Source organism: Chiloscyllium plagiosum, unplaced genomic scaffold (assembly GCF_037043375.1).
Source record: "Chiloscyllium plagiosum isolate Xiang-an unplaced genomic scaffold, Cpla_swu_hap1 HiC_scaffold_53X, whole genome shotgun sequence".
Lineage (NCBI taxonomy): Eukaryota > Metazoa > Chordata > Chondrichthyes > Orectolobiformes > Hemiscylliidae > Chiloscyllium > Chiloscyllium plagiosum.
Genome location: NW_028270191.1, coordinates 20,424,421 through 20,496,509, shown reverse-complemented (window position 1 = coordinate 20,496,509; position 72,089 = coordinate 20,424,421). Strand labels below are relative to the sequence as shown.

The 72,089-nt window shown below is 41.2% G+C and overlaps 1 protein-coding gene across 7 annotated transcripts; it reads left to right on the top strand.

The window, feature by feature from the left end:
* Positions 1-32,832: 32,832 nt before the first annotated feature.
* Positions 32,833-71,848, top strand: eif4ba (eukaryotic translation initiation factor 4Ba). 7 transcript variants are annotated; one of them, XM_043681814.2, is made up of 16 exons: positions 32,833-32,867; positions 44,390-44,527; positions 46,814-47,019; positions 47,192-47,308; positions 49,067-49,121; positions 49,536-49,670; positions 52,432-52,530; positions 57,002-57,187; positions 57,920-58,163; positions 61,444-61,538; positions 62,092-62,121; positions 62,763-63,012; positions 64,523-64,587; positions 65,334-65,454; positions 65,822-65,891; positions 68,871-71,848. In XM_043681814.2, the coding sequence occupies exons 1-16, from the start codon at positions 32,855-32,857 to the stop codon at positions 68,940-68,942; spliced, it is 1,896 nt and encodes a 631-aa protein (XP_043537749.1). In that variant the 5' UTR covers positions 32,833-32,854; the 3' UTR covers positions 68,943-71,848. The 7 variants fall into 7 exon arrangements, with proteins under 7 accessions (XP_043537749.1, XP_087841668.1, XP_087841667.1 ...); XM_087985542.1 differs by lacking the exon at positions 32,833-32,867 and adding an exon at positions 38,222-38,273 and having other exon boundaries at positions 62,769-63,012; XM_087985541.1 differs by lacking the exon at positions 32,833-32,867 and adding an exon at positions 38,222-38,273.
* Positions 71,849-72,089: the final 241 nt, after the last annotated feature.

The window sequence follows — 72,089 nt, the reverse complement described above, 5'->3', positions numbered from 1 at the left end:
AGGAGCAGTCAACAGTAGAGCAGGCACCATTATTGTTTTCCACATCAACACTGTGAAAACTGGAGGTCATTTTGTTTCTGCCATCTCATTAGCGTGTTTCTAATCTCTGGGAAGCCAGTATAAGAAGTCCCCCTGCCGGCCATGAGTGGATATACTGGAGAATGTTATTGATGCATGAGGGTTTACACTTTGCGCTGTAAGTGTTAACATTACTGTCATCGGCAGGCCACATCACTCTGGACGGGAAGATGACTGTCAGCGTTTTTTTTAGGCTTTTTCAACTAACCCACACACTTCAATCGAACGAAACTTTTGCTGACTATTACCTACTTGAACTTGGCATCTTAAGGGTAGATAAATTGATTTACATTGAAGGCTGAGAAGATGTTCAGGTGGTTCCGTTTGTGTGAGAAATCCTGATTCTCGACATACGTATGGCTTCTAAAAGAAGGTGTGACTTCATACTTTGCATTTTGTAAATTCAGCAAGACAAGGATCAAAGCGTATTCAGGGGTGTAGTGTTAGTGCATGTTATCGCCGAGGACTCTGCTCAAACAGGCACCTTGGCAACATGCGAATTCAGCAGGTGTTGCCTTTCATCCCCTTTAAACAACATGCTGATCGCTGTTGTTCTGATAGCCCTTGGCAAGTCGCAGATATATTTGCATAACATCCTGTTCTGAAAACCACAAACGCATTCAGATAAAATTATATATACCAGCAGGATTGCAAATCACAGGACTGCTGAGTGAATCACATTAAGAGCAACGCCTTTACAGTGGTTTACTTTTAGATGGAAAGTGTAGCTATAGCTGGATGGGACCAATACCTGCTGAGAATCATCAGGATTTGGAGATGCCGGTGTTGGACTGGGGTGTACAAAGTTCAAAATCACACAACACCAGGTTATAGTCCAACAGGTTTAATTGGAAGCACACTAGCTTTCGGAGCGATGCCCTTTCATCGGGTGATCACTTGATGAAGGAGCGCTCCGAAAGCTAGTGTGCTTCCAATTAAACCTGTTGGAGAGTAATCAGAACTGAGTTATGCTCCCAGTTTTGCAACTGTCTGCAGTCAGGGAACATGGAGAAATGCCTGAATCCTGGCTAAGTTACAATGTAATTGTAGAGCAGAAAGGGTATTTCAATGGGTAAATTGGCGATTAGAAAGTGCACACCCAGTTTGAGTAGAACTGTAGTGCTTGTGAAACCAATGTAGTCATTGGCACATCACAGACCTAACTTTAATAAAGTCAAAATTAAGCAGATACTAGGAATCTGAAATAAAAACAAGTCGAGAAATTCAATAAGTATGGCAGCTTTGGTGGAGAAAGAAACAGTGGATGTAACATATTTGGACATTCAGAAAGCCCTTGATAAAATATCACATATTAGGCTACTTAATAAGAGTCCATGGTGTGGGGGGTAGTACAGATAGAGATTGGCTCACCAAAGAAGACAGGGAATTGGGGAAGACTGCAGAAAGCTGCAGCATAATGGGATTTGGGAGTCCAAATGCATACAAGTTCAACAGGTAATAGGGAAGACAAATGGAACGTTGGCTTTTATCTCAAAGGGGAATGGAGTATAAAAGGATGGAGGTTTTGCTCAAACTATACAAAGCATTAATCAGAACACCGCTGGATTACTGTGAGCAGTTTTGGGCCCCTTGTCTGAGGAATGCTGTACTGACATTGGTGGCAGTCCAGAGAAGGTTCACTGGGCTGATCCCAGGCACTACCTTATGAGTAGAGTTCAGGCCTGTACATATTGGTGTTTAGGAGAATGAGAGGCGATGTTATTGAAATTTACATTTTTTTTATGGATGTGACAGGTTAGATGCAGAAAAATTGTTTCCCCTTATGCGAGAGTCTCAGAGCAGAGGGCATAATCTCAGAATAAGAGGTCACCATTGAAGACAAAGATGAGGAGGATTTTGTTTTCTCTCAGACAGTAGTTAATTTGTGGAATTATTCACCGCAAAGGGCTGTAGAGATTAGGTCATTAAATACATTAACGGCCAAGATAGATGGATTTTTAATCAGTGAGGGAATCAAAGGTTGTGGGAGAAAAGGCAGGAAAGTGAAATTGAGGATTGTCAACTGCCATGAACAGCACAGCAGACTCGATGGGCTAAATGGCCTACTTCTGCTCCTACATCCTATGGGCTTATGGAGTTAAAGTTTTAAGTTCACAGAACTTCTTCAGAACTTGAGTCATACTTATTGGGCTCAACATTAACTATACTTTTCTCTCCACCGATGTTACTAGACCTACTGCGTACCTTCAGCACTTGATGGTTTAATTCCAGATCTAACTTGGTTTTAGATCCTACATTACAATTCAGAAATCCTTCATTGGCTGTAAAGTGCTTTGGGGCATCATGAGTTTGTGAAAGGCACTATCAAAATGCATATGTTCTTACTTTTTTAGATAATTTCATAGCCAAGTTAGAATCCATCTTTGGAATCAAGATGAAGCCAAAATATCTTCACAGTGACAAAACAAAAGGCTGACTATTGCAATTTTACAATCCCAGTGTGGGAACACACATTGAGCACTCCTTCTGATCTTTGCTGGATATGCTCCCAGCTAGTTTAGGCTCCCCTCCCCACCAGTGATGCAATAGCTGGACTTGAGCCTGAAACGCAGGGAGCAACTGATCTTGAAGGATTAGGAAATAAGGGACAATTAACTTTGTACAATGTATACATTGGAGATTAGTTTGTAATGGATGCAAAATCCTTCAGGAACCACACATCAATTCCTCATTGAACCCCACGTTCGTGAAGCTCTGAACTCAACAAGTTCACCTCAACAAGAGGTTTCCAGTATCGAGCTGCAAATTATTTTCTAATCACCTGTCAGGGATCTAGCAGGTGGACCCACAGTAAAATAATGGCATTGAGTTAATGTAAATTATTTTAAAACAATATATCATACAGTATTAGTTTCAAGACAGTAATTTAATTACCAAAACTTTAGTCTCATTCTAACCATAAATTACTATCCAATCACTGCCTGAAAAGAGCTCTCAGATATCCAATATTCTCTTGTATATATTGGGGCTTGCATCCCACTGTCTGATTTTAATAGTGTATATAAATGGGCAGGGATGTTGTTGGCATTTAGATTAGATTAATACTCTCACATAGAGAGTATCTGACCCGCCGGATAACTTGCTAACTCATTACTTACAGCCAGTTTTATGAATGGAGGCATTTATTACAGCACAAGTCCAACTTCCGTTTGTTAAATATGACTGACACTGTGCCCTGGCTGTTATAGATTTACCAGTATTAAGGATGACAACTGCTGCCGACACCTTCGCTGACACAGTCCTTTACAGAGGTATACAAGTAAGCAGAATTAATGTGGTAGTGTCCCATTTTAGTCCTCTACTTGAATGCAGCCTGTGTGAGACTCATTCATTTCAGAATCTGGTCATAAAGGTTGTTTCACATCACATCTGAACATACTGTAAGTAAGTTATGTGTAATTCACAGAGACTGATGGCTCGTGACGGCCTTTATATCATCACTCCATAGAAAGCCTTACGCTCTCCAATTCTCTGATGTTCTTCCCTTCCTGCCATTCCTTCTGGTGTCAACAAGGGCTGAAGCCAATTGAGGCACAGCAGGATATCTGGAGCTATTCATGTGGTCATTTGTGACATCCAAGCTGAATGTCAGTGGATTGTTTGATCAAGGAGGGCATCCATTGGATCCAGTAACTGACAGGATTGAGAATAACAATTTTACTTTTTCTTTTTTGACTCCAGGAGTGTTCGGGTCAACAGCTGTGTGCCACACACATGGCTGAGAACCAGCACAAACAGTGACAGAAGCTGAAAATGTTCCTGTTCTAACATCACACCAAGCATCCCAAGCAAGCTTCTGGAACAGCTTTGAAAGCTCAGAACTTCTTGTTCTCACACTGCCATCAGTGACTTCCCTGAGGTTCTTATGAGTTCAAGGATGCAGATGATCATCAAACCGGGACAACATTCGACATGGAGGAAAGGTGCAGTGTAGCCAAGGTATTAGTGCGCAAAGCAGTCTGACAGAATCGAAGTGGATCCCAATTGTTTGCTGAACTCAAAGAAGTCCATTGACCACAGCTTCTTTGAGATCATAAATAGCAACCTCTGCCCCCACCCCCTTGCATCAATTGCCCAACTTTGCCAGTACAAATGGACTTTTCAAGTCCAATGAAAGCTAAAAAGAGAAACCTAGATTTTCAAATTGGAATTATTTCAATCCCAGCATTCACCTACTTAAAGTAAAAAGAATTAAGATTGGCGTTAAAATAATATGTGGAAATCTGAAGCTTACCACGCAATTCCACCACAGGGGATGTCATGGTCAAGCCTGATTTTATCATCAAGTGGTGTTCCTTTCTCCAGGATCTTTTTCATGTCCCTGGCTTGTAAGGCCAATTATTCTGCAAAACCAACAATAACTAACATTTATGTTGCATTTCTCATATTGTGCTGTGGGATCTTCCACATCCACCTGAGAGGGCAGATGGGGTTTTGAGTTAATATGCCTTTCATAGCTGCTCCAGTTCCAAGTTTGGGAAGTCTTGTGTGTTACTGTAATATGGAATGTTTCGGGTTCTGTCCCTGTTTGAGAACCTGAGCACTTTAATCATTCCTGCGCCTGACACTGTGATGCCCTTCCTGGATAAAAAGCCCAATGATACTCAGCTTGCACATCAGGAATGCACATGGGATTGCTGTTTGCTAATCTACTTTTTAACCAAAGACTTGGATAGATTTAAAATAAAAGTGGAGTCGCAGGTAGATAGGATAGTGAAGAAGGTGATTAGTATGCTTTCCTTTATTGGTCAGAACATTGAGTACAGGAGTTGGGAGGTCACGTTGTGGCTGTACAGGACATTGGTTAGGTCATTTTTGGAATATTGTGTGCAATTCTGGGCTCCCTCCTATCTCGGAAGGATGTTGTGAAACTTGAAAGGGTTCAGAAAAGATTTACAAGGATGTTGCCAGGGTTGGAGAATTTGAGCTATAGGGAGAGGCTGAATAGGCTAGGACTGCTTTCCCTGGAGCGTTGGAGGCTGAGGGGTGACCTTATAGAGGTTTACAAAATCATGACAGGCATGGTTAGAGTAAAAGACAAGGTCTTTTCCCTGGTGTGTGGGAGTCCAGACTGGAGGGCATAGGTTTAGGGTGAGAGGGGAAAGATATAAAAGAGACCTAAGGGGCAACCTTTTCACACAGAGGGTGGTGCGTATATGGCATGTGAACAGGAAGGGTTTAGAAGGATATGGGCCAAGTGCTGGCAAATGGAACTAGATTGGGTTGGGATATCTGGTCAGCATGGACAAGTTGGACTGAAGGGTCTGTTTCCGTGCTGTACCTCTCTATGACTCTATGATGAAATGAACCCCCTTGTTAAAATAGAAAGCGAAAAAATTTCATCCAATATAGTACACTATGTGCAACTTTGACTCATGGTTCCTGCATCGGTTGATGAACCTGGAAAGAGCTTTGCAGGGCTGCAAAGGGGCACTGAAATGATGTCAGTTCAATGGATATTAGAGGATGCATCAACTCAGGGCACTGAATAGGAGATTCAGCAAGGTTGGTCTAGACACACAAACATCTTTATTGAATAAAGTTAAAAGTCACACAACACCAGGTTATAGTCCAACACGTTTAATTGGAAGCACACTAGCTTTCGCAGTGCTCTTTAACTTTGTCCACCCCAGTCCAACACCGACATCTCCAAATCTTTACTGGAGCGCTTGGAATGTGCACAATCATTGATAAAATATAAAGAGGGAAGAATAACAAGAAGGAGGGCTTTTGCCTAATCATATCCTATCTTGCACTAGTCAGCACACTGACAAGTTTATGAGTCACTGAACAGTGCATTATTAATCTATTAAACAAATTGGCAAAGTAATACAAGCAGTTAGTTTTTTTTCCCTTTTTTTTCTTCAATTTGCTGAAGTTCAGTTCCATGGGTTTCATATACCCTCCTGTACCTTACCAGTATGCTGACCATTTCATTAGCCGGGGTGGGCAGCATTGGTATATGCACTGTCAACAAGAAGTGCAAGTTGCAAAAACAGAAATAGTGGCTGATTGTGCCCATTCCCAAACCCCAAGGGAAGCAGAGTATTACTCTCTCCCCCAAAAAACAGGCCATGGTCAGCAGTAGGGTGCTCAGCACTGAGGAATATAGGCCTCAGTTCCATATCAGAGGAGCATAAGATTTACGTTCCTATTGTACATTTCACAACCTCAGAGTGAGCCGAGAGTGCTTTATAGCCAGTACGGTACTTCTGTTGAAGTGCTGACTATGTCTCCTCCCATCAAAAGATAGCATCTCTCACAGTGCAGCACTCCTTCAGTAGCACACTGTTAATGTCAGTCTGGATGCTTCTTGAGTCTCTAAACTGAGGCTCAAACCCTTGACTAAAAACCAAAAGAAATGCAGATGCTGTAAATCAGAGACAAAAATAGAAATTGCTGGAAAAGCTCAGCAAGTCTGGGCAGCATCTGGGGAGAGAAATCAGAGTTAATGTTTCGGGTTGAGTGACCCTTCTTCAGAACGAAACCTCCAGAAGATCATCAGCTGCCATTTCCACCACCCCCAGCAAGGTGCCATCACCAGATATAGAGTCCTCTCCCCTCCTTTGTCCCCATTCCACAGGGACTGCTCCCTCAGGGAGGCCCCAGTCCACTCTTACTCCACTCCCAAACCCCACCCTACGGTCCCACAACACCATCCCCTGCAATCGCCGAAGGTGTAACACCGGCCCATTTACCTCCTCCCTCCTCAGTATCCAAGGGCTGAAACCTACCTTCTAGGTAAAGCAGCACTTTACCTGCACTTTCCTCAATCTCATCTACTGCATTCGCTGCTCACAATGTGGTCTTCTCTACGTTGGGGAAATGAAGCATAGATTGAGTGATGGCTTTGCAGAACATCTACATTGTGTCCGCAAAATAGACCCTGAGCCTCCAGTTGCCTGTCACTTTAACGCACCACTCTGTTCCCTGGTCAACATCTCTGTCTCAGGCTTCCTGCAGTGTTCCAGTGAAGCTCAGTGTAAACTGGAAGAATAACACCTCATTGTCCGCTTGGGGACCCCGTAATCCTCGGGACTCAATACTGAGTTCAATAATTTTAGGGCCTGAACTCCCCTATGTCCTAGCCCTCTCCCCACACACCAGCCTTGTTATCACATAGTCTGCCATTACACATGGCCTATTGTTAACCACTAACTGTCTCCATTAACAGCTATTCGTCCTCTCAGCCAGATCTTTATCCACTGCTTTGTCTGTCCAACTGTCCTTCTCTCTCTTTGGGCTCCATCCCTACATATCAATTACTCCTTACCCCCTATCTTCTGCATATAAACCAACATTTTCCGAGTTCCCATCAGTCCTAAGGAAGGGTCACCGGACCCGAGACATTAACTCTGATTTCTCTTCACAGATGCTATCAGGCCTGCTGAGCTTTTCCAGAAACTTCTGCTTCTGTAACCGAATTACTTGTCAGACACTAAATACATCAGGCCACATTGGACTGATCTTGAAGAAAACAAATGATCAGAGGAAAAGTAAAATGTGTTCTTTCCCTGTCTTTTACCCAGGCCTCTGTATTTGCTTACAAGCAGTTCATCTCTAACATTGTTCAGTTCTGGGTGATTGAAGTGAAACATTGACCCTGTTTCTCCACATAGATACTGCCACAACCTGCTGAGTGTTTCCAGCATTCTCTGCTTATTATGTAATTGTAATTTAATATTGCTGTCGATTTATGTGAATCTTCATAATGCTATCAGTTCCTTGCATTAACTTGTTTTGTGAATGTTGTAATGATGAAGGTGAGGCCGACAGAGTACTCTCTGGCTCAGGCCCCTATTGTCAGCGTTAAGCACAGCCAAGTCAGGTGTCAAGTCCATCAACAGTGTGTAAACTGAAGCAGCTGTTTCTACCTTTGAGAAATTTTAATGACTAGTTTACAGAATAAAGCATTGAGTTTGAGAACCAGCTGTCGAGGGTTTAATTATTAAAGAGCAACAAACCAGCTAATAAAGCACACACTGATGAAAACAAACGCCAGAATCTATAGATTTGCTGACATGTAATTAGTCAAATGTCAGCATCCTCGAAATTATCTTCCTGTTTATTTTAAATGGTTCATCACCTTTGTAATATGGGTGAAGAAGAGAAATTAATCTGAATGGATTCAACGCTGTCAGATGCTCCCCATTATTTCAGCCTAACATGAACTCTCCCATGTGAGTACTGTAATTCCTAAATGAGGCGAATCTGAGTGCAACATACTATCTTCTACTGCCACCTAATGGAGATGTGTCAAATCAGCTCAAATATCTGCTATTGTAGGGTTGTTTGTGTCCAATTCCCCTCTAAACCATCACAACAAGGCATCAATCAACTCATTTAAATTAGTTAATCCCACTTTTTAAACAGAAGGGAGATAGATTTGCCACTTGCACGAAAACAGATGATCTGGTCTCTTTTTTTAAATTCTTTCATGGGATGTGGCTATCGCTGAAGAAGGTGATGGCGCACTCACTGTACTGTTAACAAATTCCAGGATTTTGACCCAGTGCCAGCGAAGGAAGGGCAATATATTTTCAAGTCAAGATGGTGTATGGTTTGGAGGGGAACTTATATGCAGTGGTGTTCCCATGTACCTGTTGCCCTTGTCCTTCTAGATGGGTGAGGTTGTTTGCTTGGAAGGTGCTGCCAAAGGAGCGTTGTCAAGTTGCTGCAGTGCACCTTATAGTTGACACTAACTGCAGACATTGTACATCGGTGTTTCAGGAATTAATGTTTAAAGAAGGTGCTTGGGGAGCAAATCAAGAAGGTTGATTTGTTCATTTGTCCTAATGCTGATTGTGGAACCTTGCTGTAAACAAAATGGCTGCCAGATTTTCTAAGGTAATAACACATCAAAAGTACTTAATTGGCTGTAAAATGCTCTTGGAAGTCCTGAGATTTTGAAAGTTACCAGCGAAATGCAAGCCTTTTCTGTTGGCCAAGAGTCACAGAGTCATAGAGATGTACAGCATGGAAACAGACCCTTCGGTCCAACCCGTCCATGCAGACCAGATATCCCAACCCAATCTAGTCCCACCTGCCAGCACCCAGCCCATATCCCTCCAAACCCTTCCTATTCATATACCCATCCAAATGCCTCTTAAATGTTGCAATTGCACCAGCCTCCACCACATCCTCTGGCAACTTATTCCATACACATACCACCCTCTGCGTGAAAAAGTTGCCCTTTAGGTCTCTTTTATATCTTTTCCCTCTCACCCTAAACTTATGCCCTCTAGTTCTGAACTCCCCGATCCCAGGGAAAAGACTTTGTCTATTTATCCTATCCATGCCCCTCATAATTTTGTAAACCTCTATGAGGTCACCCCTCAGCCTCCGATGCTCCAGGGAAAACAGCCCCAGCCTGTTCAGCCTCTCCCTATAGCTCAGATCCTCCAACCCTGGCAACATCCTTGTAAATCTTTTCTGAACCCTTTCAGGTTTCACAACATCTTTCTGATAGGAAGGAGACCAGAATTGCATGCAATATTCCAACAGTGGCCTAACCAATGTCCTGTACAGCCGCAACATGACCTCCCAACTCCTGTACTCAATAATCTGGCCAATAAAAGAAAGCATACTAAACGCCTTCTTCACTATCCTACCCACCTGTGACTCCACTTTCAAGGAGCTATTAACCTGCACTCCAAGGTCTCTTTGGTCAGCAACACTCCCTAGGACCTTACCATTAAGTGTATAAGTCCTGCTAAGATTTGCTTTCCCAAAATGCAGCACCTCGCATTTATCTGAATTAAACTCCATCTGCCACTTCTCAGCCCATTGGCCCATCTGGTCCAGATCCTGTTGTAATCTGAGGTAACCCTCTTCACTGTCCGCTACACCTCCAGTTTTGGTGTCAACTACAAACTGTACCTCTTATGCTCGCATCCAAATCATTTATGTAAATGACAAAAAGTAGAGGGCCCAGCACCGATCCTTGTGGCACTCCACTGGTCACAGGCCTCCAGTCTGAAAAACAACCCTCCACCACCACCCTCTGTCTTGAGCCAGTTCTGTATCCAAATGGCTAGTTCTCCCTGTATTCCATGAGATCTAACCTTGCTAATCAGTCTCCCATGGGGAACCTTGTTGAACGCCTTACTGGAGTTCATATAGATCACATCTGCTGCTCTGCCCTCATCAATCTTCTTTGTTACTTCTTCAAAAAACTCAATCAAGTTTGTGAGACATGATTTCCCATGCACAAAGCCATGTTGACTATCCCGAATCAGTCCTTGCCTTTCCAAATACATGTACATCCTGTCCCTCAGGATTCCCTCCACCACCGAGGTCAGGCTCACTGGTCTATAGTTCCCTGGCTTGTCTTTACCTCCCTTCTTAAACAGTGGCACCATGTATGCCAACCTCCAGTCTTCCGGCACCTCACCTGTGACTATCGATGATACAAATATCTCAGCAAGAGGCCCAGCAATCACTTCTCTAGCTTCCCACAGAGTTCTCGGGTACACCTGATCAGGTCCTGGGGATTTATCCACTTTTAACCGTTTCAAGACATCCAGCACTTCATCCTCTGTAATCTGGACATTTTGCAAGATGTCACCATCTATTTCACTACAGTCTATATCTTCCATATCCTTTTCCACAGTAAATACTGATGCAAAATATTCTTTTAGTAACTCCCCCATTTTCTGTGGTTCCACACAAAGGCCACCTTGCTGATCTTTGAGGGGCCGTATTCCGTCCCTAGTTACCCTTTTGTCCTTAATATATTTGTAAAAGCCCTTTGGATTCTCCTTAATTCTATTTGCCAAAGCTATCTCGTGTCCCTGTTTTTCCCTCCTGATTTCTCTCTTAAGTATACTCCTACTTTCTTTATACTCTAAGGATTCACTCGATCTATCCTGTCTATACCTGACATATGCTTCCTTCTTTTCCTTAACCAAACCCTCAATTTCTTTCGTCATCCAGCATTCTCTATACCTACCAGCCTTCCCTTTCACCCTGACAGGAATATACTTTCTCTGGATTCTTGTTATCTCATTACTGAAGGCTTCCCATTTTCCAGCCGTCCCTTTACCTGCGAACATCTGCCTCCAATCAGCTTTTAAAAGTTCTTGCCTAATACCATCAAAAAGTTTAATTACCGCTCCACACCAACAGACATAATTACTGTTCAAAAGCACACTTTGGTTAAAGACAGAAAAGCTGCAGATGCTGGACTCCAAAGTAGACAAGCAGGAGGCTGGAAGAACACAGCAATCCAGGTAGCATCAGGAGGTGGAGAAGTCAACATTTCAGATATACCCGAAATCTTGTCTTCTCCACCTCCTGGTGTTGCCTGGCTTGCTGTGTTCCTCCAGCCTCCTGCTGGTCTACCAAGCACACCTTAACAAAGAGAAAGGCTCCTGATTCAAATCAAACAAATGCAACATTACTTTAGTCTTTCCTGGTACCCAGTATAGCAGCAAAGGAAATGAAGGTTTTAGACTGAGCTGACCGAACACGCCACAAAGGCCAGTAAGATAATATTGTCTGGCCTTTTCAATATAATCCTACCTATTGTTGCCACTGTCTCTATTGGCTTCACTGCACTCAGTTGAGACATTTTCTACTCAATGAAGCATTGAGTATGATGTCATTCTGAGTCATGTGGACCAGGAGGTCACAAGTTCGATCCCGAGAGTTTGCTGATCTAAGCAGCACTGTAGCAATAGGAGCTTGACATTTGGAATCAGAAACCCTGGCTTAAAGAGGAAATTGAATCAGCAAGTTTCCTAAATCATGAACCACTTCCACCCACCCCTCCAGTCATTGGTCAGAAGCACTGGATTCTATTGCAAAGTGATGGAATGTGCTCTTGTACTCAAAGGCTGAAATGACATATACGAAAGCCTTTGCCCGCCATGTTAACCAGTTTAAAGTACTGGTTTAACGTCTCAGTAATAACACTGGAGTGAAGCATTTAATGTCAGCATCTTACATTACTTGCAATGGAGTCAGAAAATATTTTAAATGAAGTCTAAACACGTGCATGTACAGTGGGGATAGGGCAATGCCTGTGGTGTGCATTTGATGGAGGAAAGCTTCTCAAGGTGCTTCTCAGAGGTAAATGGAAAAAGAAGAATTGTTAAAATAGAATGGCTGCAAAAATCTGATAAAAGACACGGGCTGAATCTCACATGTGTAAGTTACATTTCTTCGGAAGGATTCTCACCATATCTTAGCAAACACATCTCATTAAGTACCTACTCTGCCCCAATAGCTTCCCTCACACCTGATTTGAGTCCCACCTTACACATGCTATTCCTACAACTTGCCACTCAGCAGATAGATGCTGAAAGACCAGTATTGTGCACCTATGCGATATTTAAAAGCCAGCTGTGCCCCTGGACAAGCATTGGTAATTGTGTTGCCACCCTCCGTCCCCCAAAAGTAGCATAATGGCAGAAGGCCACAAAACTATGCTGCTCAAATATATAGCCGGCATGGCTGACATTCCTTCGTACATACAATTCCATTCTCTCAGCCTTGCTGCTGTTTAACCACCACACCACACCCTCTACCTGTCTGTAGCTACATTCCATCTAAACACTTTCTCTAGGTGACCTCTACTCTGCCCTCTGTGCCCACTGTACGGGTGCATCTTGTCATTAGGAAATATCACAAACAAATAAGCAACTGGATATTCCGAACATGAGCACTTATTTATAGCCAGCAAAAGCGAACACAAACTAACAAATATAGCCTGAGGTTCACCTCCACAATGCAAACCAAATGCTAGCTACATGACCAATGTTGAGTCCATGGTGTACTGCTGCACCCTGCTCTCATCTACTGGAAGTGGGTGTCCTCAAGGTCCTATCTGCCTTGTAGCACTCAACACAGCTGAGCTGGCATGGTCAAGGAGGGATTCCTTCTCCTCGGAGACTGCTCTTGTTCCCCCAATTCCTCAGCATACAGCACATCACCTCATTGTCAGCACACTAGGACGATGTGGCACACTCTGTCTGGACAATACTGAAGGGCACTCCCAGACCAGTCCAAGGTCAGAAGGCACACGACACCAGGTTATAGTCCAACAGGTTCATTTGAAATCACAAGCTTCCAAAGCGCTGCCCCTTCATCAGGTGAAGTGAAGGAAAGCACACAGACACAGAATTTATAGGCAGAGAAACCAAACAATCATAGAAATGGTGTGAGTGGAGTGTCCATAGGCTGAATAATAAGTCTTTGCTGGTGATCAAATGTGTCAGATGAATAGTAAGTGAAAGGGAGTACTTTAGATGGGTCAGTTTTTGTCCAATGTGTGCAGAAGGATTTCCTGACATAGTATGTAGATAGGCCAACAAGAGACAAAGCCACATTGGATTGGTATTGGGTAATGAACCAGGCCAGGTGTTAGATTTGGAGGTAGGTGAGCACTTTAGTGATAGTGACCACAATTCAGTTACCTTTACTTTAACAATGGAAAGGGATAGATATGTACTGATGGGCAAGAGTTATTGATGATGATGATGATGATGAAAGGAGGGGGGGTGGAGGAGGAGTGGGTGGAGGAGGGGGTTGGAGGGGAGGGGGGGGGAGGGGGGGGGAGGAGTGGGGAGTGGGGAGGAGAGGAGGAGAGGAGGAGAGGGGGGGGGGAGAGGGGGGGGAGAGGGGGGGGAGAGGAGGGGGAGGCGGGGCGAGGCATGGCGTGGCGTTTATGGTGTGATTAGGCAAAATTTAGGATGGGGAAGGAAACTGCAGGGGATGGGCACAATTGAAATGTGGAGCTTGTTCAAGGAACAGCTACTGCATGTCCCTGATAAGTATGTACAAGTCAGGCAGGGAGCAAGTGGTCGAGCGAGGGAACTGTGGTTTACTAAGGAAGTTGAATCTCTTGTCAAGAAGGAGGCTTATGTAAAGATGAGATGTGAAGGCTCAGCTAGGGCACTTGAGAGATAAAGGTTAGCCAGGAAGGACCTGAAGAGAGAGCGAATAAGAGCCAGGAGGAGGCATGAGAAGTCTTTGGCAGGTAGGATCAAGGAAAACCTTAAAGCTTTCTATAGGTATGTCAGGAATAAAAGAATGACAAGAGTAAGATTACGGCCAGTCAAGGGCAGTAGCGGGAAGTTGTGTGTGGAGTCCGAATAGATAGGAGAGGTCGTTGTGGTTCTATACCCATGTTGGGTATCGGGTCCTTCGTTCTGGTGAGTTGTTGTCTGAGCGTGGCTGTTGGTTTGTGTGCCGTTATGAGTCCTAGGGGTCGCAGTAGTCTGGCTGTCAGTTCCGAGATGCTCCTGATGTATGGTAGTGTGGCTAGTCCTTTTGGTGAGACAACAACCCACCAGAACGAAGGACCTGATACCCGACATGAGCAAGACGAATGTAGTGTACAAAATACCATGCAAGGACTGCACTAAACACTATATAGGACAAACAGGAAGACAGCTAACAATCCGCATACATGAACATCAACTAGCCACGAAACGACACGACCAGCTATCCTTAGTAGCCACACACGCAGACAACAAGCAACATGAATTCGACTGGGACAACACTACTATCATAGGGCAAGCCAGACAGAGAACAGCCAGGGAATTCCTAGAGGCATGGCATTCATCCACAAACTCCATCAACAAACACATCGACCTGGACCCAATATACCAACCACTACAGCGGACAGCTGAAACTGACAACCGGAAGCGGCAGGGACAGACCACTATAAACACCGGAGGAAACATCAAAGAAGCGCTTCGCAGGAGGCTCCCAAGCACTGATGATGTCGCCTAGCCAGGGGACGAAACGTTTGCAACAAAAACTTCCAGCTCGGCGAACAGAACCACAACAACGAGCACCCGAGCTACAAATCTTCGCACAAACTTTGAACAGATAGGAGAGGTGCTAAATGAATATTTTTCATCAGTATTCACACTGAAAAAAGACAATGTTGTCAAGGAGAATACTGAGATACAGGCTATTAGACTAGACTGGATTAAGGTTCAGAAGGAGGAGGTGTTAGCAATTTTGGAAAGTGCAAAAATAGATAAGTCCCCTGGGCCAGATGGGATTTATTCTTAGATTCTCTGGGAAGCCAGGGAGGAGCTTGCAGAGCCTTTGGCTTTGATCTTTATGTCATCACTATCTACAGGAATAGTGCCAGAAGACTGGAGGTTAGCTAATATTGTCCCCTTGTCCAAAAAGGAGAGTAGAGACATTCCTGGTAATTATAGACCTGTGAGCCTTACTTCGATTGTGGGTAAAGTGTTGGAAAGGATTCTAAGAGATAGGATTTATGATAATCTGGAAAGGAATAAGTTGATTAGGGATAGTCAACACAATTTTGTGAAGGGTAGGTTGTGCCTCACAAACCTTATTGAGTTCTTTGAGAAGGTTAAAGCGGTTGATGTGGTGTATATGGATTTCAGTAAAGCATTTGATAAGGTTCCCCACAGTGGGCCATCGCAGAAAATACAGACGCAGGTGATTGAGGGTGATTTAGCGGTTTGGATCAGAAATTGGGTGGTGGTTGACGGGAAATGTTCATCCTGGAGTTCAGTTACTAGTGGTGTACCGCAAGGATCTGTTTTGGGGCCACTGCTGTTTGTCATTTTTATAAATGACCCAGATAAGGGCATAGAAGGATGGGTTGGTAAATTTGCAGATGACACTAAAGTCAGTGGAGTTGTGGATGGTGCTGAAGGACGTTGCAGGTTACAGAGGGACATAGATAAGCTGCAGAGCTGGGCTGAGCGGTGGCAAATGGAGTTTAATGTGGAAAAGTGTGAGGTGATTCACTTTGGAAGGAGTAACAGGAATACAGGGTACTGGGCTATTGGTAAGATTCTTGGTAGTGTGGATGAGCAGAGAGATCTCAGTGTCCATTTACATAGCTCCCTGAAAGTTGCCAACCAGGTTGATGGGGTTGTTAAGAAGGCATACGATGTGTTAGCTTTTATTGGTAAAGAGATTGAGTTTCAGAGCCATGAGGTCATGTTGCAGCTGTACAAAGCTCTGCTGTGGCTGCACTTGGAGTATTGCGTACAGTTCTGGTTGCTGCATTGTAGGAAGATGTGGAAGCTTTGGAAAGGGTGCAGAGGAGATTTATCAGGATGTTGCCTGGTATGGAGGGAAGTCTTATGAGGAAAGGCTGAAGGATTTGAGGCTGTTATCGTTAGAGAGAAGAAGGTTAAGAGGTGACTTAATAGAGACATACAAGATGATCCGAGAATTAGAGAGAGTGGACAGTGAGAGCCTTTTTTCCTCGGATGGCGATGGCTAGCACAAGGGGACATAGCTTTAAAATTGAGGGGTGGTAGACATAGGACAGATGTCAGAGGCAGATTCTTTACTCAGAGTAGTAAGGGCGTGGAATGCCCTGCCTGCAACAGTAATAGATTAACCCACATTAAGGGCATTTAAATGGTCATTGGACAACATATGGATGAAAATGGAATAGTATAGGTTAGATGGGCTTCAGATTGGTTTCACAGGTCGGTGCAACATTGAGGGCCGAAGGGCCTGTACTGTGCTGGAATGTTCTATATTCTATGACTGGTGATCAGTGGAATCCCATTTTCAGCAACCTTATTGTCTGCTCCACCCTAGCCGACTCAAAGTGCAGGTGACATTACATCTGTGATCCGCATCAGTCAGGGGGATGCTCAATGGTGTCATGAGCCATGGTTGTAGTGTCCCCCAATAACCAACCTTGGAAGGCACCTGGTTCTCCGAATGCATTAGGTACACAGGAGTGCTGCAGGATGTGGGAATTGTGGCAGCTGCCAGGGTAGCGGGCACACACCTCCAGGAAGCGTTAACAGTGATCACAGATCACCTGAATATCAATGGAATAGAACCCTTTCCTGTTGATGATTCCAGTGTTGTGATTTGCATGTCCCTGAACTATCAACAGACCTACTTCCAGGACTGTATTCACTCCAGACCTCTGATCATCTTCGACAAGCAGCTTCTGGATGTGGCTGACCAGACCCTGGCCTGTGTTTGTCCCTTCCTGACTGCCGATACACAATTACCCTGACCGCTGCCCACTCCCTGGATTGCAGTCAGGTATATCCCCTGACTGTGAGTGGTCTAAATTAACAACTGACCATTGCCAAGCCCCTGGACTGAGTGCCCATAACTGACAGAACTGGGTCCCCCCGCCTGAGAGTGCTCCATCTCCCCCACCTCTGCCACTTGACCGGACTGAGGACTAGCCCCTACCAGTTTTTGACATGGCCATTTGGTTGAATAAGCATTCAGTGTGTTTGTCTCTACTGCAGCTTTTGAATGCGAGTGCCATCTGAAGCAGCCCTGCGGTGTATCAGCAAAGTGCCATGATAGTTGTGACGACTGGCAATTGTCAGATGCCACTATTCGTTGAAGAAAGGAGTGCACTGCTAGGGCATGTGGCTTGTGCCCTGAGATGCTGTTTGGTGCTGAGCAACATGGAAGCACCTCATAGCCAGCAGCGAGCTGAAGTTGAAAAATGTGGAGCTGGAAAAGCACAGCAGGTCAGGCAGCATCAAGGAGCAGGAGAGTCGACATTTCAGGCATAAGCCCTTCATCAGGAAAGTGACTGCACATTCCTGATTGCCGAAATGTTGACTCTCCTGCTCTTCAGATGCTGCCTGACCTGCTGCGCTTTTCCAGCTCCACATTTTTCAACTCTGATCTCCAGCATCTGTAGTCCTCACTTTCTCCTAGCAAGCTGAAGTCGCCAAGTACCCACTCTGACTTCCATGTCAAGATGTTTGGATATCTAGCTGGTTTGAGGTGCTTGGTAAGATAGGAGGTTACATATTAATTTGGCGAGTTGCAGAGCTAACAAGCATTAACCTTACTTGGCAATTTGCCACTGCTTAGCAAGGAACCTGCTATGCCACTCAATAAAAGCATAGAAGCTGCAGCAAGATACTTCCTATGTTGAGATAGGCCTCACCAGACGTCTTGTTCAATTCTTGCCTAATGTGACATAAGATTCCAGCATTGGATTTTGTATCTTCAAATAGGAAAGGGAAGTGAAGGGAGACATTTAGGAAGAGAATTACAGAGTGAAAGGCCTAAATGGCTGAAGACACAGCTACAAATAGTGAAGCAAAGGGTGAGGAGATGCACAAGAGACATTAAAGCAGAGAGTTTAGCAGGAGAGTAACACATGGAAGGGAGGGAAGTGTTGGGTAAATGTTCACAGTACATCTAACACAATAGAAAAGAGGAGACATGGGGTAAATTCTTGCCTGTCCCCATGTTTAACTATGTCCTTAAAACAAGGGTATGGGGCTTTACAGAACTTTCCAAACTTCCAATTATATGAAATTCTCTACTAAATATTGGTTGTCAGGATCTCAGACAAGGCAGATCTCTGTTTCCAACAGATCTGCTTCCTGGATCAATCTGAAGTACTGAACTTACTTGTGGGGTCCACAGGCAAAATGCTGCCTTATAACAGTGAAGTTAACTTTTCTCTGCCTCACTGGTGAACCACAATAGAAACCTATTCCATCCTTGTTTTTTCCTGGGGGGAATGCCAAATATTATTGTTACAAATTGAAGAGCATAGGCTCTCAACAGCCAGGTTAATGTATTTAGTCAGGCCTCTTCAGTGCATGGAATTCCATATAGAATATAAGTTCCAGTGACATCTGCAATCACCTTGAGACAATCGAGGCTGCAGCTGGACTGACATTAAAGTCAGGCAGCCAAAGACTGAGTTAGCACACTGGAAACACACATGCAAGCAGATGTAGACAAGCAAAAACCATAGATGTTATGGGTGGAGAAAACTATTATTAGGGGAACACAGTTCATAGCACCAGAATGCAATAAGGTGTCTTTTTGCTTCTTCCTTGTCCTTCTGATCACTGACCTTCTTCATACCAAGTCCCCTTCGTTCTTTAGTGAAGACAGAGAGTGGTTGGCACATTAATTGATCAGTTACTGGTTAGAGGCAGCAGCTTTTTGGAAAATAATGAATCAGAATAGCTAACTAACTTACAATTCTTTGTTACTTTTCTGCAAGGAGAGAAAGGATGCTGTCGTTTTAAAGTGTGAAGGCTTTCTGCTGCTATATTGTTGACACACAGGTTGTCTACCTGTCCAGGAGCTAGAGAGTTGTCATACTGAGCACTCATGACACACACAACTGGTCCTAATTGAAAAAACAATCAACAGACTGTCCCTGAGCAAAGCTACCCTGAACACACACCCATAGTGACAATGGGTCCAGGAATCTTCCACCACTTTAAAAAGACAACAATGTACTTTTAAACAAATTGTTCATTCGTGGAATCTGGGTCAGCATTTATTGTCCATCCCTAGATGACTTAGAGAGGGCGTTGCCTCAATGAACCACTGTAGTCCATTTGATTTTGGTAGACCCACAGTGCTGTTAAGGGAGGGAGTTCCAGGATTTTGACCCACCGACCCCAAAGGAACAGCAATATGTTTTTCAAGTCAGGATGGTGAGTGGCTTGAAGGGGAACCTGCAGGTTGTCGCGTTCCAACATACCTTTTGTTCTTCTCAATGGCAGTGATTGTGGGTTAAGAAGGTGTTGCCAAGGAACCTTTGCAAAGTATAACTCACAGTGAGTTCTAGTAACTTGTTTTAAAACTTCAGTATATTTTGCCATGGTTTTCTTGGTTTCAAGCAGTATCCTTTTCCCATTTGGGTCCACAATCCAAAAATAAAGAAAAATAAAAAGCTGTGGTCTTGACACTAAATTGATACTGCAGGGTGATGGTGATTCTGCGGTTACATTTTTTTTTGCCTAATTTCTTCCAAATCTCCTAATTCCTTTCTGGACTGTAACCCCAGAGGGGCATTCCATCTTTGCGGTTTAACTGAGTCCAAATGACAACAACAACATTTGCATAACACAACTGACACACAAAACATCCCAGGGTACTTAAGGAGCGCGATTAACAAAGGAAGTTTGACACAGAACCACACACAACATTAGGATGAGTGGCCAAAGCTTGATCAAAGAGGTAGGTTTTAAGGAGTGTCTAAAAGGAGAAGAGTGAGATAGAGATGTGGAGAGGCTTAGAGAGGGAATCCTGAGTGTAGGTTCCAGGCAGCTGAAGGCACAGTCTGAATTCAAAGAGTGTATATATTTTGGATAGGTGACTATTTGGCTGATTTTGTACTGGGCAGTTCAGATTTCAGTGCACTCCCTGGCCCTATTCTGGTGTAAGACCCTTTTGGTACGGTATTTTGAAGCTTGCATCGCCTATGATGAGGAAAGATCTGCTTATTTGCCCACTCCTGCTAACCACTCTGGAGATGATTCAAAAACGAATGATATCAAAATCAAGCAGGTAGAAGCTGCGTGGTTCCAAACAGACATCCTACCGGACTCATTGGTTAAACATCGGTATTATCATTTCCAGTTCGGTGATTGGACCCACGAGAAAAGGAGCTCTTGAATCTCCCCTTATGAGGCCACCCTCAATATTACACAATGTTGTCTAACCAGCCATGTTGACTAACATGATCCCATGAGGCAGCAGTGTTAACAACTGAGCCACCAGGCTGCCAATATCATCTGTTGAAAAGTGTGACACTGGGAAAGCATAGCAGGTCAGGCAGCATCCAAGGAGCAGGACAGTCAACGTTTTGAGCATACGCCCTTCATCAGGAATGTGACTTATGCTTGAAATGTCAACTCTCCTGCTCCTCGGATGCTACCTGATCTGCTGTGCTTTTTCAGCACCACACTCTCGACTCTGATCTCCAGCATCTGCAGTCCTCACTTTCTCCTTGCCAATATCATCTCAAAGGGTTCCTACTTTAAGCTTGGCCCATTTTCCGGCATCCTCACATCTGAATTAGAATGCTTGCAGTTAATATTTCAATGCAGTATTTAGTGCTGGGTTGCTACACTGTCAGGGATGCCTGTTGTTTTCTGTCTCACAGTCAGTATATCGGCATACCTTGAAGAGACATGCTTATGAACTTATCACTGTGTCATAACATGCATCCTAGGTCACGCTCTGGGGGAATCCAAGATGGCGGCGTTCTGAGCAGATCTGCCTTGCTGAGCTCTGCACCCCAGCCCAGCAGTAGTGATATTTTTACTCCCCGACTTACCTTCTTTTGGAGAAAATTGATATTAAATGGTTGTGAAACCGTACAAATCCATTTGTGGTGGAGCCTAGAGTGTCCAAACGAGACAGGGGGGGAGTATTTGTTTTGGACGATTGATCGATCGCGTGGCCAGAAACAAGCAGTAATCTATGAGTGCCAGTTATTCAAGCATTTCTCGATTATCTGACAACGCACGCCATAATGCCGGTTAGCCAAGAAACAAGCGGTAACCTACGAGTGCTGGTTGTTCAAACATCGCTCGATTATCTGGCAATGCATGCCATAAGGCTGTTTAACTGATAACTGAATGCTGGGTTGCCTGGTGCCATTTTTGCAGGGCCTTAAGATCTTGTTCGGATGGTCTGGGATTTGGATGGTTGATGTTCGGATAGTTGGGGTTCCTCTGTAAATTTGTTTTGAGCGAGCAAGGATGACGAAAGGAAAGCTCACAGCCAAGCCCCAACACATGGGACACTTGCCGAAGGCATCGAACCGGCCTGAGACTGTGACTGCAGCTCCCTTGGCAGCCGAGAAAGAGGTACCTGTGCAGCAGAATGTCGCTGAAGAACTCGAGGGATGATCAAAGAGATGATGGAAGACAACTGTACTCGGCTGGAGCAGGATTTCAGTCATGCTACAAAAGCATGAGAAGGGTTTGGAAGGACTCGGGATGCGAGTCGAAGAGGTCAAGCAGTGGACTGCGGTGTCAGAGACAGAGGTTGAGTCCTCGGTGGGACGGATCCAGGCCCTCGAAACCAGGTCCGGGCCTTGACTGAACAGGTCGATGATCTGGAAAATTGAGGTAGGAGGAAAAACAGCCGGGTCTGCCATTGGGCTGTCAGAGGGAGTGGAAGGTGGGGAGCTAGCAAGCTTTTTTTGAAGGCTGGCTGCCACAATTTCTTGGCTGGGGTGCCAAGACGGACAGGATGAAAGTTGACAGAGCTCACCAGGTTGCGATGCATAAATCCAGCCTGGATCCCCGCCCGGTCCTAATGCGATTTCAAAGCTAGCGGGACAAGCAGAGGGTCTTGGAATCTTCTAGAAAGGTGGGGAAAGACCCACAGACCCTGACTCATCAGGGAACTAAGATAATGCTTTTCCAGGACTTTTCTGCGGCGGTGATCCATAAAAGGAAATCATTTGATGGGGTCAAGAGAAAATTAAGGGATCTTGACATTCAATATTCGATGAGATGCTAGTGGTGTTTCGTATTACTCACTAGGAGACAGCATGGTCATTTCACTCCTCGGAACAAGTGAAAGATTTTGGACACTTTAAAAATAATTCAGATGGATTTACAGACATGGACAATAATGTTTAGGTTTTTTTTCTCTTGTTATGTTTCTTGTAATGTTACCTTTTTTTAAAGGAGCTGCTATTGGTGTGTTTTGTTTTTTCTGATTAGGATTGGTGTTGGTAGATAGTTGGGGGTGGGCGGAGTGCTCACTATTTTGTCTGTTTCCTTCTTTTGCTTGGGTCTGCGGTGCAGCTCGAACTGGATGGGGAGTGGAGATGTGTGTGGGAGGTGTAAACGCCCTCTATGAGCAGGGGGTAGAATTTCCCCATCAAGTGCATTTTGTGTTTTGTAGTTGGTGTTTTGCTTTTTTGTAAATAGACACCACGAGTCTTCTTTTGAAGATGTCCAGTGTGCTGTATGTTGAATTCTGCCTCTTGGCAGGTCAAAGGTGGTTGTAAAGGATTATGGCGAGCAGTGTTCTTAAATGGTGCACCTGGGATATTTAGAGGGATCTAGTCGCCAGTTAAAAGGAAAAAGGTGTTGTCAAGCCTTAGAAAGGAGAGGGTGGATGTTGCCCTGTTGCAGGAGACTCACCTTAATGACAAGGAATGCTTGAAGTTACAGCAGGGCGGATTTGGTCAGGTGTTTCTCTCGTCCTTTAATACTAAGAGCAGGGGATTGGCCATACTCGTCCAGAAGAATCTTCCATTTAATTTAATAGACGTGTTAAAGATGAATATGGTTGGTTTGTTATTCTTAAGGCCCTAATACATGGCGGGAAATATGGTACTTTGAATGACTATTGTCCTTCGGCCCAACTCCTTAAATTTTTGACTGATGCACGAAGCTGATGGCCTTTGTGTCATGGCATATTATTATTTGGGGGGGGGGGGGAATCTAATTGCCTTATGGATCCTCTGCTGGATAGAATGCCCAAAGGCCCCCCAAAGCTTTCTCCACAACCTAAACAGTTGGGTGATCTATGTGTGGAACTGGGGTTGGTAGACATTTTGAGACATCTCCACCCTACGTTCTTTTCCAATCCTCATTAGTGCTATACGAGGATCGATGTTTTCCTAACTCCCAGGCTCTTCTAGATTCAGTGGTATCTTGTTCAATTGGGAACATTGCCATCTCTGATTATGCAGTAGTATATTTAAGTGGTTAAGATTAAGGGTAATGCAATGAGCTCACAGTACTGGTGAATGGATCCCTTCATCCTCAAGGACAGCGAGATCGTTGAGTACTTTTCTAGGGAATTTGAAGCATTTTTGGCCACCAACTCAGGTACAGCTGGTAATCCGTCCATTGTTTGGGAGACTGCTAAGGCCTATGCTAGAGGGATAATTACCTCATACTCTGCCAGCCAGAAGCAACGGAAGGGAGTGCAGCAGCGTCTGCTTGAGGCATGACTGAAGGCAGTTGAGACAGCATATTACAGTAGATCATCACTGACTGAGCTGCAGTGGATCATAGCCCTTCGATTCACCTTAAACTTCATGCTTACGCATACAGCCAGGAAGGAACTTTCCTTTACAAAGCAGAGGCTGTTTAAGCATGGTGATAGGGTGGGTAAATATTTGGCATATCTGCTTAGGAAGAAGAATACCTCCCAGTCTATTGCTTCTATTAGAGAAGGGAATGGGACTCTTACCTGTAATGCTAAAAAGATTAATGCGGTGTTTTGGAGGTTCGATTCTGAACTGTATCAATCTGAATGTTGTGAGGATGGACGGGATAAAATGGAGTCTTTTTTTTAAGCAACTTGGATCTTCCTGGGGTGTTTGCTGAGCAGGCGTCTCTCCTTAGTGCTCCATTAACAGCACAAGAGATACAGGAAGCAGTGAGGCAACTTCAAAGTGGAAAGGCACCCGGCTTTGATGGTCTTCCCAGTGAGTTTTATAAAAAATTTGTAAACATACGGTCAGGGCCAATGCTAGACATATATAACTATTCATATAGTTGGGATTGCCTCCCGCCATTTTTGATAGAGGCTAATATCTCTCTTATCCTCAAGAAAGGGGAAGGCCCCGAAGGACTGTGCTTCTTACAGACCCATCTCGCTTTTAAATACTGATTTTGAAATTTTGTCTAAGACTTTGGCATTGAGAATGGAAGGGGTGTTGCCCTTTATTGTTAAAGAAGATCAGACAGGCTTTATAAAGGGTCACAGATCCTCTAATAATGTTAGGAGGTTGCTTAACATGATTCAAGTGTGCTAGCAGCGATCAGTTCAAGGGTTGGTGGTCTCCTTGGATGGGGAGAAAGCATTTGATTGGGTGGAATGGCCATATCCTTTTTATACTCTGGAGCGGTTTGGCCTGGGTGAAGTGTTCACTAGATTGGTAAGGATTCTCTGGCAGCGGTTCTCACCAATGGTATAAGGTCTGATAATTTTCACACTGGTAGGGGCAGTCGGCAAGGCTGTCCCCTTTCACCTTTGCTTTTCACATTGGTGATTGAGCCATTGGCGGAGGCCATTCGTGGGGACCCTAATATAGCTGCCCCAAAGGTGGGGTTGAAGGTACATATGATGACACTATATGCAGATGATGCTCTTATTTTTCTTTCAAATCTGGCAGTCTCGGTGCCCTGCTTGATACGGTGCATTAATTCATTTGGTTCTTTCTCAAGTTACAAGATCAATTTTTCAAAGTCAGAGGCTATGCCTATGGGGGGTCTATAAGCAGCCCCTTATTAAGCTTGCAAAACTGCAACTGCCCCAGGGACCGGGGGGAGCGGACGTCCTGGACATTAGACGATATCAACTGAGCTCCTTCTTATATTTTGTAAGTGACTGGGCCTGTGGGGACTCGGTGTGGACATGGTTGGACATTGAGGCCTCCCAAATGATCAACCTGTTGTTTTTAGATAAAATGAGGACAGTTGTGGAACATTGCCGTAATCCAATAGTTACTAACACAGTCACGGCATGGAGGGCAATGAGACAGATGGAGGGTAACATGTCTAAAACATATTATTCCCATAGTTGGCATGCCAGGTTTCCAGCCACGGACAATGGATCCTGCGTTTAAACTTTGGGCGGAGAGGGGAGTCTCTTGTTTGGGTGATCTGTTTGAGGGTGAAACATTGATGTAGCTTGATCAAATAACTCGGAAATATGGATTGTCGAGTGGGGACCTCTTCCATTTCTTTCAGATTAGAGATTTTATCCGAAAGGAGACCATGCTTCTGACTGAGTGTTATAGATCTGATACAGAAAAGAGGGTGCTTCAGGCTAAGAGCACTCTTTCAGTGAGTACTGTCTATCATTTGTTGGGGGTAGGTTCCTCGGGTGACATTGAGCAATTACGGGAGGTCTGGGAGAGAGGGGTAGGGGTGGAGATCGCTCCGGAAACTTGGGAGGACATTTGTGAAAATGCGAAGAGGATTTTGATATGTAATAGAACCCCTGCTATGCAGTTAAAGATTCTTCATAGGACGCATCTGGCTCCAGATCGTCTTGCAAAGTTTAAGCAAGGTGCGACTTCAATGTGCCCCAAATGTAAAATAAATACGGGTATCCTGACTCATTGTCTGTGGTCCTGCCACAGGCTCCGTGAATATTGGAGTGCTTTGGCAGGAATAATAGAGAGGGTCTTGAGGACCAAAGTCAAGGTGGACCCAGTCTCTTTGCTCCTGGGTCTGCTGAATTTACCTCACGTAAATACACATGGGAAAGAGCTTTTTATCATTCTCACTTTTTGTGCAAGGAAGAACATTCTGATGTGCTGGGTGTCTGAGAACCCCCTGGGTCTGTCGGGGTGGCATAAGTTAATGGTGGAACACGTTCCTTTGGACTTTCTTACAAATATGGTGCACCAGAAAATAGACAGCTTTTACAGGACATGGCAGCCCTTTTTAAATTACTTGGAAGCAGATCTGTCCGCCATTTTGATTAGGGTTTTTGTCTCGCCATGGTGGTTTGGTCTGATAATCCTAAGGCCATGAGAGGAAGAATTTCGAACAAATGTGGGTTTAATAATTGATGCTCTCGAAGATGTGGAGCTATGGTCTTGTGGCGCTGAGCAGCATTATTTATTTCTTGATTTGTAATATGTGTAGTTTTGATTTATTTTGTAGAGACGTATTGTAGTTGGTTTATTGTTGTTTTTAATGCACTCTGTTTCTGTAACTTTCTAATTTTGTAAAGAAAACTTTTTCAATAAAAATATTTTTAAAAAGATCTTACACTCTACCTTACCTCAAATCATTTGAATCATGACAGTCTACTGAAAATATGTTCCTTTGTTCTAAACTGATCACTTAATATTTGCCCACACACTTAAGTGCCTCAGGAAATGTATTGTTTGTACCAAATGGTTACTTGTAATAAACAAATTGCTGGAAAAGCTCAGCAGGTCTGGCAGCATCTGTGGAGAGAAAGCAGAGTTAATATTTCAGGTCTAGTAACATTTCTTCAGAACTAACTGTAGCTGGGAAAAGATTGGGAAGATGGGGGAGGAGTAAACAATAGGTGGAGATCTGGAGGCCAGAGAGAGACAGACAGACAGACAGAATCACAGTTGGACAGTCAAAGGGATGGGTAATGCTGTTAATGTGCAAATCAACCAGCAAGTTCATGGAGTAATGAATATCCAGATCTTTGAGTCATAGAGATGTACAGCACAAAAACAGACCCTTCGGTCCAATTTGTCCATGCTGACCAGATACCCTAACCTAATGTAGACCCATTTGCCAGGACTTGGCCTATATCCCTCTAAACCCTTCCTATTCATATACCCATTCAGATGCCTTTTAAATATTGTCATTGTACCAGCCTCCACCACTTCCTCTGGCAGCTCCTTCCATTCACGCACAACCCTCGATGTGAAAAAAGTTGACCCTCAGGTCCCTTTTAAATCTTTCCCCTCTCACCCTAAACCTATGCCCTCTAGTTTATGCCCCTCATGATTTTATAAACCTCTAAGGTCACCCCTCAGCTTCCGACGCTCCAATCTCAAAGGAAACTTGGTACACATGTAGGATATGGCCCAAGAGGAAATATTTTGATGAAGGTTTGATCTGGATTCAGATTCTGGAATTCTTTCAAGAACCCATTGACATTGGGAGATAGGGCGCATTGGTTATTTCTCATGATGTGTGTTTAGTTGTGGAATGTCTCAGTAGCTGAGGTGCAATTTGTCACAGCTATCGAAATGTGAGCAGAGCTTTCAAAGTAGGCTCTTGGATGTGGACTGGCCTGAAGCATCCTCAGCAACACGGAAACGCCTAACAAAAAGATTTTATGTACACTTTATGGTTACAGAGTACCAACCAACCAGGGAATTTCTCAAAGAAGAGAAGTGCAATAACGTCAACTTAACACAGAGTGGCAGTGTTCTACTGAGTTCCCATTTTGTTTGTTTCGCCTTCTGAACCTGATTTCAACCCAATGTATCGTCCTTTCCCATTATTCCTGTGTTATGTGTTGAATGCTTAAATGTCATTGGTTCAGACAGCTAATCCCATTTTTCAAGAAGGTTCCCGATGCCCTCACCATGTTATGTTTAGGTCATACTTCCAACATATTATGCTGGAAATCGTAATTGTAATTGAGCTGAAATGTGCAGGAAAGTGTCTAAATAGCAGACCGTGCAAGCAAGATGCCTCGCTTTTGCACAATTTGACCCATTGTATGTTTGTACACTAATCTCATCAAGTCATTTCAAGGCTAAAGCATTTGAGAGACATCAGTGGCAAATAAGGGATTTGAAGAAGGGGACGACACCAAAGGTTTACTTAGAAGAACACACTCCCCTCCCCCATGGTTGGACTATAGGATAGATATTGTTATGGGTGATGAACATAACAGCCATTTTGTGCACAGCATGATTCTATAAATAGTTGAATGACCAGTTCACCTGTTTTCCTTGATTTATGACCAGAATACCTGGGAAAACTGCTTGGCTCCCCTTTAAAATGTGTTAGAAAAACCACCTGCGGTATTGGGGTAGACTAGGATCTTGGTTTAACTTTTTTCCCCCTAGAATGGCACCTCTGACAATGAGGCAATGCATGATATTACATTATGAAGAGATCTGGATAAGTTTGATGGATAAGCAAAATGGCTGAACACCAGGTCTACTCCTGTTTCTATTTTTCTGATCTGTTTGGGATGGAGCCAATATAAATATCTTCGACTAAAAGATTGTTTATGGATACTAAATGATGAAAATCCTCTTTAGATGTTCCAAATGCAGTCAGATGCTCAGCTATATGTTGTAAAACTTGAAAGGGTTCAGAAAAGATTTACAAGGATGTTGCCAGGGTTGGAGGATCTGAGCTATAGGGAGAGGCTGAACAGGCTGAGGCTGTTTTCCCTGGAGTGTCGGAGGCTGAGGGGTGACCTTATAGAGGTTTACAAAATCATGAGGGGCATGGATAGGATAAATAGACAAGGGCTTTTCCCTGGGGTCGGGGAGTCCAGAACGAGAGGGCATAGGTTTAGGATGAGAGGGGAAAGATATAGAAAGACCTAAGGGGCAACATTTTCACACACAGGGTGGTACATGTATGGAATGAGCTGCCAGAGGAAATGGTGGAGGCTGGTACAATTACAACATTTAAAAGGCATCTGGATGGGTACATGAATAGGAAGGGTTGAGAGAGATATGGGCCGGGTGCTGGCAGGTGGGACTAGATTGGGTTGGGATATCTGGTCGGCATGGACGGGTTGGACCGAAGGGTCTGTTTCCGTGCTGTACATCTCTATGACCCCATGACTAGGAGAGCTAAGTTATTGAGTGAAAGCCTGCTCTGACCACAGGTTTATAGTTTGGCATGTTACAAAGGCACCTCACGAGGACGCTAATTTAAAGAGAAAATTCCAGTCTGCAATCTCTTCATTCAAGTTGATACAAGGGCCATGTCAAGAACATTAGTTGGGAGCTTTCAGTAATTATTACTTCAGGTTATACGACAAACACATTCCACTTCCTAAGAGCTGACATTCACTGCAATTAAGGAGTCAGCTACAGCAGAATATAATGACATTGTGATATATGCTGTCTCACTTTTCATAAACCATATTTTTCAGGTGAATAGTAGCCTCTTAGTACAATGAGAATGGGTGTAACCAGTACAGTTGCATAGAATGTTCCCTTTGATCTCTCCAACTGGAGCCATAACAATAGCATGACTGGCATTAGTCTACTGTATTAAGACATATTATCATGCTTGTTTATTACAAATTTTATTGTTAATGTTTCTGCAAGTGAGGTGATTCATTCACTTTGCAGTTTGGTTATGCAATTTGATGGATTCTAAGAGTGTGCTTAACACACTAAATAGTAGCGGACTGTTTGTGAGCCACAGACTGAGTGTTAGAAAGACAAAACCAACTGGAAAATGACTAGAAAAATCTGAATAAATTCAGTTAAATCTGAAAAGTATCAATTAGATACACGTATTTTTGTCAGTTCTTACCTAGATTACAGATGAGCCATAATTTTGTCCAACTGAATATCAAAAACAAAGGCTTGGGGTTCCTTGCTCTGGGAGTTTTTAGAAGGACTTGATAGAATAGACAGAGAAGATATTTTCATTTATTAAGGAGTCCAAAATAATGGCCATAAATAAAATAGTCACCAATAAATCCAACAGGGAATTCAGGAGGAACTGCTTTATCCAGAGAGTAGTTAGAATGTGGAGCTTCCTATCACAAGGGGTGAATAGCATTGACATACTTAAGGAGAAATACATGAGAAAGAAACCAACAGAAGGATATGTTGACTGCATGAGGCTTTTGTGGAACATAAAAAGCAATAGTAACCAGTTGAGCCAAATGGCTGTTTAATGCTGTAACTTCTGTGTAATGTCAAATCCTTGGCTTTCTGTTTGATCCACAGCTGAGCTTAAACCCCATATCTTATGCATTATCAAGATCATTTATTTCCAAGCCCACAACATTGCTAACCTATGTACCCTACTCCACTCCCATATTCATGCCTCCAACAATAGACTTAATTATTTCACATCCTCTAATCGCCACTTAACTACAATAAATTCCGAATCACCCAAACTCCACATCTGAATGTCCTTGCTGGTCTACACTGGCTCACCATCAATGAACAGATCAACTCATCCTCTTCTACAAATCTTTCATTGCTGTGGAACTAGAGTCACATGTCGGCCCAGACTAGATAGGGATGGTAGATGCAGTAGATCCAACAGTAGCAACTCGACACTGAAGGAAAGATTAGATTAGATTAGATTACTTACAGTGTGGAAACAGGCCCTTCGGCCCAACAAGTCCACACCGACCCGCTGAAGCGTAACCCACCCAGACCCATTCCCCTACATTTACCCCTTCACCTAACACTACGGGCAATTTAGCATGGCCAATTCACCTAACCTGCACATTTTGGATTATGGGAGGAAACCGGAGTACCCGGAGGAAACCCACGCAGGCACAGGGAGAATGTGCAAACTCCACACACAGTCGCCTGAGGCGGGAATTGAACCCGGGTCTCTGGCACTGTGAGGCAGCAGTGCTAACCCCTGTGCTGCCCATAAAACAGATTTTTAAACTGCTGGATAGAAGATAAAAATCAAATTAAACTTGGGAATGATGACTACTGGTCCGATTTAATTTGAATACTTGAAATGGAACTGCAGTATGACCAGCGCATTATATCCCAGTTTTGCTGGGTTTTTTAATTTCCCCAATTTGAGGACATAGTGATACAGAATCAGCACCCTCAACTTAACCACAGTGCTGCGTGCAGGGTGACTTGCGTGGCTCTTCATCTTAGAATGTGAAAAATGTTGCAGCTATACAGGGCCTTGATGAGGCCACACCTAGAATATTGTATGCAGTTTTGTTCTCCTTCTCTGAGGAAGGATGCTCTTGCTCTCAAGGGAGTGCAGTGAAGGTTTATCAGGCTGATTCCAGGGATGGTGGGACTGATGTATGAGGAGAGATTGACTAGGTTAGGATTGCTTTTGCTGACGTTCAGACAAATGAAGGGGAATCTCAGAGACTTACAAAATTCAAACAGGACTACACAGGATAGATGTTCCAGATAGCGGGTGTGTCCAGAACCAGAGGTCACAGTTTGAGGATTCAGGGTAGACCATTTAGAACAGAGACGAGGAGACATTTCTTCACCCAAAGAGCCTGTGCAATTCCTTATCACAGGAAGTAGTTGATGCCAAAACATTGAATGTGTTCAAGAGGCAGCTAGATACAGCACTTGAGGTGAATGGAATCAAATATTATGGGGAGAAAGCAGGATTAGACTATTGAGTTGGACGATCAGCCACAATCGTGACGAATGGCAGAACAGGCTCAAATGGCTGAATGGCCTCCTCCTGTACCTATCATCTATGTTTCTATATATTGGGGGTGTCCTGTGGTAATTAAGGAAGAAAAAGGAAAATGCCTGGTGTGTTAGCATCCTACACACATCAGATTACTGCCGATAGAAGAAACCAGGAATAAAAACAGCAAGATGTTTGCAAGCTTTACTGGTTTTTCCTTTTGGAATACAGCAAAGATCTATCGATCGTGGACTCAAAAGATTTGAGGTTGTATCCATTATTCTTTTTGGGAGAAAGTTCCACACTTCTTTGAGTGAAGAAGTGTATCCTGACTTCTCTCTTTGACTCTAATTTTAAAGTTAAAACCTTATTAATTATAACTCTTAGACTTTTAACATCCTGCCCATCTCCTCAAAGGATGAAGGGACACAAAGGCCAAGGTTTCAGTCTTGCCAGTGCTTTTAACTGAAGGAAATTTCAACTTCTCAGGGATGTTGGTTACGTTTCACAATGAACAGTGGAAGAATCACAAGAGATGGTTGTACCAGTTAATGGGTGGCATTACCAATGGGAGGAAACCTAAGTAGTTGGGATTTGTGGCAAAGGAAAACTTGGTATTAAGTCGTAGATCTATAGATTGACAGACTATTTCTCATATGTAAACTGACTAACTGAAATGTGCTGAAAATGTGTTGCTGGAACAGCGCAGCAGGTCAGGCAGCATCCAAGGAACAGGAGAATCGACGTTTCTGGCATAAGCCCTTCTGATTCCTGAAGAAGGGCTTATGCCCGAAATGTCGATCCTCCTTTTCCTTGAATGCTGCCTGACCTGCTGCGCTTTTCCAGCAACACATTTTCAGCTCTGATCTCCAGCATCTGCAGACCTCACTTTCTCCTCCTAACTGAAATGTGAACAAAAATTAACTTTCTGTTGGTGCTGAAAAGCCAGATTATTTTAAAAACCTGGAAATGCTGACGAGATTTTTGTTTATCCACAAACAACTCAGTGTGCTTCTATTCTTTTCAGATTCTAAAGTGTTCTTATATTAAACGGTCATTTTGCAGCATGTTTTCAAAAAAAACAATAAAAAAAATGACCGCCTGCGCTTTATTTAAACGAAACAATCGCGAACCACAAGATTTACCTTCCAACTGCCAAGAAGTTTAGGCATCACGTGACGCCGACATCCGGGTTCTGTCAGTGGTCATTCTCCAATATGGCGTCTTCAGGTGAGTAGCTGCGGGTGTCGCGCGGGGCCAAGAAAAAGGGACGAAATGCGTTCAACTTGTGGCTTCACCCCCCCATCCCCCTCCATTCGTTTGCTTTGGAAAGCGGGGTGAAGGGATGTCGTGTTGGGCGGTTGGGAGGCCTGCGGCGTGGCGAGGACAAATAAAAGCGAGGCGAACGGCTGCCTTATGGGTTGCGGTACGTGTGCGAATGAGCGAGCGGTAACTCGGGGCTTCGGCCTCTGCTGCAACTTGGCGGCTCCAGGCGCGGTGCGCATGCGCGCACCGGACGGGTCAGGCCATATGCAATCAACTTCAGCTTCTCAAAAAATGCTGCCACCCCCTTTGGACCGGTATTTTACCCTGTGGTCCTAACTGTCACGCTGCGTACGCGTGTTGGAACTTCTGCGGGTCCTTGCGGCATCATTTGTAATCACCCATTTCGCGAAAATGGTATCTGCACATTCTAAATTCTGTGGAGGCCGAAACTTGAATCACACTGTTTGGTTTGCAAACCTGTCGGTTCCGACTGACTTCCCGATCAGCTTTCCTGCCCAGATTCGGAGCCACCATCTTACGTACGGAGTCTGTTCCCATTACCTCCAATCAAATCAAGACTAATTTGGTCTCCTGTTTGCCAGGATGCTTCCGCAACTACTGATCTGCTCAAATATGTCTCCTCTCCAGCTATGTTATCCCATTTCCAGTAGAAAAATCCTTGTGCTCTCTCCCTTTAGCTGTCATTCTCCTGGCATGCTCTGCCACCCCCATTTTCACTCCTAAATTTAAGTGGCAAAGAATTGAAGCAAGTTTAAAGGGTTAGATCAGGAGAGTAAGGTGACTTGTAATTCCTTGAGGGGTAGTTTAAGATATTTAAGGTGTTAAAAGGATTCAGTAAAATAGGTACAGAGAAATGATTCCTTCTGGGGATCGAGGATGAAGCGATATGGTCATCTTAAAATTAGAACTAGGCCATTTGGGGAATCAGATTTTTCTCTCGTCCACAACTGGAATTCTTTTCCCAGAGCAACTTTGAAAGATGGGATATGTGGTGCTTTCAAAATTCGAATTAATTTATTTTTAAATATTCATAGAACCCCTACAGTGTGGAAGGAGGCCATTCGGCCCATCGAGACTGCACTAACCATTCAAAGACCACCATATCTTGTAACCCCACATTTACCATGGCTAATCCACCTAGCTACCCTGCCCTGAAAACTACAGGCTTGGCCAATCTACCTAACCCGCACGTCTTTGGATTGTAGGGGGAAACCAACACAGACACGGGGAGAACATGCAAACTTTACGCAGTCACCAAAGGCTGGGAGTTGGGTGTACAAATCTGCTATCATCTAATTAAATGGTAGAGGAGGGTTAAAGATCCAGCTCTTACTCTCTGGACCCTATTGCTCCTAAACTATTTACACCCCAACTTTTCTTGTAAAGGGTTTTCTCTGTTTGTGCACTACTCCTTTTTCCTTCAAATCTGCCATTTCCTTCAAATCTGCCATTATCACGCCTCATGTCAGATCACAGGATGCCTTTAACCAAAGGCATCCTGTGACTTTGCTGACTGTTCTTCCTCATCTTTCACAAACATCTTTGCTGTATTTGATAGGCTTGGAGAGGAATTAGACAAGGGAGTAGAGAAAATGGGTATGTATTCAAACCTGAATGGTGTTGGGACTAAAATTATTTAAATTATAAGGCCAAGATTTACAGAAGATTAAAAGATGATCTAAATAATGTGTTATAATTAGTGACTTTATCAGGTGGATAGAAAGAAACTATTGTCTCTTGTGGGAGAGTCCAAAACAAGGACTAGGTTCTCCAGGAGTGAAGTCTGAAAGCATTCTTCACAAAAAAGGTAGTGAAAATCTAAATTGGAAAACAGCAATGCTACAATTGATATATTTTTGTTAGGTAAGGTGTTAAGAATCACAGAAACAAGGAGGGTAGATGGGGTTCTGATTCAAACTAACCATTGTCTATCTGGCAGTGTGAACTAATGGAATTGAATGCACTACTCTTGTTGCCATTGTTCTTCTTAGCCATTCAGTTGTAGCCAGAGAAGCTTCTGTGTTGCTTTTGTTTCCTGCTACCTCGCTGTTAGCTTTGGCGTCTCCTAAGCTTATGTCCATGGCCACCACCTATTTCAAAAGCTACGTGCTGCCCCTCAGCAACATCATTGAAGGTGTAATGTCAGGTTTCACACTTAGAGTGAGAGAGATATACAGCATGTAAATAGACCCTTCGGTCCAACTTGTCCAATCTGACCAAACATCCTGTGTAAATCTAGTCCAGTTTGCCAGCATTTGTCCCAAATTCCTCGCAAGCCTTCTGATTCACGTACCCATTCCCAGATGCCTTTCAAATGTTGTAGCTGTACCAGCCTTCACCACTTACTCTGGCAGCTCAATCCATACACTCACCACCCTCTGCATGGAAAAAGTTGCCCTTGCATCTCTTTTAAATCTTTCCACCTCACCTTCAACCTATGCCCTCTAGTTTTGTGCTATTTTACCCCGGGGAAAATATCTTGTCCGTTTACTCTGTCTCTCATGATTTTATAAACCTCTATTAAACCCCCCCCCCCCCCTCAGCCTCCAACACGCCAGGGAAAATAGTCTCACCCTCCTATTCAACCTCTCCCTATGGCTCAAACCCTCTAACTCTGGCAACATCCTCGTAAATCTTTTCTGAATCCTTTCAAGTTTCACAACATCTTTCTTATAGGAGGGAGACCACAATTGCACGCAATACTCCAAAGTGGCCTCACCAATATCCTGTAAAGCCACAACATGACCTCCCAACTCCTGTACTCAGTGCACTGACCAATAAAGGCACCAAATTCTGCCTTCGCTATCCTATCTGCCTGCAACTCTGCTTTCAAGGAACTATGAACTGCACTCCAAAGTTCTCTATTGTTTAGCAACACTTCCCAGGACCTTACCATTAAGTGTATAAGTCCTGCCCTACTTTGCCTTTTCAAAATGCAGCATGTCACATTTATCTAAATTATACTTCTTCTACCACTCCTCAGTCCATTGACCCATCTGATCAAGATCCCATGGTGCTGTAAGGGTAATCTTATTCACTGTCCACTACGCCTCCAATTTTAATGTCATCTGCAAACTTACTAACTATAGCTCCTATGTTCATATCCAAGTCGTTTATATAAATGACAAAAAGCAGTGTACCCCGCATTGATCTTTGTTGCACACCACTGGTCACAGGCCTCCAGTCTGAAAAGCAGGCCTCCACCACCACCATAGGTCTTCTACCTTTGAGCGAGTTCACTGTGTATTTTGTGTATATATAACCTTGCTAACCAGCCTACCATGAGGAACCTTGTCACATTGAAGTCCATATAGATCATATCCACTGCTCTGCTCTCATCAATCCTCTTTGTTACTTCAAAAACCCTCAATCAAGTTTGTGAGACCGGGGTGGCTCAGTGGTTAGCACTGTTGCCTCTCAGCACCAGGGACCTGGGTTCGATTTCTGCCTCGGGCAACTGTATGTGTGGAGTTTATGCGTCCTCCCTGTGTCTGCGTGGGTTTCCTCCAGGTGCTCTGGTTTCCTCTCACCATCCAAAGGTGTGCAGGTTAGGTAAATTGCCCATCGTGTTCAGGGATACGTTGGTTAAGTGTATTAGTCTGGGGTAAACGTAGAGCAGTAGGGGATTGGGTCTGGGTGGACTATTCTTCGGAGAGTCAGTGTGGACTTGTTGGGCTGAAGGGCCTGGTTCCACACTTTCGGGATTCTGTGTCTGTCTCAACTTCTCCATTGTATTCGATTGCTTGTTCTATATATTTTAGTTTCCTCCACTTTAGTAGACCAAAGGTATTACCTTCAGCCTCTGCCAAAATATTCACTCCTTCACAGTTGAATCACATTGCAACCACCCCACCCCGACCCAATTCATTGTTCTACTCTTAACCCACATCTATTGCTGTGACTGCTTCTTAATATATTTCCCTTGAAGAACTTTGCCTTCCACTAACTCATCTCTTGTGCATCCTTATACTACTGTTGATGTACATGCCTTCACCAACCTAAGCTTAGAGGTTCCCTCCTTAAAGTTCTTTGCCTGTACCCTTTTCTTCATTTAAGAAACTTGCGAAAGTCTATCCACCTTTTAGGCCTATCCTAATATCTCCTCCTTCTGCTTGGTGTTAAATTTTGTCTGATTTTGCTCCTGTGAAGCAGCTTGGGATGATATCCTGTCTTACAAACATACTTGCAGGTTGGTAAGTGCGTCTAAAGAAGCAGCCATGGTTTATTCTTAAACACTACTTTTGACTTATAACACCACCTAGGTTCAAAATTAAAACTATCAGGTGCATTTACAATGGGCATTTTGTAAGTATTGCTGGTCAAACATACGGAAGTCTCAAATTTTTAATATTCACATGTATTCCCGTGGTCATTTTCCAGACACACCACTCATGAAAATGTCTGCACAACTACAGTTAATAGGTAATATAATTAAGTGTTTACAATTATGAGAGAAAGCAGCAATAAATTTTCAGTCCTTGAGTCAAGAATAAGGGTTGGAAATGCAAGGTTAATTTAAGAGTCAGAATGAAGACAGAAAGTTGAGAGACTGTTGTTCGCTTCCAAGAATTGTGGTAACACCATAACTGTCAAAATTTCGAGATGAATTGAATAGGTAGGTGAAGGAAAAGGAGTTGAAGAGTTAGTATGCTAACAATAGATAAATGTCATTTATGGAATTGTTTGTGTGGAACAAAAATGTGGATGACGACTGGTTAGGACGATTGGCCTGTTTTTGTGCTGTAATTCTTGTTAGAATTCTAAACTAATGATGTAATTCCTAGGACACAACACTGACATTTCACTTGCACTTCATTCCTGGATGTATATGGGCGAGTGATATTGATTTCTCAGAATGCTACAGACGAAGTTCCAGTGGTGTACACAGAATTTATTCTATTGATCTCTGTTCAGAACAGTTATGTTCCCAAATTCTGACCTTCTAAACTGTCATCTCTTTGGAATTCTAGCACGTAGAAGCCCATTTTGAATATTGAAGAATTTTGTACTTCATAACATTTGAGACTCTTAGATTGGTATTTAATCTGCCGTCATGTAAATGCTCACCTAAAAAATTAAATGAGGAAGCAAGTCCTACTTCTGGGAATCCAAAATACTGTATTAATAGCCTATCAGTTACCTCCTGTTGGTTTGGCTTTATAAGTGAAAACTGTTGGATCTAATCTAGTTGTAGACATATGTAGTTCTCCACTGTTATCTCTCAAAGGCTCTGCCACATTGATATGAGTGAATACTGCCCATTTATCAGATGAATGGAATAGGAACTCAGTGACATCGGATCAGGGAGTTCTATGCAATGTATTTTTCCAAGAATGCTTGTAATTAGTGGTAGGTATAAAACACTGATGTTTGTTCTATCTCTTGGTAACAGTTTATATTATTGTGACAGTTCAATAGATTACACTTTTATGTAATAACGAGATTATGCTTAAATGAGACCTCCAGCAAAATCTTTCCATTGTCCTCCACAGACAAAATGATAGTAAGCCTTGTTTTATACAGTCCATTATCAGTTTTGCTCCATGGATTCATGTTTCTGAAATTTGACTGGATTTAAGTCAACTTTTAGTTCAACAATAGGAATTTCCACAGCAGTGCACCAGAGAGCATACTCATTCTTTTGTCATTTCTTTTACTCAACCTTTTATATTTAGTGCACAATGGACTAACATAATAGAGTGGATTTGTAGCGTAATATCTCTTAGATATTCCATTCTGCTAAAGCATGGTAAAGTCTGTAACCGAAGTCACTTGATGTCTCTGTGACCATGATCATTGTGAATTTTTCAATATGGTTGTCCATTCTATTGGGCGAGCCATACTTGATCCTCTAAGCACTGGCATACCTACATTTCCATTGTCGTCTTAAACATCAATATCATCTTCCTCTCTGGTTATTGTCTGTCTGAATAACATAGTTCAAGGTCAAAAATGGTAACAAAGTTTTCAATCCTATATCCCCTTCACCACAAAGACTGTCAACTCTAGTTCCATGTTGTTGTTAATCTCTGCCCCTGCATCATTTCATTTGCTGAAAACCTCATCCAAGCATTTTCACATCCATACTCCATTGTTCCAGTACTCACCTGGCTGGCCATTAACATTCATCTACTGTAAACTTTAGCTCACCCCAAATTCTGCTGTTCAAGTCTTGCTCCGTCATCACCATTGTCTTTGATCTAAATATGCTGTTACCCCACCAACAGCTTTAAATTTAATTTTTTTTCTTTGTTTAAAGTCCCATATGGCCTGTCCCTTCCCTATTTATGTAGTTGCCTGCACCCAACAACCACCTCTCCCACGCACCTCTATTACTCAGTTTTTGTGGTCATGTCTTCAGGTATCAGTAAGCCCCATTCTTTAAAATAACATCCATCTCTCGCTCCTCCTTTTAAGACAACTCCTTGAAACTGATCTAGACTTTTGTCAACTCCTATGACTAGACATTATTTGTGTCTGGTTACGTATCTGTGAAGTCTGAGCAGCTTTTTGTACATTAAAGGTAATGTATTAATGCACGTCATTGCTAAAAGTTAACCTGTTGTATATTTTCTGAGTTTTATTCTTAAAAATGTTTTTTGCATACTTAAATTAGTTGTGAATATCTTCAATTCCACCAAAAATATAATCTTCATATGGTAAGTGTCAAAAGCATGCAAAATACCTGGGGCCTTACTGTGTTTATTTTAAGCATTTCTGAGCAACTTTTTTTTTAAAAATCAACGATGCTGAACAAAATGCCATAGGCAGAACTGATCGTTATTTAATCTGTTAATTTGAGAGTGTGTTGGGGAAAGATGCTATCTCTATCGTGTGTTGCATTGTCTTTTTTTTAAAAATGCTTTCTTTGAAAGTTATACAATATGGTCTATAAAACACATCAGAAAATGTCCTCTATGGCTGAAGTAGATGCGGTTTTGTAATTTATTCATGAAGTGAGTTGGTATAACATGTTTGTGTATATTTTATGATTATATTTGATGCAGCAAAAATCCGTAGAATTGCATTTTTTCTTTTAAAAACTTGCATCTTAGAGGGAATTGATGAAAATTAGGGTAAGTCATTGTGTAGAGACTATTGAATCCAGATGATTCTGATTCTGGTGCACTGATGCTACACTGAAATTCTGCATTCCTACAACAAATTGAAACGTTTGACCTCTATGTATCAATGGCTATTAATTGTTATAAACTGTTTTAGACAGCCTTGTGTATGTTTAGCAAACTAAACTACAGTTAGTTAAATTTATTCCTAGCATAAATTTTTTTTTCATAAGGATATTTTGGCAGAGGGATCGATGGCCTTGTGCTGCAAGATTCAAAATTGAAAATGAGTTTTATTTCTGATTTCCAATAGATGTGTGTGTTTTTCCTGATCTGCTTTCACAATTAGGATCATGTTACACATAGAATTGTGTATATTTTATATTTGGAAAAATGTTAACACAAATCGAGTCTCAACTTTGTGAATTTTGATTTTCCAACAAATAACATTTTTCAGCAGTCTTTTATCATGCATTTCTGATTGTAGCAGACCATTTTAAGTCATGAGTACTCAGTAGAAATCTTGAGATTGTGCTTATTAACATTGGATTTCGATAGTTTCAAGCAACAGAAGAGTATGAGGGTAGTATAAAATTGGGGAACTGTCAGGGTAGCCACTTCTGCAGGAGCACCTCCAAAATCAGAAGGCAGTCAATAAAGTTGTAATGCTGAATATCTGTAACATCATCTTCTCTACACTGCAGTAATATCAATTGACAGGTGATGCATTAATAAAAGATAGCTCTAATATATAATGTATCACAGTGGAGCTTAGTGGTTCCCAAGCTATTTTCCAATGTGACCCCAGCAAAAACAAATCCTGCAATAAAGCAAGGTAACATTCAGAACATAATTAAAGTTCACGTGTTATATAGATCAATATGTATGAATATGAACATCTGTGCCATTAAAGTAATTGTAAAAATATTGTGTGTACTCTCAGACATCGCAGGCAAGTAAGATAGTATTAATTTTGTACTGAGCATTTCAAATAACATGAAATGATATTCATCGACCAAAGGCTGCAGTTTGTGAGTTCTGCATACAATGCAGCTTTTAAAATAGAATGAGTTTAATTCACCAAGTAAGTAACTTAAATGAAGGTGGAATCATGGTCCTCCCAACTCAGGAAAACAGTGCTTCAGAATAGGCATCGAACATAACGCATGACAGTTAATGAACACTAAGATTTCATCCAAGCTCTCTGTATTTCCTTGCTGATGGAAAGCTGAATGAGTTTTCTCTCCCCAGTCGAGCACGACTGTGTGATCTTTTTGGTTTTTCCCAAAATTCAAACACCCCAGTCAGTCAACACATTATACTTGCTGCCAAGCATGTTTTCTAAAGTTAAAGAACATTTTGGGCAGAACAACTGCACCTTTAGCTGCTTGGTGTTCATAATCCAGTAGGCCCAGGACCGTCATGTCAGATCCTCACTGTACTGATTGCTTTCACACTTCATGATGCCTCATTCAACAGCAAAAGATCACGATCCAGTGCTGTTTCTTAGTTTAACCATTATGGAGAAATTTTGATCTTTTAAATAAAATCCCAAGTTATTGATGATTGGAACTTGAAGCTATGTTGCACAAGTTAGAGGAAAATAAATTACTAATGCAATAAAGAGATTTTGTGGCTAGTTTCAAACCATTTGAAGAACTCAGTGTCTTGACACGTTTCTCACAGGCTTCCAAATCTGCTTTGTTTTGTTGAGATTCCACAAGCGCACACTGTCTCATTTGCTTCAGCTGAGCAGTTTGGACATGTATCTTTTGAGTGCTTTAATTAAAAATGCACTGACAGCCATATTGCCGTACTATAACCTTTGTGAGCCTTTAACATATTTAGATTGTCTTGTGTGAAAGGCACAACATTCCAGGGTATTCAACAGAAGTATAACTGGATATTGAATCAAATAATCCAACATTAGCAGGGCTGATTTAAGGCCTATCAGGCTGCAGTAGAATTTTAGAATCTTGCAGTACTGAAGGCAGCCTTTTAGCTCAGGTCTGTTCCAGCTCTTTGAACAAGCTGTCTGATTTAGCTCCACCTGCCAGATTTTTCCCAGCGCACTGCATTTTCATTTTCTTCAAGTATGTCCAATTGCTTTTAGAAAATGAATTCTTTGGGGCAGTGTTCTTCAGATTTTGACAATACTTTATGCAAAGCCTATATTGTGAAGGAAATACCTTGAGCTTCTGGTGAAACACATTTCAAAAGATTAGCAGTTGCACTCATGTAGCAACACTTTTTTGGCTTTTGTTTTGGAAAACATGCTGCTTAAACAGCAATTCAGTGGTGTTGCTTGTGACCACTGTAAAGCAAATATGCACTGGTGTTTTACTGTTACTGACCAGAGAAATCTTTTTTTAAATCAAAGCTTGAGAAAGAAATACACCTGGAGCCTCAAACGTTAAGCTTTTGACTGTGAAGTTCTTTTAATAATTTGCATCTAATCAGTGCAAGCAATGTTCTACAGCATGAGAGGAGGGAAATGAATTGCACTATCAGTTCAATTTTAAAAAGTTGTAGCATTGGTTTGTCATTTTTAAACTCGTTATTCTTTAAAAGTATTTAATTTTTATCAGAATTGCATTTTAGGACAAAGATGTCTTTAGTCAGAATAGTTTTTGGTGTGTTGTCTATCCACCCTAGCTATAAACACTACATATGCACCTTGGGCTGATTTTGTGGTAGAACTAATTTGGGCATAGTTGTTTGTTCTTCTGATCCTACCTTCCATTTTTAAACAAAAGTCTTGATTGCTCAATTCTATCTCCTTATTTGATCCATTCTAAATTATGGTGGACGTTGGCCATTGTGTACAGACTGCACAGGAGGCATAGGCTGAAATTTGCTTACCTTGGGGAATAATTAAATTACTTTTTAAAAGGGGTTTTCAGAAACATTGCCTTGAAATTTCTCTCTTCCTGCTATGGAATGTAGTTTTGGAAGAGTGTTCCGTGTGACAGCCTCTAGTCAAGAAGCCAAAACTGCCCCAGAGTCAACCTGGTGCTGCCACGTTTGTCACTACAACATGTCACTTGAGCAAGTTACTACTAGTCTACTGGTAAGTTTGGAATTGAAGGAGGGAAAAATAATGTACTTGTACAACATGCATCTGTTTGTAGAAAATGAACAAGGAGGGAAACTAGGGCCGCTGTGGGTTCACTTTTTATACCATCCCCAGGTTACACTTCATCTCTCTGACTGGGATCTTTTGCCTTTGAACTTAAGAAGCCTGTTTTAAACCTGTGGTTAATGCAGAAACAAATAAGTTTTTTCTAACAAAGATGTAGTGGGTGGAAGAGTGATTCTTGATTTCTTCAGTCCAATGAGTGGAAAGAGGGCATAATAATTCTTATCTCTGTTTACTTGTGCATTTTTCTGGATTTTTCTATGGCTGTGAACTTCTCTTCCTTGACAAAATTGTTACTTACAAGATTTTCCTAATTTTTATCAGCTCCTGGCAAGAGGTAGTAATGATATGAAATATATTTTTGGGAAGTATAAAATTAGGATCAGGAGTATGCAGTGCACGCCATTGAAAACACTGAGTAAAGCACGCATTGTTTTTACATGGGTCTCATGTAATTCACACTAAGTTATAGAAAATACTGTTTTGTATGGAGAGGGACATTATGCATCATAATTCTCTCTCTCTCTCTCTCTCTCTCTCTCTCTCTCTCTCTCTCTCTCTCTCTCTCTCTCTCTCTCTCTCTCTCTCTCTCTCTCTCTCTCTCTCTCTCTCTCTCTCGTTGCTGTAACAAACTGTGGTCATTCAAAAATTAATTGATTTCTGGAATATGCTGTGGAAATTCCTGTAGGTTTAAAAAATGACTAGTTTATTATCCCTGCAGGGCTTTCATCTGTAGTTCAAGTGTGATAGACATTTTCATACTTGACTCTAAACCTTCTTGCAATTCTGTAATCCTACAGGTCTGTCTTTGTCTCTCTAACCATGCTTCATAATTAAGTACGGTTTGTCAAGAGGCTTTTTAAATTTACTGTTCTGTTTGTGAAGGTAACCCTATTTGTGCCTTTTTCTCTCTCTCATTTCAATTTGAGGTACTGCAGTCCTCTCAATACTTGTCTGGTTGATAAGGTAACCTAATTGCCAGAGGAAAACAGTTTTCAAGCAAGTATCTGTTTAGTAAATAATCTAGGCAGCAGCCCTTTGGGATTGAGTTTATATTTTTGTCCTTGCCCTAGAACTAAAGAATAGTCTTTTGCATACAGCTAATCAGCAGTATGGGGAGTGGAACAGTGCAACATGGGGAGAGAAGGTTCCATCAGAATATCAAATTAGTCTCTGTTTTGACAAATAAGCAGTCTTTATAGTGCATTAATGTTGCAACTGAGTTCTTTAAAACATTAACCATTGCAACTCCTAATGTACAGGGAAGAAGAAGCAGAAAAAGGGAAAGACTCTTACCCTGACTGACTTTCTGGCAGAGGATGGTGGAGGGTCGACCCAATTCTTCATTCCCTCAAAGCCTGTCAGCTGGGCAGATGAGACCGATGACTTGGACAGCGAAGGTAAGAGGATCACCAAATTTAATTTCTAACTATTATAATATGTGACATTCAGCAGTTGAGTGGAAAAATGCATGTAACAACAGTTTTATTCTTTCATGGGATATGAGCATCACTAGCAAGATGAGCATTTATTGCTCATTTATAACCGTCTGTGTAGGTACGTGCACAATGTTGTTGGTGTGGAGTTTAGACCCACTGACAGTGAAGAATGAGCAAGATAGTTTCAAGTCAGGGTGGTGTCAGACTTGAAAGGGAACTTGGAAATAATGAAGTCTCTGCTGTCCTCCTACATGTTAAGTCACAGGTTTAGGAAGTGCTGTTGAGAAGACCCTGTGCATCTTGTAAATGATGCATGTTATGCCAGTGTTGTGTTGGATAAGGTGTGAATCAAAAAGTTCGCTTTCACCTGGAAGGTGATGAGTTTAATTGTTGGGGCTGCGCTAATCTGAGCAAGTGAGGACTATTCCATCACACTCCTGCCATGTAAAGAGTAGACAGGCTTTGGGGCAGTAGGAGGGGAGTTACTCTGCACAGTTCCTAGCCTCAGGCTTGCTAATGTAGTCTGTTTGCATGGCTGATCCAGTTTTTGGTTTCTAGTAAGTGATAAATTCCCAGGATATTGATGGTGGGATATTCAGCAGTGGTAATGTCTTTGAACATCAAAGGAAGATGGTTAGACTCTGTCTTGTTGGAGATGGTCATTTCCTGGCACATTTACCACTTTTATGAGCCCAACCTGTGTTGTTCAGGTACTACTGCATACAAGTATATAAACTGCATCAGTATCTGAGAGGTTGCAAGTAGAACTGTGTGCTGCAATCATTAGTGAATATCCTTACTTTTGACCTTATGGAAGGAAGGTCCTTGAAGGAACTGAAGATGGTTGGGCCTAGGATGCTGCTTGTTTTTTTTTCCTCCCCTCTGCTGAAATTGCTGATGTTTGGATACTGTTCCCATTTTTTTGGCAACTTGTTTGTATAATGTAGTGTAAGTGTGATATTTAATAGTAAATGATTTCTCTGCTTTAGTATCTCCTAACTACTCTGGTAAGCAGATCTTCATCTCTATCCAACTATTTTTTCTGCAGTGTTACTAATGTGAGACCTGTGATTTTTACATGGGAAACTGTAAAGTTCTGTGCCACATGACTTCCCCCATTCTTGAAAGTTGTGCTGATTGCTCTATTGGCCAATATTCAGATTCTGAATCAACAGCTGGTTTGTTGAAACAAAATACATAAATGAACAGTATGCAATATGAAATGCTAAATCTCACCACTGTTGTTCTTGTTGCACCCGGTAGTATAGATGCTACCTGGTCGCTTTGTTGACACTTTAATATAAACTCACTTATACTGTGAAACGTGGCATCAAACTGGCCTGGCTTCTCTGCTACTTGGCACAACATGGAACTTTTTTGAAATTAACAGAAAGTACATATTCATCTGGTCTGAGAGCACCTGTGGAGAGAGAAATAGATAACATTTTCAAATCAATAAACTTCTGTCAAAGCTAAGAAGATTCAGAGATGTATCAGGCTTTAAGCAAGGAGGGTGGAGAAGGGAAAAACAACCAGTAAAGAAAAAGTAACCCTAAAGAGGGCACATGTTTAAAATCCAAAATTGAACTGTGTCCAAGGGCTTAACATACCAGGTCAAAGAATTAGGTGCTTTTACTCTGAACAGAGTTTGGCTGAATGACTGGCAAATTGCCTGGATCACTCGTCATTCATGTAAAGTCAATTTTTTATCATTCATGGTGCTTTAAAGCTATATTGAAACAAGAAGTGAGCACTCCTTTGTCAATATTAACCGTTAGTTAATCTTTAATAAGAGCTTCTGGTACTAGGCATGCAATGTGAAATATACAGCCATTTAACACCCACTTTTCACAAAACAAAATCAGGTGTTTAAAAATTGGCACCTTGTGAAGGTTACCACGATCAGCCTGTCTGCACTCTGAGCTGTGGCTTTGCTTTTGAAAGCCAACCTTTTGTGATTAGGCTTTAAACTCCTCTGCTGCTGCTGCTGGCCGTAAAGGTTGCAAGTTAAAAATTCAATGTAGTTAAAAATCCATTTTGTCTTTAATGAGCCTACCTGGTTATTCACCACAGTGAATTTTAATGGCATATTATGGTCCTTTCTTGTTTAATAACCACATGCATGCACTTTACATCAAAGAAATAAGATCTACAGTGTTCACGCCACTTCAAAGGGCATCATTTTTATTTTTTAAAATAACCTTCTATGTGTTTAATCAATGTTTTCATTGTATTTTATTTTGATAGTTTCCACTGCCTGGCCTGGAATTGAAGAGGATATTTATAAGCCTGCTATTAACCGGGCATTGCTACCAACAGCACCTCGTGCTGCTCGAGCACCAGATGTTGATATGAACCGTATTCCAAAGCAGCCTCCCTACACCGCTTTTCTGGGCAATTTGCCTTATGATGTGTCTGAGGACTCCATCAGAAAGTTCTTCCATGGAATGAATGTAAGTAAATGAGCAGAGTATTCCATTTACCCTGTCAAATCCATTGCAGCAAGGGAAAAGGGAGGAAGAAATAAACTTGGTATTTGTTGAAAGAAATTTTGTCCAGGGTAAACTGTAACTTGTCATGCGTGAGACATATCACTTTTTGCTTTTTATTTTTGGCTTCCCAAAGATCAGTGCAGTGCGTTTGCCGAGAGAGTCCACCAATCAGGACAGATTGAAGGGATTTGGTTATGCCGAGTTTGACGATGTGGAATCACTCATGAATGCTTTGAGTCTCAATGAAGAGGTATAGTAAATGTATTCAGCCTATTTATATATGTAATTCTCTAGGCTAAAATATCACTTCGTAGTATTTTAAAGGTCAATAGTTTTTACTAAACCTGGACAATGATATCAACAAGTTCTGACTGTAATTTTCCAGAAATTACCTTCCATGTTTTCTGTTTCTGTTTTTTGAGTTGAGACTATTCCGAAACACACAGTGCTCTCATTGTGCCCAAGTTCAGTATCAAATGTCTTTTTCCAGCTTGTCATAGATTTATAGATCATGCCAATAAAAGTTCTTCTGTTTTTGTATCTTGGTGTCATTTGTAAACCTTCAGCTTTGTTTCGACTGCCAGTTTCAGTCATTTTTTTTTTGACTGACTGGTGTATGTAACCAATGATGTGGGAGCAAGTTAGCTCAGTTAGTTGGACAGCTAGTTGGATGTGGTTCAGAATATCCCTAATAGCATGGGTTTAAATCCCCTTTCAGGTTGATGTGGCCCTGGGACTTGCTTCCTCACCTGAAAGTGGAAGGGAGTGTCAAACTACCACTGTTTAAAAGTTGCCAAGAAAAATAGCTGAGGGTGAAGAATCAGCAGACAATGAGACAAAGCTGCATATGTACCATGCCATCTGGTTCCTTAATACCCTTTTTTATTTCGGAAATAAATCTGCTACCTTACCTGGTCTGGCCTACATGTGACTCTAGTCCTTCTGATGAAGGGCTCTTGCCCGAAACGTTGATTCCCCTGCTCCTTGGATACTGCCTTAGCTGCTGCGCTTTTCCAGCACCCCATGCTCAACTGTGATCTCCAGTATCTGCAGCCTCACTTTCTCCTCCATGTGACTCTAGACCCAGAGGTTGACTTTTAATTGCCCCTGGACAATTAAAGATGGGCAATAAATGCTGAACCAGTCAGCAATGCTTACATCCAATAAATCAATTTTTAAAAAATCAGTGTAATCCTGAGATGGCGTTTATCAATGTCTTCAGCATAAATCCTCAAGCTCTTCCATAACTCATTCTCACATGAACCGGATTCTGCAGGTTTTCTTCCATTTTCACAAGCTTTTCTCTTTGTGTTCCTTGATCTAGCATGTTGAAAGAATGCACCATTCCCCAAAATTTCCAGTCTCCTGTTCTATCTTGAGTGGTTTTATGCCTAGTTGCTGCTTGATAGTATTGTGTTGCTCTTGATTACAGTCCTCAATACTTCCTCTTTTAATGTGCTTCAAGGCCTGGGAGCAAGTGCGGAATTGCAGGGTTTTCATAAATCGGTTCCTCCTGTTATTTTGTTATCACCTTTTCTTTTCTTTCCATTCCCTTCCCTACCCATCCAGCTTCACTACTTGTTTGCTCCTAGTTCCTTGTGTTGCTCTAACCAGAATTAATTCAAACTAATTCTCACGATCTGCTGGGTCTTAAAGATTTGGTACATTGAGTCCAAATGTCTAAGTGAAACTCATTACTTTCTCTAGATGCCATGGGGTTGAAGAAGATTTTCTCTTGTGTAAGATGGGGAAAAAAAGAGACAGCACCTCGTTGTGTCTTAGCATTTGGTTAACTTTTTTAGAGTCTTGTTACCTCATGTTTAGACTTTGTATGACTCAAACTTAAGACGTGGTTGATTGTGGTTCAACAAAATAACTCTTGGGTTTTGCAAAATTATTGGCAGTATTCATGTTTGTGGGGAATTTCAGTTAATAATCTTTACAGTAGTCCGAAATGTTTTTAGCACCCACGTTGAAACTTTTCTATCTATGATGTTTTTGTTCTTAGATGTTGCAAAATCGAAGAATAAGGGTGGATATCGCTGATCAAGCCCAGGAAAAAGGTATAGTTTCTGATTTAATAGGTAATTGACCCTCTGAAATGTTTCCTATTCAATGAGAGAAATTGTTGGAGCTAGTATTGAGATTATAACTTCTATTTTCACCAATATTTCTTCAAAGCAGATCAGTGTGTAAATTTCAAGTTAAATAGTCTTTTGAAATAGTTATTTGGATATAACCAAACTGTTCAAGTTTTGAACATTCTTGTATCAAATACTCTTATCGATAACTAACTTAGCTATGTAATATTATACTTTCCCCTTGATCTTGGCCAGTTAACAAAGGACTGATCTAGAAATGTGTGTACTTCATGGCTCACTGGACCACTGAATGTAGATTGTAAATACAAATACAGTTCTGAGAAATTTTTGATGTTTGATTTTAACACCGTGGTTTCTATTTCCGCTTGAACTCAGAAAGAGAATCAGGCAGGGGAGGAGATCGAGACAGAATTCGTGATGCGGAGATGGAGTCTGATTGGAGAGCTAGGCCATCAAGTAACAGCAACGATGATTATCCATTAAGAAGGATGGAAGATTCGTTTGGGGACAGTGAGTTCATAAGATTATTTAATGGCTTTACAGGTTAAGGCGATGGTTTAGCGTGCTGTCCTTTCTCCTGTAGTGTTGGGCATCAGAAGAGCTAGATCTCTCTCGTCTTTCCTTTTCTCCTCTTTCACTCGCTTTCTCTCTCGAGCTCGCTCTGCTTTCTCTCTCGAGCTCGCTCTATCTCGACACCATCACCCCGCCCCCTCTCCTGTTGTGTGGAGTCGTGAGTGAAATTGCAGGTAAGCGTCAGCCCGTATGCACAATGCAGCTTCACACCAAAGGTATACTGAAGGCTAGTGTGGAAAATTAAACTTGTGCAAAAGAAACATTCTGATTTGGACCTGGGTGTAGGTGAGGGAGCATTACCTGACTGTGGCTTGGGAGCTTTTCATACATTTGCAGCCTCTAACATCACTCACCTTGACTTGTGCTTTTTTATTTTGTCAGCACCAGCAAATACTGTTTGCAAAGAAGGTGAGAAGGCAATGGGGGAAAAGATCTATAGCTGAAGGATATAGACATTTTACAAAACAAAAATCTAACCAATCTAAAAATAGCATACTCTTCTGGTTCTGGATAACCTTTCCCTCCCCCTTGGATGAAGTTTGGCTTTACTGTACTTCAGAAGTTAATTGTTATCAAAATTTTAATTTACTGCTTATAGATGTCCTTTCAAGTCACAAACTTTGTGTATGATGTTCTTGGATTTTAAAGCCTTTTCCAAATAAAAGAATATTATGAAGTATAGCTAAGGTAACAAATTGGCAATGTTATTAATTCAGCCTTTTGATTCTGCTGTCACTTAAAATCTGCTGGATGTTGAGAATTATTAGCAGAAAAATAAATCGCTGCCGTATAATTCTGCGAAGCTTTTAATGTTTTTCACCATGTGTCATCTTGTTTAAAAAGTTATGTCACGGCAGTGCTCAACAGAACTTAGATTGAAGCATCTGCATAAATATGTTAGTGATATTTCAGACGGACAATTGGCAACATTTCTTTAATGATGCTAGGTGAGTGGAGTATCATGGCATTAGTGAAAGGGTAATGAAGAGTTAAGAACTAAAGATGTGTTGGAAGTAGAGAATAAAGTTCCAGTGCCCTGCTAAGGGAGTACTATTCTCTGTAGCAGGAAAAATGTGATGTACATTTCAACATTCAAAATGTCAGAACAGTACAGAGTTTGCAAACTTGAAGTATGTGTTGGCTAAATTTCAACATGTGTGATGGCTTGGTCTGGGAGGACGTCTTTTCTGCTCCTTCTGAGAAACCCATCAGGAAAATACTAGCAATATAGGAACAGAAGCAGGTCATTCAGTCCGTTGAGTCTGCTATGCCATTTGGTGAGATTATGGTTGATCTGATCAACTCCACTTTGCTGCCTTTTGTGTGTAAATGCTTTCTAAAACCCTGAAACATTCGAACAAAATGTCAAGATTACAGTTGGTTTCTTACAACTGTGAAAAAGTCTTTTGTAATCAAGAGGATTTGAAACAATATGCTGCTGAGTCTGGATCAACTGAAGGTGACATGAGTGATGCAAGTGTGTGACGCTGCTGTACGTTTTCCTTCACAGTTTGAGAAAACTTATAGCAAACTTATTAATTCCTGATGCACAAATCCTTTTAATGTCTGGGCGATTGACTTCCACTCTGGACTCAATTTTAGGTGACAGTTAATAGTCCTTTTCCTTCAGGCACCCTTGACCTTGAATGGGATGTGGGTGTCAGCTGGCATTTGTTACCCTGGAACTGAATGACTGGGCCATTTCAGAAGGCACTCTTTATTGTGTATCTGGAGTCGTCATAGGCTGGTCTCCTTCCCTGAAGGATATTGGTGAAGGAGATGGGTATTTATAACAATCAACAATGGGTTTGCCATTAGTCTAGCTTCTAATACCATATTTCTGTTAAATTGAAATTTCACTATTTAAAATGGTGGATTTGAAATCATGTCCCCAGATCGTTAGCCTGGATTATTAGTCTAGTGGTACCACTAGACCACTGCCACTTCCTAATCTAGCAGTAAATATATTAAAACTCAGCATTTCCATTGTTTGCTTTCATCCAGTTGAGTTTCAGGCCTACTTTCACCGTTGAGACTACCCTGGCCAAAGCCAAGTCTGACTTCAATGATAATTATTTATTTCTCAACAGCACCTTTTATGATTGGCAACAATATCCACCATCATCACGACTGTTTTTATTTTGTAATTTCTGTTTTTGTTTCTGATTTCCAGCATCTGCATTTCTTTTGGCCTTTTTGTGTGTGTTTAGTGTTTAGCTCTCTGCATCTTTTCAAAGTATCATCATTACTGTGTTGTTTGGCTTTTTGGAACTGCCTCTGAACAATTCTCTTGAAAGAATATCTCTGTGGCTTTATTTCAGAATCTGTTAGATTATCCTCTCCTTTTCTCTTTCTCACCTCGCCACCCTTGGGTGCATGCTTCATTTTATAAAGTACCTTGGTTTGTTTTCTGTTAGTCTGCTAAAACAAATTTTAAAATTATTCAAAAATGTATGATATAAAATAGGACCCGGCTGCTCACAGCGCTAGCAATGTTTTCCCATTTTCAATGTGAAGCTCACCCTTATTAGTACTACTACTGTCAATCACCTACTTCACGAATGTGTGTTTAACACAAGTGTGTTGTTGCATGTAGCGCATACAGTTTGGAGGATTTTTTTTTCATTTTAAAGGTGTGCATTATTTTGGTTGTATGATTTCTTGTAATGCTTAACATTTCTGGTACGGTGTTTTGCAGGAACTAGGGACCGTTACGAGTCCCGTGACCGGGATGGTCTTCGTCGAGATGGAGACAGATACAGGGATGATGGTTTCAGGGATCGTGGGTATGACAGAGGTATGTTCACTAATGCTTAACAGCTATAGCGTAGCCAGTGAAGCACCTGCCTTCCCAGTACTTTGTGAATCACTGGATGCACAGTGATGAATAAATATTGAAAAGCAATCACCTTCATTGTTTAGGGTATTTAATTTGAGCATAAACGTGCAAGCAGTCTAAATTAGGATTGTGCCAATTAACTTTGATTGCTTATTAATATCACTGGAAATGCTAGTCAAAATCTTTAGGAAAAATCTCAGCATCCCACTCTGCTTAACAATGTTGAATGTCAGCAGAAGTTTCTATATTGTAAATTATTGTTTTATATATATATATATATATCTTTGAAAAGGACTCAAATTTTCAATTTTGTATTGTTGGTTCTTCTGTTAAATGCTTTGTCAGGTATAGTTACATGTGGTCAGTTCCAGCAGTGGAACTAGCAATGCCTTCTGACTAGAATACTGCATCATTTTGTCAGTTCTGTGCTAAAGAAGCAATGCACTTAATTTTTTGATGTTAAGCAATCTGTGTAAATTGGCTAATTTTGTTTAAGCACAACATCGTGGGCCAAAGGGCCTGTTCTGTGCTGTACTTTTCTCTATGCCTATTATTTGCTTTTGTATTACCTTAAGCAAATGGGTTTCCTATTTATGAACCAGATAGTCAGACAGCACAGAAACAGATCCTTCAGTCCAACTGGTCCGTGCTGACTAAGTTTTCCAAACTGAACTAGTTCCATTTGCCTGCGTTTGACCACTATCCCTCTAAACCTTTCCTGTTCATGTGCCGATCTAAATGTCTTTTGAATGTTGTAACTGTACCTGCATCTACCACTTCCTCTGGCATTTCAATGCACAGGTGCAGTCTGTGTGAAAACATTGTCCCTTTTTAAAATCTTTCTCCTCTCCATTTTTAAAATTATGCGCTCTAGTTTTGAACTATCTCAGGGAAAAGATCTTGCTATTTACCGTATCAATGCCCATTATGATTTTATAAAACCTCTAAGAGGTCACCCCTCAACCTCCTACACTCCAGGGGGAAAAAGTCCCAGCCTGTCCTTATAACTCAAACCGTCCAGTCCTGGTAACATCCTTGTAAATCTTTTCTGCACCCTCTCTGCTTTAATGATATCAGTTTCTATAGCAGGGTGACCAGAACTGTATGTGTCCTCCAAAAGTGGCCTCACCAATGTCCTGTACAATCGCAACACTATGTTTCATTCTCAATTATCTGAACAATGAAGGCAAGCATGCCAAATGCTACCTTTACCATACAGTCTACCTGTGATGCAACTTTCAATGAACTAGCTATCTAACTATGTACCTTCATCTCCAGATTTCTCTGTTCAACAACACTATCAGAGCTCTATCATTACCAGTACAAGTCTTGCCTTTGTTCACCTTACCAAAATGCAACACCTCTGATCTATCCAAACTAAACCCCAATTCGTATAATCCTAAAATCCGTACAATATGGAGGCAGGAGCTTCAGACCATTGAGTCCACACTGACCCTCTGCATTGCATCCCACCCAGGACACTTCCTTCCCCCCCGTCATCATCTGAAATAATCTTCTTCACATTACTATACCATCAATTTTGGTGCCATCTGCAAACTTACTAATCATGCTTTCTGAATTATCATCCAAATTGTTTATATAAATGGGAAACAGTTGACCCAGCCCTAATTCGTGCAGAACACCGCTGGTCACAAGCCTCCAGTCCGACAAACAACCTTCTCTCTTCGACTGTCAAACAAATTTTGTATCCAATTGGCAAGCTCTCCCTGAATCCCATGTGATCTAACTTTACTGATTATAGTCAGTGCTGATAAATAATCATTTTTCAAGCACTCTTGAGTGCATTACATTAAGACCCAGGAGTGCAGCAAAGCAAGCTGCAACCTGTGTTTTTGAAAATTTTAAAGGAAAGATGCTTTGAGCCCTATCATTACCAGTACAAGTCTTGCCTTTGTTCACCTTTTGAGTTTTTCCAAGCATTGAAAGGTTTGTCTGAGTTACTAATTTATTGCAGTACTCAAAAACAGGTTGCTCTCTACAGAGGAACCTCGATTTATCTGGCATTCGATTAACCAAACTTCGGATCATCCGAGCAAGATCGCAAGGTCCCAGTGCGTGTCTAACTGTTATTCGGCATTCCACTAACTGAACGAAATACTTCCTGCCCGTGTCCTTTTGGATAATAGAGTTTCCTCTGTATTGGATTTCGAAGTGCAGTTTGCGATATGTACTTTTCAAAACTTATGAAAGCAATAGTATGGCTATACTGTTGGAACAGATTCATTCAATGGTAATTATCTTTAAAACAGCCCACCTACCTGTCATCAATTTTTCTGGCCAAGATTCCAAGTCTGGCCTGTTTTGAATGTGTCCATTAGAAGAAATTAGGACCCAATCCACTCAGCATGAGGGTAGTGCTGCAGGCCAAGATGTGTCCCTTTCCTTAATGACACTTGGTGGCACATACTTCAGGAGTTACAAGGTCCCAGAGGACCTTTTGACAGTGACTGAGGAAATGTGTGTGTCAATGGGTAGGGTTCCAGACGGGTGATTTGGTTGTTTGGGGGGGAGGGGTGGGGGGGCGCAGGGGAATTGTCCATCAGAAGTCTCAATTTCCCAGGCAAATCCCACTGACTCTGCTGTGTCAGGTATTCTGCATGGTGTTGACATGCAACTCCAATCTACACTGCTCTAAAAACCCACTGGCCATTGGAATATGAATGTGGGTACAGACCAGACCACGTGATTTTTTTTTTTTCTCCCATTTGAATTTAATTTTATTAATTTTTAGCTATAGGCTATTTACAGTAGATACATTGGCAAGAGTTTCCTTTCATAATTTGGATATGTGTGTTTAGTTTTTGTTCACAAAAGTCCCTTTCAGCATCCCCATAAGTTGCATGATCTTTTCTTGAAGTCACTTGTATTAACTTCGGAAATCCGTTTTGTTGTACTGTCAGCACTGTTAACCATGCTTCCCGTCACAATGTCTTAAAAGTTTTGCCACAGATGATGTTTTTTTTTCGCTCTTTTTATATTGAGAAAGAGGTTGGCCTTTCATTTAACTTTCAGAGCCAGGCCTTGCAGTTCTGAATGAGTTTTGGGAGAGACTAGTACAGATTTTAGGTCTTATTTTTAGCTAGACTTTCTATCTGTTTTTCGTTTTTGAATCTGAAAAATCCGCGCAAACAAAAGGAAATGGTATAATTCGAGCAGGGAGCTTGAATGCACCTTTGGGGTTCTTTAAGGTTCTACGCCAAGAATATTTATAAACAAAACAATATTCCCTGAGTCTTTGTTCAGGCTAGTCTTGTATCTTAGAGCATGAGAGAGAAGCTTTCTACTATCCTGTGAATGTTTGGCTGTCTGGAGGTGGGAAGGTTAATTTTCAGTCCTCATATGGTGTGAACTGCATAGAAATATCTGATTTGACGGAAGTCCATTCTCCTATGATTTTAAAAAGAAAAATACACTCTAGCCAGTGGATGTTTTTAACATACTGGGGAAATTCTGACCAATGTTGTAATATATTGCTAACTTAGTGCAGGAGTGTAGCACTCTATTGTTGAGATTGCTACTGTTTATCAATATACTCTTGTTCACAAAATACTCCTATTGATTAAAGAGAATCTGGATATGCCATCTGGCTTGGTGCATGTCATTGTAATTGCTCGACTGATTACTCAGCAGTAACTGTTAACCCCTTAACATCTCAACTTTTTTTTAAACATTTCTTGGGACAGTATCCTTTTTACAGTATAAGGGAATATACAATATTTTGAAATATTGGGTGCTATTTATTCCACAAGTGTAGCAGATTGTGTAAATGTGATCAATGCTTAGAATTTTCCTGCAAATTAGGCATTCTGCAGAAATGTATATTCTACTGAGATTAATGAAAAATAAATAAGGTTCACTGAGGACAGTGAATTAACAAATTGTGTTGGTTATGTTAGTGAGTATAAAGGTGTTTTTTGCTTTCATAAGTGAATTGTTTTTATTTGCTCTTGGGATGTTGGCATCACTGACTCAGCCAGTATTTTTGCTCCTCTCCCTAATTGTTCTGGAGAAGGCAATGGTGAACATCCTTTAAACAGCTGCAGTCCATGTACTATGGGTACACTGCCAGGGAGTTCCAGGATATAACCCAGAAACAGTGAAGGAAGGGTGATATATTTCCAAGTCAGGATAGTGAGTGACTTGGAGATCAAATTGCAGGTTTGGAAGATGCCAACTCGAGCCTTGAGTTACTGCAGTGCATATTATATATGATGTACGCTGCTTCCACTGTGTGTGAATGTTGAAGATAGCGCATGGGATATCAATCAGATGAGCTGCTTTATTCTGGATGGTGTCAAGCTTCTTGTGATGTAGGCAAATAAGAAATAGAACTCAAGGCAAGTACATTTCTAAAAGTTCTATATTTTTATTAGTGAAAAGTATCTCAGCCGATTCAATTGTTTTCTAGGCTCCCGGCGTGTGTTTGGCAGTGGCTTCAGAAGAGATAATTATGATGACAAGCGGAGTGATGATTTCAGAGGTGGTGGTGATCGTTATAGTGACCGCTACAGTGATGGCTTTGACCGCTTTGATAGAAGAGATGAACGGAGAAGTGACTATGGTTCAAGAGATGAAATGAGGCAGGAAGATAGAGGTAACTGATGTCTTGCTAAAGTAAATGTTTTAATTTTTTTTTCAATACCCTTTGAATAACTCATTGCATTTTGAGCCTTTCTCAGTTGCAGTGAGCTTTTGCTAAAGATAAATGTTGAACTTGCCTGAATGTGTCATTTTATGAGTAGATGTTTTATGCACTAATGTCAGTGGGTCCATTTAACTTATCTCTCTCACTTCTGCCTCAGTAGATGCTGTTTTCTCAATTTTATTTTTATTTTTCGTGCTGCAATTTAGAAACTATACTACTCCAGCAAAGTTAGAAAAATTGCTTACAAATTTTGGGACAAAATTGTCATTTCAGTAATTTAGTGCATCTCCATTACTCTGATTCCTACCCCAGTTGTGTTCTACATGTGAGATTATCACCATGCTAAAGATCACATCATACTGAGACTCAACAGTACATTGTTGATCTGAAAAGCAGTTTGTTTCTGAAGCAGTTAGCAAATAAATATCTTGCCACAACACAGTCTCCAGTTAATTGCCTGAACAGATTCCTTTCTTGTATGCAATATTTTTTGTATCTTCTGATGTAGCTTCTAACTACAAATAAATCTTGACTTTTTTAAATTAAGGTAATAGATTAGTGATAAAGGAATATAAAATATGGCCAAATGCTTCTGATTTGGGCTCTTGGGTCAATGATTTCTTGAGTGAATTTGGAATAGTGCAGCATTTTAACTTATGTTTTATGAAATTATATCAATAGGTTCCATGCAGAGACCTAAACTGAACCTCAAACCTCGCAGCATTCCAAAAGAAGAAGTTGTCAGAGCTCCTCCAGCGCAGTCATCTGGAAGATCTGCATCCATATTTGGGGCTGCCAAACCAGTCGACACAACAGCTAAAGAACGCGAGGTTGAGGAGAGATTGAAAAAAGAGCAAGAAAAATATCAGCGGCAAATAGAGGATCAAGAAAGAGGGATTAAAGGGGTTAAGCAGCCAAGGGAAAGGTTAGTGAGTCTAAATGTACCCACAGTCTTCGGGATAAATGAACTGGGATAAAAATAGTGCAAACATTTTGCAGTAGAAATGGGAATATTCAAGATGATGTAATATGTTTGGTTATCCTACTGAAATCCAGCACAGCCATTTGCTTTTTAGTGATGTACAACTTTATTCTAACCACTAAAATAATTGTTCATCTTACAAACCTCTGGAAACTCATTAGCGTAGTATATAGTCAGAAGCACTTTGCATTGCTTTTAAAATAGTGTCGTCTTACCTGCATTTGTTTATATCTGAAAGCACAAATTTTGCAGCATTTGCAATTCAAGCAGTGTGGAGTAGTGGGTTATTCAAGCAGCCTGTAGAGTCCGATGTACAGCACAGAAACAGACCCTTTGGTCCAACTCGTCCATGCTGACCAGATATCCTAACCTAACCTAGTCCCATTTGCCAGTGCTTGGTCCATATTCCTCTGAACCTTTCCTATTCATATACCCATCCAGCTGCCTTTTAAATGCTCGAATTGTACCTGCCTCCTCCACTTCCTCTGACAGCTCATTCCACACACGCACCACCCTCTGTGAAAAGGTTGCCCCTCAAGGTTTAGGGTGAAAGAGGAAGGATATAAAAGGGACCCCTTAACCTATGTCCTCTAGTTCTGGACTCCCCCACCCCAGGGAAATTATTTTGTCTATTTACCCCCTCATGATATTATAAACCTCTATAGAGTCACCCCTCAGCCTCTTGACACTCCAGGGAAAATAGCCCCAGCCTATTCCCTGTAGCTCAAACCCTCTGACCCTGCAACATCCTTGTAAGTCTTTTCTGAACCCTTTCAAGTTTCACAACATCCTTCTAATAGGAGGAAGATCAGAATTGCACACAGTATTCTAAAAGTGTTCTAACCAATATCCTGTAAAGCTGCAACATGACCTCCCAACTCTTATACTCAATGTACTGGCCAATAAAGGAAAGCGTACCAAATGCCACCTTCACTATTCTATCTACCTGTGACTCCACTTTCAAGGAACTATGAACCTGCACTCCAATGTCTTTGTTCAGCAACAGTCCCCAGGACCTTACCATTTAAGTGTACAAGTCCTGCCCTGATTTACCTTTCGAAAATGCAGCACCTCACTTTTATCTAAATTGAACTCCATCTGCTGGTTCTCAGCCCATTGGCTCATCTGATCAAAATCCCATTGTACTCCTGAGGTAATCTTAACTGTACGCTACACCTCCAATTTTGGTGTCATCTGCAAACTTACTAATGATACCTCCTGTGTTCACGTCCAAATCATTTCTATAAATGACGAAAAGCAGTGGACCCAGGACTGATCCTTGTGACAGCACTGGTCATAGACCCCCCAGTCTGAAACACAACTCTCCACTACCACCCTCTGTCTTTTACTTTTGATGATGTAGAGGAGCTGGTGTTGGACTGGGGTGGACCACGCTAAAAATCACACAACACCAGATTATAATCCAACAGGTTTATTTGGAAGTACAAGCTTTCAGAGTGCTGCTCCTTCATCAGGTAGTTAGTGGGGCAGGATCATAGAACACAGAATTTATAGTAAAAACTCCAAAAGCTTATGGTTCCAAATAAATCTGTTGGACAATAACCTGGTGTTGTGATTTTTAACTTCTACTTTCAAGCTAGTTCCGTGGCCAAATGGCTAGTTCTGTGTATTCCATGTGATCGAAGATCATAAGACATTGGAGCAGAAGTTAGGCCATTCATCCCATCGAGTCTGCTCTGCCATTCAATCATAGCTGATTAGTTTCTCAACCCCATTCTCCTGCTTTCTCCCCGTAACCCTTAGTCCCCTCAACAATCAAAAACCTATCGATCTCAGTCTCAATGACCCAGCCTCCATAGCCTTCTGTGGCGATCAATTCCATAGATTCACCATTCTCTGGCTGAAGAATTTTCTCCTTGCTAACCAGTCTACCATGAGGAAACTTGTCAAATACCTTACTGAATACATATGGATCAAATTCACCACTTTGCCTTCATCAATCCTCTTTGTTACTACTTCAAAACACTCAGTCAAGTTAGTGAGACATGATTTCTCACGCACAAAGCCATGTTGACTGTCCCTAATCAGTCCTAGGTTTTACAAAGCACTTGATAACAATACTTGTAACTATTCTCAACCATCTATTAAGTATGGTTATTCAATGGTAGAGGTTGAAGTGACAGCACTCTAATTTATTTGCAACTTGGCTTTTTCAGCCTTCAAAAAGTTTAAAATGCAGTGCCTTCACCATTGATATCAGCTTGTGCTATTTGTAGTGTTGTGCAAATTAATCTTTATCTTCTGATCCATGTTTTGAATTCCAATGCTTGTTAGAATACATCTATATGCAACATCTGTTTTAATATAACTGAAGTATCACAGAAATGAAAGCTGTTAAGTTTAAAATATCTTAAAACATTAATGCAAATAAATAATATTTTGGAAAACAAATCCAAGTGAGTATTAAGGCAAGATAAGATTGACATAGTTTGCAAGTGGTTACTGCAGTCCAGATGCTGTGTTGAATCGGGCCAAGTGGAAATTTGTTTTGGTATTATTGTGTAGTTAACTTGATTTAATATGGTACTTACCATGTAGGGTGGGAAGGGGGGGATACTAACATTGGCATGGTTCCAGTGTCTGTTGTGTATGGCCAGAAGAATGGTAACAATTTAGTTGTCTATGACCATTGTTTCACTTGACAAATTTCTGTACACTCGATTAGAAATGTGCCATAACTAGTATTTGAATTCAAGTTACTCATCTGTCCCACTACATATTTGTAAAATACATGTTCTTTTAAAAAATTGTGGTGAACAGAGCATTTTGTGATGTTTGTTTGTTTCTATTGTTACTTAAATCCTTTTTGAGTTTATGTTGGTTCGCTATTCCCAAAGGTGCCTGTCATTCCCTACCTACCCACTTGACCCATGGAAATCTTTAATTCTAAAAGTCACGAAGGTTTGCTGAATAACTCTCCATGCCATGGAGCTGGTGATGTAATCCAAGCAAAGAAAGTGGTGGTCTTCCTGTTGAGGAAGGGTGCACAACATTTAAGTTTTTGGTCTTTTTTTTTTGCTGATCTGTTAATATGCAGTTTTATTCCAAAGGCAATTATCTGCGAGTTGACACCCTGGATTATTTGGAAATGTTCCTATTGCCTTTAATTGACTTCCCGTGATAACCAACTACTCTTTCTCTTAATTAACATGTAAAAACTGTGTGTTAATGCCATTTAGCGATGTACTTTGGTTCAATATAGGCATCCAAGCTGGCGCAGTGAGGAACAGCTGGAACGTTCAAGACCAGCTAGCGATTCTTCACAGCCGACTGATACCAGTGCTTCTGGAGGTCGAGGTAAGACTTAATGTTTACACAGACTATTCAAAACGTTATTAGGATAAACATTGAGCGTTTTACAGTTTTTAAGCTTGTTAAGAAGATTGGTAGTTCTCAAGCGAATGTACAGCTAATGTATTGATGTGCTTTTTTAAAAGTGTTCGCCAGGTTTGCTACTTTACAAAATTGAAAATCTGCCCACTGTAGTGCAAAACTGGAGAAATGGTTCCATGTGGCAAGTTTTCTGTTTAGTTTACATTTGTCAAACATTACTACGTGATTAACCTCCCAGTAGTTTGGCAACTATCCAATGTGTGTCACTTTCACCCAGTTAGTTAGCTTAATCATTTTCATTAACCTTTTAAGTCATAAAGAACTGTACACTTCACCACATCATTGATTGTAGTGAAAAACAAAACTGGTAAATGGCTGTCCTTATAATGTCTAATATGATCTGCACAGGACAACTGCTTCAATTTTGTAAGCTAATGTTAATATTTTGTTATCTGAAGCCAAAACTGATCTTCTGTTTTTCTTGTACATGCTTACTAATTGTTTTGGGACTACAAAGATAGAAGAATGCAATTGCAAAGCCACATAGGTAAAGCTTCGGCTTTTGTGACGGATTGTTTTGTGAAGGCGATCCTACTCTATAACATCTCACGGCCATCATGTGTTTTACTTTGATAGAGACATAAATATGACAGTTCTTTTTGTTGATGTGCAAAGACTACGTGCAATGGATCCTTCATTAACACACTAAAGCTCAGAATTGCTTGTCCCCAATATTGCTGGAAAATGGTAGAACCCTGTCTCTAATATTTGTTGGTGTGTGTGTAATGAGAAGTCCTTGTTTAAATTGTCCAGTGAAAACATATATGGGAGAAAAGATGAATGTGCTTCCTCTTGAAATAAAAATGTTTTGTCTATCCATATCCTGAGAAAACTATGTGCAGTAAATTTGATTCCACAGAGCATGATCTTCATCTCCTGACGTGATTTACTTTTGTTTTCTCTACCACCATCATGCTGTTTCAGTTAAAACAGAAAATTTAATATGTTGTAAAGCATGTTGATTGCCAATTATTAGGAAGGTTGTAGGTTTGTGGAGTAATTTTTCACTTAGTATTAAAAATGAACATTCTGAACACCATCCATATTTATGGAGTTCATAAAGATTAGCGTCAAGCTTTTTGGTACAAGCTTGTATTACTAAAATAAATTATTTTCTATCTAATCAAGCTACAGTTCGGAGAGAGAGTGAGAAGTCATTGGACAATGATATGTTCAACAAGGAGGAGGAGCCACAGTCACCAGTGTCTAAATCAACTAAACCAGACCAGATTCCACTTAAGATTGTACCTGCCCCTCCACCTAAAGAAAATGCCTGGACAAAGAGAACAGTTGGAGGTTCCAGTAGTAACCAGAGTGCTGAAGCAGAAGTCACAGCACCTCTTTCACCTGCTAGTGTGCTATCAAATAAACCACTCGGGTAAAGTTTGCAATTTCTTGAACAAATATGAACCATTCTAATCCAGTTGAGAATTTTTGTAATGTTGAAAAGAATTTAAATGGTTTTAGATCAATTAAAGGTGGGTGTGTTACATTAGAATATGGTTGGCTTCAGCTGTTGTTTGTGAGCAAATAGCCTCCTGATACTCATTGTCATGGTTGCATATGAAGAATAGCCACTTGGGAGATGTTCAAGAGCTGCTCCCATCCATTGACTTGCATCTGTGTGTGACTGTGCCTCAAGGAAAGATTTCTATTGTTTCTGGTTTCTTTTGAAATAATGATTTGAGCTGCAACAGCTCACCTTGATATCTTGAGAATGAAGGCTCCAGCAGGGCCCAAGACGGGGGGACGGGGGTGTCCAGTGAGACCCTAAAAGTAGGACATCCGGAGTGCTCAGGTCAGGGATAGTACTGGGGCCCATCCTTTTTTGTCTCTGACCCCCAGACTCAGTAATTAACTTTCCTTGTGAAGGGAAGGGATCAGGAGGAGGAAGGAGGCTAATTTTTGTTTTTCTTTTCCTAAAATTTAAACAGTTATACTGCCATAATGTTACACTCAAGCTTTTAGCTGTTAGAATAAATGTTCGAGACAAAAAAACTGCAGATGCTAAAATCTGAAGTAGACAAGTAGGAGGATTATCTTCCGCCTGGGCAACCTACAGCCCAGAGGACTCAACATGGAGTTCTGCAATTTCAAATAACCTTCCCACCTCATATCCTCTCTCTCTCTCTCTCATCTCCCCCCGCCCCCCCATCGCCACCTCCTTTCCATTCCACCTACCGACCCTTCCTTCCAGCTACCCACCGGATTAATTCTTCCCATCGATCGACCAAGTCGTAACCACCACCTCTCTCCTCACCCAGTCTCTCCTCCACCCCACCTCCATTTCTTGAAGAAGGGTAACACCCGAAACGTTGACTTCTCCACCTCCTGATGCTGCCTGGCTTGCTGTGTTCTTCCAGCCTCCTGCTTGTCTAATTAGAATAAATGGGTGGCACAGTGGTTAGCAGTGCTGCCTCACAGCGCCAGAGACCCGGGTTCAATTCCCGCCTCAGGCGACTGACTGTGTGGAGTTTGCACATTCTCCCCGTGTCTGCGTGGGTTTCCTCCGGGTGCTCCGGTTTCCTCCCACAGTCCAAAAATGTGCGGGTTACGTGAATTGCCCATGCTAAATTGCCCGTAGTGTTAGGTGAAAGGGTAAATATAGGGGAATGGGTCTGGGTGGGTTGCGCTTCAGCCGGTCGGTGTGGACTTGTTGGGTCGAAGGACCTGTTTCTACACTGTAAATAATCTAATCTAAAAAAAATTCATTCCTGAGTAAGAGTGAAGGCATCCATTTTATATTCCTCCAATGCATTTTCTCCTTATTTTTGTAGTGCCCATTATAGTTTAAGCATGAGGTGAATAACATCTTTAATTTTGTTTTTACAAACAACAGTGAATTTAAATTGTCCTGACAATTATCTTTTCACTTTCCTCCCATACAGTTCGCCAAGTGGTAAAGCTGGCCTAGTTTCACCTACACATACGAACATGAAGACATCATTTAAGGGTACGGCAAGAACTGTACAATAGTAACCTGATTTTTAGGACTCTTGGCATCTAATCATTATGAATGTTGAGAGTTTTTTTTTAAAAAGTGGAAAATCCGTTCACAACAGCTAAATTGACTGGTTGAATTGCCAATGCTCTGGTTTTTCTTCTCTGGTCTAGCAATTGACTTTCTCTGCGGGACAGTAAATCACATTGTGAAACATGGGCTGTGTATTTTTAAAAGCAGTTAACTGCAATCAAAATTGTTTTCGATTTTTTTTTTTCCTTTTGGCCAAATTCTAATTAATTGTGAACTTTGAAGATGGGCGAACACTTTTTTTTAAATTTGCTTGTCCTTCTGTAAGAATAGCCTTTCAGTGAATTCCAGACCTAACCGTGTGTGAGAAAATCACTCCATACTTCTGTGATAGTGACAGCTAGATTACAATTTAGTGTGCTCTTGTTTAAAATCTACCTATCCAGTTTAAATAAATGCTGAATAGGATATAGTATTCTCATTGTGTGATCACTGCATCCACCTTGAATTTATTCCCATCAACAATTTTTTATAATGGTATTTAATGACAGTTTGAAATTTGTGTTCTTGATATATTTTAGTCAAAGTGGAATAGGGAGCTCCTAGAGAATATTGTACTAAAACAATTCATTGAAAACACCCATCTCTACATCTTGCTAATGGACTGGCCCAACCTGAACTAATCTGCACGTTACATGAAAGCATCTAAATTTTTCTATCATTTTTAGATGATAAAACAGAATCTGAAATAAGAGATAAAACTTCACCCAAAGAGCGTGGTGGTGCAAGTGGTATGAGCCGGGGACAAAACGATGGCATCAACAAGGATCGAAGGAAGGAACCAGACAGGTCTGCCTCCTTTTTCAATTGCTACATTTCCAGATTTCCCATGATTTGAAGGATAGTTGTAACTTAATCTCATTTGTGCACAAGAACCTGATGTCAAATATTTGTGGAAGCTAGCTTAATTTGGAAGATTTGCTTTGTGTGTTTGTTTTACTGTGTGTATAATATCATGGGATATGCTGCTACTCATATTTGTTATCTGCATCATGACTTTGATAATTGGAAGTAGAACATTGCCAAATTCAGCTCTAGATTATAACTGCAAAAGTCGGTTGATATTTTCTACAAAAAACCAAGCCTTTCTCAGTTCCTGGCATGATTGTTTCTAGTATATGATTATTAAATAGCAATTACAATTTTTCTTGCACAGGAAAGATAAAAAGGGCCGTGATTCAAAACCTGTAACTGAGCCAAAGAAATATGAAGAATCACCCACTCCTGTAAGTTAGAGATTGTAAAATAATTGCCTATTTGGACTATAACATTCTCTTCATTAATGGGGAAATGGGTGTTATTATCTAGGCCAACATGTATTGAAATCTCTCATTGCCCTGGAGAAGGTGATGGTGAGTTGCTTTGAACCTTATCAGTCTGGAGGGTGTAGGGATGCCAATGGTGCTGTTAGGGAAGAAGTTTCAGGATTTTGACCCACCCTTTGAATTAACAGATTGAAGATTAAAATGTTTTCAGATACTAATAACTGATGCTGTAATTCATGTCAGATGTTCAGAAAGCTAGATAACTAATGACCTGGATGGTCAAATGGAATACTTCAACTTTCAGCTTGGGGATGGGTGCAGTAGTTTTAAAATGTTCAAGGCTGAACAATGCCCTAGAAAGTGGGTAGATATAATAGAGTCATTACAGCACAATGTGTTCTTTCAACTCTCGAGTCCATACCAGCTAACCAACAAAATATCAATCAATGCAACGGTGTTAGAAGTATTAGCTGAAGTAAAAATTTATGGCCAGGCTGTTCTGGAAAGGCTGGTTGTTTTTGAATGCATAAGTAATCTGGTCTGGATGATGTGCGTCCCAGTTTGCTAAAGGAAATGGGGATGGAAATAATGTAAGGGCCTGTCATGAGCTTCATTCAGAATGAGAGTGGAAAATGTGATACCTTATAAAGTCATCGCATGAGGAGTGCACAATGGATTTGTATTTCCTGCTCCATCTGATCAGTTGGTCCTGGTAGCTATTGAACTCGTCCACAGGGGCTCCTTGTTTGGAAATGACACCAATTTAAACCATTACTATGGTATGTGAAAATGCTTAAGTTAAGATGGTGGATTAATTGCTGCTTTGAAGGCTGTTTTTCTTTTACACCGTGTACATTATGCATTCCATAATGTGAGCCATTCAACCTCCTGGGTCCTGCTGAGGTTTTTGAGGTTAGTGCTTTACTACTGGGTTGGGCTCCAAGTCAAAATGAATTGGTGTCAAGATACACATCCTGGGCTTTACCTGTGTATAAAATAGTTTTTAAAGGTCATTGTGGCAACTGTTGAGAGGACATTTGGATTTAAGTCAGAGTTATACAGCATGGAAACAGGCCCTTCAGTCCAACTCATCTATGCCAACCAGATATTCTAAACTGATCTAGTCCCATTTGCTAGCACTTGGCCCATATCCCTCTAAACTCTTACTACTCATATATTCATATAATCTTACTCATTATACTTCTAAATGTTGAAATTATACCCACCTCCTCCACCTATTCTTGCAGCTCATTCCATACACTCATCACCCTCTGTGTGAAGAAGTTGCCTCTCAGGTCCCTTATAAAACTTCGCACTTTCACCTTAAACCCATGTTCTCTCTAGTTTGACTCCCCTGCCCTGGGGAAAAAATCTTGGTTATTCACCCTATCAAAGCGCCTCATGATTATACAAACCTCTATAAGGTCATCCCTTGATTCGCCAGGGGAAAATAGCCCCAGCCTATTCAGCCCCTCCCAATAGCTCAAACCCTCCAGTCCCAGCAATATTCTTGTAAATCTTTTCTGAACTCTTCCAAGTTTAACAATATCTTCCTATAGCTAGGAGACCAGAATTTAACACCATATTCTAAAAGTGGCCTCACCAATGTTTTGTGCAGTTGCAACATGACATCCCAACTCGTATACTCGATGCACTGACCAATGGAGGCAAGCATACCAAACAGTCTTCACCACCCTGTCGACCTGCGATGACTCCACCTGCACCATAAGGTTTCTTTGTTCGGCAACACTCCCCAGGACCTTGCCATTAAGTGTATAAGTCTGCCCTGATATGCCTTTCCAAAATGCAGCACCTCCCATTTGTCTAAATTAAACTCCACCTGCCACTCCTTAGTCCATTGGCCCATCTGATCAAGGTCCGTTGTACTCATTTGGTGGTTTAATTTTCAAAAAGTGCTTTGGAGACATGAGCTTTTTTTTTTTGTCAAATTTGTAGAAAGTCCTTCAAATATATAAAATCTTTGCAGGTTGTGAGGAACAGAGTTGAAATTCGTGTAGACAAGTTGAGATGACTGAATAGTTGCATTATTGAAGAATGGAGGTCCACAGGATGTGAAAAATGATGTGAAAATAATTTATTCTGAATCAGTAACTGATCAAACAATTGTTCTAACTCAAGTGTTGACTGTCTAAATGTCTGGGTCAAACTTCCTGTTTGGTGACACTTTGTGTGAAGACAAGATCTGGCTCAGCTGTGATATTTGATCCTTTGTTGAATAGTGGCAACATTCAGTTTTGTGTCCCTTTATCTGAGGAAAGATATTCTGGATTGAACACAGTCCAGTGAAGTTTCACTAGGTTGGTACCGGTATGAAGGGACTGTCTTATGTGAACCAGCTGAGTCTGTGCTTCTTGGAAAATAGAAGAATGGAAGGCCACCTTATTGAAGCATACAGGATTTTTAGGATAACCGGGTAGAGAGAGGTTGTTTCCCTTTATAGGAAAGTCTAGTACCAGAAGGAGCAGTCTCAAAGTTTGGGGTGTCACATTTGAGAGATGCAGAGGATTTTCTTCGAGTTGTGAATTGTGGAATTCTTTACTGCAGAGGGCTGTTCATGTTGGGTCACTAACCCTATTCAAAGCTGAGAAGTACAGATTATTTTTAAGTATGGGATTCAAGGGCTGTGGGGGGAAAAGGTAAGAAAGTGGTATTATGGATCATTAGATCAGCCATGATTTGAAGTACTGACAGAGCAGGCTTATTGGACTGCAAGGCCGCCTTCTGCTCCTACATGTTATGGTCTTCTGTCCAGGCTTCCATAGAGGCTGGTTTGTTGGTTAAATTTTAAAAATGCTGCAGGTGCCAGAGATCATTCCCTAATGCACATAAGACTCGTCAGTCAGAAGAAGAGGGAATTGTGCATTGTGGCTGTGTAATTATTCATCCTGTCTCATGTATTCATTCTGTCTTTTTGTATAGAAATTCAGCTCAGCCAGCAAATATGCTGCTTTGATGATCGATGCTGATGAAGACGATGACAGTACAGACTAAAGTTCTAGTTGAGGAAAACACATCACTTACCCCTTTTCAGAGAACTGAAAGAATGAACTTCAATTAAAATGTGACTGTTAACAACCCATTTGGCTTACATCTCCCGGAACTTTTTCTTGCATGCTGCTGCAGCCATTGAACATGAAACGTATGGAGATTTCATCATCCATTTAAAAACATGTCAACCTCAGGCTTTTGAGAAAACATTTGTGTGCAGTAGTTAGAATGGTATTTTACATTTGGATATCCCATATTTTCTTTTGACTTAAGCAGGTAGAGTTTGGCAAAAAAATAAATTTAATAGTGGAAGCAGTGGGCCATGAAATGAGAGAAATTATAACTGTTGGTGCACTTTTTAAGGTAAAATAAAATGGGCTAGTGCGATTGGTGCAGATAGTTTTCACAATTTTGGTGCTCCTTCCAAAGCTTCAGATGGTGTTTTAAAAAAAAATTAAAAATTGAAAAAAAAAAATTGAGATTCGGGACGCAGTCAGCCAAACGTTATTATTTTCTCTTTTCTGATTTCTACTATGACATCCAAATTAATCAACCTGGTACTGGAGCTAATCTTGAGTTTTTACGATTGTCAGCTGACGTTGCTGAATTCCCAACAATTTGTTTTGCCTTTCTCCCATAAATTTGGATGGGTTATGCTTTCCTTGCTGTCAAATTGCTTGTATTTCTGTCTTCAGGTGAGACTATTGTTGGGGCCAAATATTAATCTTGTACTTCCATCTGTAAACTAATATGCATTGGGGTTAGTGGCCAATAGTGGTGTCTTGTTTCAGGATATCAGTTTCTGAAAGCAGTAATACTAGTTTCTGACAAATATGCATGCATACTGCCACAAAAACAGTTAACGTCCTTACACAGGTTGAGATCGCGACAGACCATCATTATTAAAGTCAAGATATTACTTGCAGTCTAATTTTTAACGATATTTAGTCAGTGCACCTTTATGATCTTTTTTTATATATAGTTTTTGGAAGTCATTCAAGTCAAAGTTTGAAACTGCAGATTCCAGGCTTACTCGGTTGTGGCATTGTTTTAGTTATATGTACAAGCTAAGACTTACAAACTAATAAGAGAATTTTATGTGCTGATCAAAATAAATTTTATATGAAAGTGAATTAGACAAGCACGTCAAATATGTTGGACACACTGGGATTGGTTTTTATTCTGTTTTCTGCTGCTTCCATGTGCTAATGTTTCAAGTGCATAAAATTCCCTAATTCTGTGTAAAAGGATATCTGGATGCAGCCTGAAGTCCTAGACATTTGCAAGTCAATCAGAAAAAAAAAAAATTGTTTTGACTTGCAAATATCCAATACTAAAACGCTGCTCGTTGTACTGATTTGGTTTCTAGAGTCAAGACTGCATTAGTACACTTGATACACTAATTCCAGTTTTATACAATAATTTAGAGCAATCTCAAAATACTTCCCCAACAAATGAGTATACAGGACATTACCCTTAACTTTAGTACATCTGAAGCAGCCTTTACATAGGTTGTAATAGCAGGTACAGTTGAGTGCTGTTCCAGGTTGAGCATTGTAAGGATAGCTTAACACTGTGTCTAACCTACTGTACTTGACCTGAATGGAATACATTTCCTGCAAACGAGTAACCCTTCACAGTACAAAAAAAGCATGTACTGTATTTAATTTTTTTCCAACTTACTGAGATTTAAAACTCATTGATTTGTAAGGTAACAGAAATATATTCCATTTCATAAGTACTCAACTCAGTCTGGTTTACAGCCAATGCTATTCATAAAGGTGATCACCTTTTTTTGTCTGACTTAACAACACATCCTAGCAGAGTTGAAAGGGCTTAAATTCTTACGGCTCACATTGGTGCAGCCCTACGCCTTGCAGAACAAGCATTTTGACAAAATTGCATTCCTTTCCTGAATTTTTAGGTGATCAGATTCAGGCTTTGGAAAAAAAAATGCCTGTCTTTGATTCCTTTTGCTGACGTTATTTGGGGCATAAGCTACGAATTTAAAAAATTGAATAGTCCTGAAATTAGATCTCAAGTTCTTTTTCAGCTATGTTGGGTCTGCATGTCATTGGAAACAGCCCTGAGTCTTTTGATTTCCTCTTTAGAAAAAAAATTGCATGATTCTATTTAGTTTGAAGATTTGTTTAGTAGAGGAGCAATGAGATTACTGTGGTCACATTGAGAGGTATGTGAATCAGGTCTAAACCCGTGATCAGGGCTCTTTGAAGAGCAACTGCATACTGAGTCATTGACAAACCGATTTAAGAAAATCAAAAACCCACATCTTACTATTAATTTGTTTTGTACAGTACTGATTTACCTGGTCACTAGCGGTTCAAACTGGACTCTTTTTAACAGCTTGTTAAAGCCCCGTTAATTTCTCACCCACTGCTTAACTGCTCTCGAGTAGCAGTGTTTTGCTCTTTTACCAGACTTAGTGTCATTTTATGGCTGCAGTGGTTTGTACTAATATTAAAGCAGTTTCATCTGGTAGGAATAGGTTTGTGAATTCATAATATCAGCTGAAGTATTTTGATGGGCAAAAAATTGGAAATCTTTGTGTACAGTACATTAAAATTGGCTGAAAGAAAACTCAAATTCATAACTCTGAAATTCTTGGTTATACAGTCCAAAAAGAAGTTTGTGTCTTGAGAAATCAAGTTTTAGGCACAGGTATTTATTTGTAAGACTTCTAAGTGAGCCCTTTCCCTCCATTTTAAAAGAATTTAATGAGTTAGTTTACACCACATCACCATTCAGAGGACTTATGTAAAATTTGTATAATACCTTCTATTAAAAAAGATTTGTACTCTATAGTCTGCTTTCCAGGAGATGTCTTTTATTATCATGTATAATGCCCCATCAGTTTTCCTTCCAATAAACTAATCTTTGGAATACCTTCACTATTGCTGCTGTTTCATTTTTTTTTTGTGTGGATTACACTTTTTTTAATATAGTTTACTGTGACTCAATTCACCACAAGGTGGAAAAATATTTTTGCAAGCAATCTCTAACCCTCTATTCATCTTGGAATATTGAACAGTGTACGGGATGGTGCAAGGTTTCAAGTTGGAGAGCTGTTACGATTTGAATTTACTTCCCAAAATTTTCTTTTACCTATTAATATCACAAGACAACTTCAAT

What these genes read in the sequence shown, in the direction of transcription:
- eif4ba (XM_087985541.1), top strand. Translation starts at nt 38,237, where the DNA reads ATGCAATGTATTTTTCCAAGAATGCTTGTAATTAGTG. An exon ending in AATGAGGCAGGAAGATAGAG is followed by an intron (nt 57,188 to 57,919) that starts GTAACTGATGTC and finishes TTATATCAATAG; the next exon opens with GTTCCATGCAGAGACCTAAA. An exon ending in CAGTGCTTCTGGAGGTCGAG is followed by an intron (nt 61,539 to 62,091) that starts GTAAGACTTAAT and finishes GGGACTACAAAG; the next exon opens with ATAGAAGAATGCAATTGCAA.